This window comes from Camellia sinensis, chromosome 11 (assembly GCF_055761805.1).
Source record: "Camellia sinensis isolate YWXY chromosome 11, ASM5576180v1, whole genome shotgun sequence".
Taxonomy (NCBI): Eukaryota; Viridiplantae; Streptophyta; class Magnoliopsida; order Ericales; family Theaceae; genus Camellia; species Camellia sinensis.
In genome coordinates, this window is record NC_138971.1 from 163,870,193 (window position 1) to 163,922,629 (window position 52,437).

At 31.2% G+C, this 52,437-nt stretch overlaps 2 protein-coding genes and 1 long non-coding RNA gene across 9 annotated transcripts; 1 reads left to right on the forward strand and 2 right to left on the reverse strand.

Annotated features, from left to right (window-relative positions):
- Positions 1 to 22,748: 22,748 nt before the first annotated feature.
- On the reverse strand, positions 22,749 to 23,742 carry LOC114297087 (21 kDa protein). Its single transcript, XM_028241449.2, has one exon. It carries the CDS (start codon positions 23,725 to 23,727, stop codon positions 22,921 to 22,923), a length of 807 nt encoding a protein of 268 aa, XP_028097250.2. The 5' UTR covers positions 23,728 to 23,742; the 3' UTR covers positions 22,749 to 22,920.
- Positions 23,743 to 25,476: 1,734 nt separating this feature from the next.
- On the reverse strand, positions 25,477 to 34,764 carry LOC114324116 (dimethylallyl, adenosine tRNA methylthiotransferase). Of its 7 annotated transcripts, none has more exons than XR_014344897.1 (10): positions 34,555 to 34,754; positions 34,309 to 34,455; positions 34,084 to 34,181; positions 29,284 to 29,356; positions 29,136 to 29,196; positions 28,956 to 29,041; positions 28,318 to 28,407; positions 27,602 to 27,701; positions 26,714 to 26,783; positions 25,477 to 25,790 (listed from the first exon to the last, which is right to left on the reverse strand). XR_014344897.1 is itself a non-coding variant. In XM_082895998.1 (9 exons), exons 1-8 carry the CDS (start codon positions 34,666 to 34,668, stop codon positions 26,721 to 26,723), a joined length of 732 nt encoding a protein of 243 aa, XP_082752124.1. In that variant the 5' UTR covers positions 34,669 to 34,764; the 3' UTR covers positions 25,477 to 25,837; positions 26,714 to 26,720. The 7 variants fall into 7 exon arrangements, 4 of the variants coding, with proteins under 4 accessions (XP_082752124.1, XP_082752126.1, XP_082752127.1 ...); XR_014344896.1 differs by having other exon boundaries at positions 25,477 to 25,837; XR_014344898.1 differs by having other exon boundaries at positions 26,711 to 26,783.
- On the forward strand, positions 29,693 to 30,000 carry LOC145802981 (uncharacterized). Its single transcript, XR_014344899.1, has 2 exons — positions 29,693 to 29,763; positions 29,806 to 30,000. It is a non-coding gene; the product is annotated as an uncharacterized LOC145802981 (long non-coding RNA).
- Positions 34,765 to 52,437: the final 17,673 nt, after the last annotated feature.

Consider the following 52,437-nt stretch of genomic DNA (forward strand, 5'->3'; position numbering starts at 1 on the left):
TATCAAGAAATCAAGACGAAATGACATACCTGAATCCATTGATGAACGGTTAAACGGAAGCATGATTATCAATGAACTCTTTGTTATTGATTATGTTATTGCCTTCTAATCTTTTCCCCTTTGGTGCCTTATGTTTCTCCTTGAGAGGATTTAGGAAAAAAAATGGCAGTGTTCTTATTTCCACCTGGGAAGGAATAGGGACCATAACCTTTTAAAGGTTGTAATTGGTTTTCAAAACTGAAAGGTTGTGGAAGTTCAAAAGGAATGAAAACCAACTTTAACCAATATGTTTTAATTTCTATTTCTACCCCTCATAGAAATAGAAATTATACAACTAGTATCTACACATTAGGTCCATAACACATATACCCTTAAACCTATTAACTAAATTGAATCACTTAAATTGTAGGCTTCTTATAAATGATAACACCACATTTAATTATGCGGTCCCATTGAAACATTATCTAACAATCTCCCACTGGACCACATATGTATCCTGAAAAATGTGCTTAACTTTAGTGAGCTCAGAAATTTGTTATCATAACTTGAGGGTATCCAAACAATCTTGTCCATTAACTATATTAATATAGGATCAAAGCGGTCTTCGTTACATCAATCGTAACTCGACCCACCAATGGTCACGTATACTAATACAGCTAAATGACATAGATCAATCATGGATGCGTAGCATGGAAATTACATGTGATGTGATCCATACATGCCTATTTCCAACTGGTCCTACTTAACTTTATTGAGATCAATACTTCACAATGCGTAACAAAGCGTAATAAACTGAATATTTCATTTATGCAGAAATTAATCTAATTACATAGATAAAACTCAAGGCTGACATAAAACAGTAATATAAATACAAATTCCCACTAAACCAGAATGTTCTCAAATAGAACAACACCCATCTGAGCAGTGTGCTCATGAAAGACCTTGGGTGGTAGTCCCTTCGTAAGTGTATCCGCTATCATGGAGTTTGTCCCAATGTGCTCTATGGAAATCTGTCCACTCTGCACTCTTTCTTTTACAATTAGGAACTTGATATCAATATGCTTTGATTTTGTCGAGCTCCTGTTGTTATTGGAATATAAAACTGCAGACTTATTGTCACAATATAACTTAAGTGGTCTTGCAGTGCTTATATTCTTCATTCATGGCTTCTATCCACTTATGAGAGTTGGAACTTTCCATGGCTTGACGAAAGTTGATTGGATCATCTTTCGACATTCCATTTTCTACCTCATGTTCCTGGAGATATACAATATAATCATCTGAAAATGCAAATCTCCTTTCTCTGGTGGATTGCCTTAATGGCACAGATTCTTGAGGTTGAGGTTGTAGAGTTTGTTCCTCAGGAACAATTACCTCATCTTGAATGGGGGTTTGAACTATATTATCTTGAACAACATTGTCTGGTTGAGGATCCGAAATTACTTCTCGAGCAATGACAGGTATAGGAACCTGTGATTGGTCAAAAGTAGTAGTAGGAAGTTGGATTACTCCTGCTTCCTCCTCAAAGACAATGTCTCTAACTAGATTTCTCCCCCCAAACTCAACATCCTCAAAAAATGTTGCAATTCCCGTCTCAAATATTGACCTATTTGTGGGATCATAAAACTTGTAACCCCGTGATCGTTCGGCATAGCCAATAAAGTATACCAAACAGATAATCTCTAAATAAATTAATTTAATGACAACATCTCAAGATACCTAGCACAACATTAATACAAAGCCTTTGGGTAGTGATATTAACTGTACGTGGTATTCTTGTTGTAATGATCAAACATTGACAATAAGTTATGTCAAATAACAAATCTATCTTTTGATGGATTTATTATTCACATTAGGTTTTCTTGACAATTGGCACATGTTTATCACCACAAAATGTGTGTGTAATTCTGCCAAGTCTTAATCATGTCTTTGGACCGATAAATACCCGCATGAGATACACAGACATGAACTTCAAAACATTCCATATAAAATAATCTAGACAAGAGAGATCACTTTTGTGACATCTTGTTTGAATTGACTTATATTGAGAATGTTAAAAAATTAAATTTCTGTAGACGTTGTATGAAATTACATTAAATTTAAAGATTTCTAAATTTGTGACCCCGTATATGTTATATAATCTGCAGCAATTCCAATTATATATATACATATATAAATAGAATTGACGGGTCCAAAAACAAATAGTTTTTTTTTTTTTTTTTTTTATGATGTTCAAAATTAAACCGATCAAATCGCAAGATATATCTATATATATATAAATACATGATGTTCAACCATTTGAAAGAAAAAAAAACTGCCCACCGAATCATTTTACAATTCCAGAAAATAGATTGCCATTTTCACAGAACAAAACAGGAAAAAACAGAATTTACATCCATAAGAAAATTCAGAATCTGATTCCAGGAAACTAAATAGAATGAATAAAGCATATCAATTCTGATAAGACACATGATATGCATGCTCTGATACCAATTGTAAACATAAATTTCAGAACATAAACCTTACACTTTGGATCATTTACCATGTGTATTATCAAGAAATCAAGACAAAATGACATACCTGAATCCATTGATGAACGGTTAAACGGAAGCATGATTATCAATGAACTCTTTGTTATTGATTATGTTATTGCCTTCTAATCCTTTCCCCTTTGGTGCCTTATGTTTCTCCTTGAGAGGATTTAGGAAAAAAAAATGGCAGTGTTCTTATTTCCACCTGGGAAGGAATAGGGACCATAACCTTTTAAAGGTTGTAATTGGTTTTCAAAACTGAAAGGTTGTGAAAGTTCAAAAGGAATGAAAACCAACTTTAACCAATATGTTTTAATTTCTATTTCTGCCCCTTATAGAAATAGAAATTATACAACTAGTATCTACACATTAGGTCCATAACACATATACCCTTAAGCCTATTAACTAAATTGAATCACTTAAATTGTAGGCTTCTTATAAATGATAACACCACATTTAATTATGTGATCTCATTGAGACATTATCTAACACATTTTACTCACTCTTTCTTTTCTTTTCCTTTTTAAATCACTACTCAAATATAATTCAAACACAATTTAAAGATGAGGAAGCTCACCTATACCAGACATTTGAGTCCTAACACAATAATGCTAGGAAATGCTGAACAATTAAAAAAGATTGATTAAATATGAACAACAGTAAATCATATGTACACACAAAAAATATAAGATTTACATGATTTACTATAAAAACCTAATCATAAATAAAATATAAATAAAAAATATAATGATAGTTGCTCCAACTCATATTCGTAGTATTAGACCCGCAATGTTTTTGTATTTACCTCATAGACTTCATTTGAAATTATTCTAAATTTGTAAAATTTCTATAGAGAAATTCTAAGAGGAGAAAATAAAAAATCACAAAATAGTGGCCCATGGGACATGGTGGTTCATGGTATGTGGACCATCCTCCTACATATGTAAATCTAGCCCAACCTGAAAAATAGATGGGCTCAAGGAAAAAATCTTGAGTTTTTAGTGTGGTGTAACCTTTGTTTCAAAAAAATAAAAATAAATGTGGTGCAACCAAAAATAATAAAAACATAAACTCATAAAAAAAATGATAATGTCTTAAAGTTAAACACATGCTTGATCATTAATATATATTTATGTACAAGAAGTGGATTTTCAAGGTTGTAAAAAATGAATTTCAATTGTCATTTTTGTATTAATTAAGAGGCCAGACATTAATTATTTATTTCCTGTTATAAAATTTTATTGTATTAGAATTTATTTTCACATTATGGGACTTTTTTTTTTTTTTTGATCAGCAAAAGAAAATTTTATTGATAAAACATACGAGGAATGAAAATTTTATTGATAAAACATTATGGGACTTTTTTTTTTTTTTTTTGGTTCAGCAAAAGAAAATTTATTTTCACATTATGGGACTTTTATCTGTTGGTGGGTGAGACTATATCCAGTTTAATGAAATTTTTCTATATATATTTATAAATATTTTTTTCTAAATTGACAAATATAACATTCTGAAACAGAAAAGGATGGTAATTATTATTGCAAAAACATTCGAGGAAAAGAAAATGGTCTATCCTCACCCTTCAACTTTGAGCCATCTTGCCGTGTCTTCAAATGGAAAAATTGTTGGTTGGTCCAAGATATCTTATGTCATATCTCAGGCCAATCACAAACTCCCCATATCCTTTTATGACAGTAGCTTGGATCAACCCATTACTTCTCCTCCAAATAACTTTGTACAAAGGTTTATGTAAGTTATTACTGAGTCGTAATCTAAAAATAAAGAATTATCAAGTGTGATTCTTAAACGGCGTATGGGCTTATTTAGTAATTATAATGGTTGTTTTGAAAATTAATTTTTTATTTTTAGGAAAAAAATATATTAAAAAATAAGAAAATAATTTACTTTTTATAGTAATTTTTTAATTAAAAATGTGACTTTTTAAAATAGACCTAAATGCATTAATCCTGTTTTTTTCTATTTTTTATTTTTTTTATGACAACTTGGATGCAGAAATGTGAACTGAACCCTCGACCACGTGCAGTAATATCACAACACACACAGACCAATTCACTTAAGAGTTACTCAGACCATTTGTAATTGTTCATTAAATTTATCATTAAATTTAAATTTGATAAAAAAAAAAAGTTAATTTTTACTCCTTCAACAGTCCATCAAATTTATTATCAAATTCAAAATTTCACTTTTTTTTCATCAAATTATAAACCAATATGTTTTCCATCAAATCACTGTTTATTGCCGTTAAATTTTTACCGCCGGATGTTCCCTGAATGACCACCTTGAGGCAAAAATTTGTGAAAAATTATACTAGTAGGTAAACCAGTCGACCTTTTATTCAAATTATACCAGTCGACCTTTTATTCAAATTATTCAAAAATTTGTGAAAAATTTTTACCGCCGGTGTTCTGATGAAACTTCAAAAAACTTAGTTGGAACACTTGATATCAAATCGACCTTTTATTCAAATTTGGTGAAAAATTTGATGTACTATTAGAAATGCTCTAAGGGATTCTTTGGAGAGGTTTTAAATAAGTACATTTATTTGGGTCATATTATTTCTTTATATATATATATATATATATATGGGGGATGCACCAATAAATCCCAAATTAATAACTTATGCACTGTTTAGTCCTAAAAGTTTTCTTATAGATGGAAAGGTCCCATTACAATGTTAATAACATCAGATACAATGTTAATAACATCAGAGTCATGTTACAAACATTGGATTTCAAACATCTAATGTTCATCAAATTTCAATAATGTTTGAAAATATAGGATGAAAAACATCTAATGTTCATCAGATTTCAATAAATTTTGAAATTATAGAATGAAACATCAGATCATTTACATCATTCACATCAAGTTGATGTAAAAATGGGACTAAATGGAGCATAAGAAAACTTTTAGGACTAAATGGTTCAACGTTTCAAAAACTAGGACTTATGGGTAAATTTTCCTATATATATATATATATTTATAAGAAATTAAAAAATATATTAAATAAACAAATTCTAAATATCCTGTAAATAGAAGAAATTAAGTGGGAATTCCATAAATGTCTTACAAATTCATAAAAATAATTATAATTATAATTATTAATATTTAAAAAAAAAACATCATTTATTTGTAATTATCTTTCAAAATTCTTTCTTAACAGTAATTTTCCCTACTAAATATGTATGTATATATATATATATATATATGTAGGTGCTAAATAAATGCGTTGATTAGAATTACAATATAGGAAGATGTTAAATTTGAAAATATATTTGTACAATATTTGATTTATAATCTAATTTATCATTAGAAACAAATATAAATAAAAAAAGCTTATGAAATAGGAGGATTAACCAATAAATGCCATATCTTGGATTTGTCATCCATTTAGTCATTTTGAATGTGTAATGACTAATTTATCACTATAATCTCCTTAATTATTGTTGTTTGTTGAAGTGTTACAATTGAAAAAAAAAAAAAAAGTATATTAACGAATTTTTTAACAGACATTCCAGATGTACCCAATGTCACATCATATCTGCTACATTGAAGTGTTACATTTAGAAAAAATATACTAAAGAATTTTTTTTTTAGTATTACATTTAGGAAAAGTATATTAAGAATTTTTTTTTCCTAGTGTCACATTATATACCTACTACATTGGAGTGTTACATTTAGAAAAAAATACGCGAAGGAGTTTTTTAGCAGACGTTCTAGATGTATTCAATGTCACATCATACTCATCACATTAGAGTGTCACATCATACCTATCACATTAATAGGGAAAAAAAATGATATGATATAAAATGATCTAAAAATATGGGTCCGTTTGGCAAGTTAGTTTCGGACTATTTTAGTCACAAAAGACAAAATAGACTATTTTAGCCATAACAAACAAAACATCACATCTAACCCATAATTATTACACTCTTCTCTCACAAAAAAAGTCAAAAAAGTCAAAAAATCAAAAAGCCCTTCCCAAATCAAGCTTTCTAGCCCAGACTAAAATAACTAAAAAAGTCAAAAAATTAAAAAGCCAACCCACTTCCCAAACGGAGACAGAATATCTTTCGAAAACAATAGGACTTATGTGGTTATAAGGAAGAAAAAGAAACAAAAAATAAAAATAAAAATAAAAACTTATAAGTACATGTTTGGTTTGAGTTGTAGAGACGAGTTTTAGAAAAAAAATTCTAAAAAATTGTTTGGTTTGAGATTTTTTTCAAAAAATTTTCAAAATCACTTTTTCTTTCTTACACATCAATCAATCACTTTTTCTCTCTCGTCTCTCCTTCTCAATCATTTTTTCTTTTACACACATCTACTCAATTACAACAAAATATCAAACCATCCCAAAGTCCCAAACTCCAAAACTACTTTTAAAATATACAGCCAAACAAACCAAAAAAAATTCTAAAAAAACTCTCCTAATTTTTTTTCAAAAACAACTCTCCTAAAAACAAACCAAACATGCCCTTCTGAGGCGGGACTTTATGATTAATTTCCCTATGAAAATAATTTTCTAAAATAAATTTTGGTAATAAGTAAAACATACGAGGAATGAAAATTTTATTGATAAAACATTATGGGACTTTTTTTTTTTTTTTTTGGTTCAGCAAAAGAAAATTTATTTTCACATTATGGGACTTTTATCTGTTGGTGGTTGAGACTATATCCAGTTTAATGAAATTTTTCTATATATATTTATAAATATTTTTTTCTAAATTGACAAATATAACATTCTGAAACAGAAAAGGATGGTAATTATTATTGCAAAAACATTTGAGGAAAAGAAAATGGTCTATCCTCACCCTTCAACTTTGAGCCATCTTGCAGTGTCTTCAAATGGAAAAATTGTCGGTTGGTCCAAGATATCTTATGGTCACATCTCAGGCCAATCACAAACTCCCCATATCCTTTCATGACAGTAGTTTGGATCAACCCATTACTTCTCCTCCAAATAACTTTGTACAAAGGTTTATGTAAGTTATTACGGAGTCGTAATCTAAAAATAAAGAATTACCAAGTGTGATTCCTAAACGGCGTATGGGCTTATTTAGTAGTTATAATGGTTGTTTTGAAAATTAATTTTTTATTTTTAGGAAAAAAAATATATTAAAAAATAAGAAAATAATTTACTTTTTATAGTAATTTTTTAATTAAAAATGTGACTTTTTAAAATAGACCTAAATGCATTAATCCTGTTTTTTTCTATTTTGTATTTTTTTTATGACAACTTGGATGCAGAAATGTGAACTGAACCCTCGACCACGTGCAGTAATATCACAACACACACAGACCAATTTACTTAAGAGTTACTCAGACCATTTGTAATGGTTAATTAAATTTATCATTAAATTTAAATTTGATAAAAAAAAAAAAGTTAATTTTTACTCCTTCAACAGTCCATCAAATTTATTATCAAATTCAAAATTTCACTTTTCTTTCATCAAACTATAAACCAATATGTTTTTCATCAAATCACTGTTTATTGCCGTTAAATTTTAACCACCGGATGTCCCCTGAATGACCACCTCGAGGCAAAAATTTGTGAAAAAATTATATTAATAGGTCGACCAGCCGTACATCCATCCGGTCGATCGGTGTTCTGATGAAACTTCAAAAAGTTTAGTTAGAACACTTGATATCAAATCGACCTTTTGTTCAAATTTGGTGAAAGTTTTGATGTACTATTAGAAATGCTCTAAGGGATTCTTTGGAGAGGTTCTAAATAAGTATATTTATTTGGATCATATTATTTCTTTATATACATATATTTATTTATTTTTTTTATAAGAAATTAAAAAATATATTAAATAAACAAATTCTAAATATCCTGTAAATAGAAGAAATTAAGTGGGAATTCCATAAATGTCTTACAAATTCATAAAAATAATTATAATTATAATTATTAATATTTAAAAAAAAACATCATTTATTTGTAATTATCTTTCAAAATTCTTTCTTAACAGTAATTTTCCCTACTAAATATGTATGTATATATATATATGTAGGTGCTAAATAAATACGTTGATTAGAATTACAATATAGGAAGATGTTAAATTTGAAAATATATTTGTACAATATTTGATTTATAATCTAATTTATCATTAGAAACCAATATAAATAAAAAAAAGCTTATGAAATAGGAGGATTAACCAATAAATGCCATATCTTGGATTTGTCATTCATTTAATCATTTTGAATGTGTAATGACTAATTTGTCACTATAATCTCCTTAATTATTGTTGTTTGTTGAAGTGTTATAATTGAAAAAAAAAAAAGAAAGTACATTAATGAATTTTTTAACAGACATTCTAGATGTACCCAACGTCACATCATATCCGCTACATTGAAGTGTTACATTTAGAAAAAAATATACTAAAGGATTTTTTTTTTTAGTATTACATTTAGGAAAAGTATATGAAGAATTTTTTTTTCCTAGTGTCACATTATATACCTACTATATTGGAGTGTTACATTTAGAAAAAATATACGAAGGAGTTTTTTAGCAGACGTTCTAGATGTATTCAATGTCACATCATACTCATCACATTAAAGTGTCATATTATACCTATTACATTAATAGGGAAAAAAAAATGATTTGATATAAAATGATCTAAAAATATCTCATAGTATATCTTTCGAAAACAATAGGACTTATGTGGTTATAAGGAAGAAAAAGAAACAAAAAATAAAAATAAAAACTTACAAGTACATGTTTGGTTTGAGTTGTAAAGATGAGTTTTAGAAAAAAAAATTCAAAAAATTGTTTGGTTTGAGATTTTTTTCAAACAATTTTCAAAATCACTTTTTTTCTCTTATACATCAATCAATCGTTTTTTCTCTCTCCTCTCTCCTTCTCAATCATTGTTTCTCTTACACACATCTACTCAATTACAACAAAATATCAAATCATTCAAAACTCCCAAACTCCAAAATTACTTTCAAAATATACAACCAAACAAATCAAAAAAAATTCTAAAACAACTCTCCCAATTTTTTTTCAAAAATAACTCTCCCAAAAATAAACCAAACATGCCCTTCTGAGGCGGGACTTTATGATTAATTTCCCTATGAAAATAATTTTCTAAAATAAATTTTGGTAATAAGTAAAAGAATATACCCATACCTGATAGGCAGCAAATGGATAGAGTTGAGATTAGTAAGCATGATTTAAAGGTTTTAAGGGTTTTAAAATATATTTGAATTTTGTCTATTTAGAATTGGGTAAAATTATAGGGAAATTTATTAGAAAATCTCTTTTCAAGTGTTTGTATCTAAATTAGTCTATAAGATATTCTTATATTTTAATAAGTCTTATTATTTGAACGGTTAGCAATTTGGTAATGTGAACATTCATATTTTACAGTGTAAATATTCACATTGACGTGTAAATGTTCTCATTGACATGTTAACATTCACATGTTAACATTCACATTGATGGTGTGAAACATTCACAATGTAAATGTAAATATTATTAGGGGTATGTTGGTAAATATGTCACCCATAGAACTTATTGGAACATTAGAAAATAATATGGACTAAATGGAATATAAGTAGATGAAAATGAATTTATGAAAAAGTATCCCTAAATTATAAGTACAATTTCTGAGATTACTTAAAATATGATTAGTTCTTTGTGGTTCTGGAAATTAAATATTACTCTTTAAAGTTTTTAATTTCATAATAAATAGTCTATTTTATTAATAAATTATTAAGTCAATTGATAATTTTTAATGATATCAAAAATTTATTTTAATTAATATTTCAAGAAGAGCAATTAAAAATTTTATTTTTTAATTAATTCTGTTAAATAAAAAAATTAAATATAAATTATTTTATAATCTTTTAAATCACGGACAACAATTTATATTTTAAACCATTTGAATTGAATTCAAAAGAAATAATCAAGTCAATTACGAATAGAGTTTGAGTAATTTAAAAACTTTTGTGCAAATTCTAAAATAAGAGTAAATTACACTTACATTTCTTAAAATTTGAGTTTAATACATTTTACTTCTTAATGCTTGAGAAATTACATTAATCCTTCTATTATTATAATTATTTAAATAGAATGAAAATATTAAATTCATACTCTCTTTCTTTTCTTATTTTATTTTACTTTTTTTTTTCCTTTGATTTATTTTATTTTTTTAAAGTAATTTTTTCTATTTTTTACTAGAATTTATTATCTTTTATATAAATATAAATAGGAGTAGGGAATGAAACTATTAATCATAAAAATAAAAATATAATTTTTAAAAAATCAAAAAGTGAAATATAAGGTGATTTGAGATGATTTAAATAATTATATTTTTTGAATTTTAATAAAATATAGGTTGAGTATAAATTGAAGATTTAAAATAATATAATAAAGAGATAATATAACTTAAATAAGATAATATAACTTAAATAAAATAATAATTTTTTGATTTTTTTTTGTGATTTTAAATTATGATAAACAAGACTTAAGATCGTGTCTCCACTACACAGCAGGGTGGGACCATAGGGACCTACCGAAAAGGAAAACCACACTGTCTGCCATGTGGCCGCCTCTTCTTTCACCTGCTGTGTCGAATTCATATTAAATAAATAAATAAATAAAAGCGGTTAGAGGTTTCACGTGGTCAGTCACAGAGATGAGTTTGTGGGGTCTACCCATTTAACTAATCTCCTACTATCTTTCTTCTTTTTTGAACGATCCTATTGTCTTCTTCCGGTGAAGGTGAGGTCACGGAAAAAAGGTTGCGGTTTAACATATTAGAAGATAAAATAAATTAAAAAATTAATAAGATAAAATATTTTATTTAAGTTATAATTATTTTATGTTTTTTATAAAGTTATAAAAAGTTTAAAAAATTAATTTTTTTTAATCAAGTTAAAATAATTAAAAAATTAAAAAATCAAACTAAAAAAATTCTTTTTAAATGAAATCTCAATCTCACCTATCACATTAATGGTGTGGATTTTGTAATTTGAGAATAAAATTATAAATCAAATTGTGAATGGATGATCGATAAATAATTAAATTATAATTTGAACAATTTAAACGGTTTCAATTTATTAACGATTGAAGAATAATTTTAAATAATTATCAAGCATATATATAATATATGACATTAATTTACATAATATTTTTTATATATATAAAACTAATTTTAAATAAATTTCATATCTTAAATATTTCTCACACTGATTTTTATTTTGATATTTCATTAAAGGTAAAAAAAATATGTATTAACTATAGTGAATGGTTTTGAAAGCGGATTATAAATTTCAAACTGTGGATCAAACTAACCCGCGATTAGCAGGTAGATCGATGCAGATTAGGTGGTTCGGTGCAAATTGGGCGGTATCTTGCACAGTTTTAATATAGTCTATCAATAAAAACAATACATATTTAAAAAAAAAAAAAAAAGACACAATTTATATTAAATTTTTTTTTTTTACCAATGTGGTATTAATTTTAAAAAATAACTATCATTTTTTTTCTATTAATGTAACACACTACATCAATACAATTACATCATGTACTGACCTACTGAATAATTCCTTCTTGCTTTCACATATTTGAGATTCCCCTCATGTACAAAAATATTGGTGACTCATCATCAAAACTAAAAAATAAAATAAAATAAATATTGGTGATCAATTAGTAGAATCGATTAATAGTTGAACAAGATTGATCTTCTCTTCCAGATCCACTAATTTTTATCTTACTTAGCTATTCATTGATCAAATATAAAAATGTTATTTGCTATTATTATCATATCTAAAATTCTTACTACACTTTTTCATGCTCATCTTAAACTAAAGATAAAAGAGTAATCAAGTTTTGAGTACTTAATTCTCCTAATATTTTCAATTAATATTCTCCTTTTAATATTTTCATCAAGGTTGATCTTGATGAGGTTATTGTCTGATTTTCCTGTGTAGTTTTTTCGTTTTGGCCTTTTTCTATCTAAAAAAAATAAAAACTCTCCGAATATTTTCAATTAACTTAAAAGAAATACAATAAACTTTGTTACATAAAATATCAACACACTGGTTTTCTTTTTGTCATATAAGATCTATCCTAATTATCCCAAGCCGACTCAAAAAGTACATGTATTATAAATAAAATTAAGGATAAATTACAAAATACACTCTTGATTTGTTTAAAATACGAATTACTCCATATGGTTTAGAAAATTATAAATATTTCATTGTCACAATTTTTAATTTAACATAATTAATTAAAAAATAAAATTCCTAACTGCTTTTTTATACAATAAAAAAATTATCTGAATTAATAACTAAAATAAATTTTTGACATCATGAAAAACTCTTAGTTAATTTGATGATTTATTAATAAAATGAGTTATTTGTTATGAAATTAAAAATTTCCAGAAGGGGGATGTAATTTCTAAAACTACGGGGTACAATTTATATTTTAAGCAAATTTTAGAGGGTATATTTGTAAGTTATCCTAAAATTTTAATTAGATTGTGTGACTCATTTGATATTTAAATATAATATCGATTATGATTTTGGCACTTGTCAATTTAATTGAACATGACTAAGACTAATAGATGATTCGACTATATGCTACTAATTAATACCTTTAAATATAAACTCCATATATTTCAATTTGCATAATGAGCACACCAGCACACAAATTTGTAGAAAAATATTTTTTTATTTTTATTAATTTAAATAGTATAATAAATCTTATTTAAAGTGTGATGAAAAGATTTTACGATTTTAATGAATAAGATAATGTATTTCTTTTGATGATAATTGAATAAAACCAGACTCAAAATTGTTAAGAAATATCCTATTAAATAAAATATAATCGTCAACAAAGAAGGTGAAGAAACACTTTTTAAAATCAAAGTTTGGCTTTCTGTTTGATTCAACTACTCCCCTATTATATGCCTAAATTTTTTGGAATATTGATAACTACAGGATGGCCATGATGATGGGGTGTAGGGAATCCGTTCATATTCAAATGAATATGTTCTTTGTTTTAAAATAATAATAATAATAATAATAATAGTAATAATTTATATGCCTAGTTGAGTAATGCTAGAAGTTGAGTAATGTTAAAGATTCATAAATTTGACTTACAAAATTTATCTACAATAATGTAGTAATAGAATTGGACACTCAATGATTGAATGTGTAACAAATTAAAAGTTAATACTTGACATATCATTATGGGTATAATTGTAAAAGTTGTTTTTGTACTCTTAAACATTTTCTTGTATAACAAATCAGAAGTTAACACATATTATATTACATCATTGTGGATGCTTTTTGAGAATCTCAAATATTTTTCCTATCTACGGTTAAAAGTGAGGAAAGGGGAATTATTAAGTGATGATTAGAATGGGTAACAAGTTATACAAATGAATAATATTAGGGATCATAAAGATAATCATGAAATATTTTCTATTTTTAGATTATATATATAATAAAACACCACACACAATCAAAAAATAAAAAACTTTGATAATATATTTTATGATATTTTTTTCACGATTTATAATATTATTCTATACAGATATAAGGTAGAGGAGTTGTACTGCTTGTATCACCTAATCTCGCTTCTAGTGAGAGTCGAATTCCCTACCTCATGTATGTGATCGGTCGTGAGATGATGCTGGATCAAAAGCCCGTTGGCATGATCTGGTTGTTGTTATTATAGTGTTTGGTTGATTATGATGAAATGTTTATTTTATTAAAATATTTGTTTTCATGTTTGATTTAGTAAATGATTACTAAAAATTAAATTATAAATAGAACCGGCATTAACTATTGTAATTAATTTATTCCATTTCATTTTCATTTCACCTTCACTCCGGTCAATCAAATATTACCTTGGAGTATAACACATAAATTTTGGTGAAAAGATCTCAGTCTAGAATGAGCTAGTATTAAAATGTTTAATAAGATTACAACAATTAAATTTGAATAATAAATTTTAGGGTAAATTACATTTACCTCTCTTGAGATTCCTGACAAATACAGAGATCTTCCCTGTGATTTAAATAATTACAATAACTTCCTCTGCTTTACCTGACAATGTCAAGATTCTCTCATTCTGTCAAATTGTTCCAAACGGTATTACTTTTTCTATAGCAAATTATCTAATTGTCCTTCCTTTTAAATTATTAAAAAATATTTTTGGATTGGATGACAGGTTTGGAAGAAACAAACAGTCTTTGGAACAGTATTTTTGGATTTATTTTTTAAAAATATTAAAAAATATTTTTAAAAAATTAATTTTTTATTTTAAATATATAATTTTTATTTTATTTTTTTATTTTATTTTATAAATATTTTAATTTTTTTAATTTTAATATTTTAAACTCAAAACAAGACTTCATACTCAAATTGTAACCAAACACATAACTCAAAACTAAATTCAAGAATTATTTTTAAAACTCATAACCAAAAACATAACTCGACACTACACTACTTTCAAAACTCTACACTCAAATCGTTACCAAACGCATAACAAAAAAATTAAAATATTTAAAAATATATTTATAAAATAAAATAAAATATTCAAAATAAAAACTATATATTTAAAATAAAAAAATAAATTTTTTTAAATTTTTTAATATTTAAAAAATATATTTAACGAAGTTTGTATTTTTTTAAGTTTGTGTTTGATTATGAGTTTTGAAAATAATTTTTTTGAATTAAGTTTTGAGTTGTGCATTTGGTTAAGACTCTTTGAGTTTTGAAAAGATTTTTGAAAATTTCTAATTGGAATTGTGATTCTAAAAAAGAACCAAACATGTTTCTAAAAAAAATCTTTTTTCGGAACATATTTTTACTCAAAACTTAATTCAAAAATTATTTTCAAAACTCATAACCAAACACAAATTTAAAACTCAATTCAAAACACAAAACTCTTTTCAAAACTCAAAACCAAACTTTTTCAAAAACTCTATTTTAAAAGGAAAAAAACTCCAAAAAAATTTATTTTATTTTTTAAAATTATTTTTAGAATCATAATTTGAGTATGGAGTTATATTTTGAGTTATGAGTTTTGAAAAGAAAAAAATTATTTGGTTATAAATTTTGAAATTTTTTGAATTTTTTTTAGGGTAAATATTTTATATTTTAAATATTTATTTTTATGTGTATTATATTTCATACATCTATGTGTTGTATTTTTTTAATATTTTAAATATATTTTTTAAATATTAAAAATTTTAAAAAAATTATTTTTTATTTTAAATATATAGTTTTTATTTTATAAATATATTTTTAAATATTTTAATTTTTTTGTTATGCATTTGGTTACGATTTGAGTGTAAATTTTTGAAAGTAGTGTGAAGTGTCGAGTTATATGTTTGGTTATGAGATTTGAAAATAATTTTTAAATTATGTTTTGAGTTATGTGTTTGGTTACGATTTAAGTGTGAAGTAATGTTTTGAGTTTAAAATATTAAAATTAAAAAAATTAAAATATTTACAAAATAAAATAAAATATTTAAATAAAAATCATATTTTTAAAATAAAAAATAATTTTTTTTTAAACATTCTTTAATATTTTTAAAAAATTAATCAAAAAATACTGTTCCAAACACTATTTGTTTCTTCCAAACCTGTCCTCCAATCCAAAAATATTTTTTAATATTTTAAAAGGAAGGGCAGTAAGGTAAAGTAGGGGAGGTTACTGTAATTATTCAAACCACAGGGGAGGTCCCTGTATTTTGTCAGAAATCTCAGGAGAGTTTAAACACCATTTCACATGGTTAGATTTACACAAAAATAAAGGGTAAATTACACTTACCTCCCCTAAGATTTCTGACAATTACAGGGACCTCTCCTGTAGTTTCAATAATTACAGAAACCTCTCTTACTTTTTTTGATATTGTTAAGAATCCCCCTTCCGTTAATTTAAGCCAAACCATGTTAACTTGGTTGTGCAAATGATCATAATATCATTTACACTTAATACCCTTTAATTGTAATTTACCTATATATTAAATTATCATTTTATTTCTCATAAATTTTTTTAGATTTTAGATGTAATAAATAACAAATTATTTGAGTTTTATTACTTTCAAATAATTTATTTCTTCAATTAAAATTCTATTTTAATTAGATGTAAGAAATGAAAAATCTTAATAGTTTATTATTCTCAAATAATTTCTTTATCTTTCATTCCCCATCATCTAATTTTAATTTATTGTAATGTGATTAGATATTTTTTCACTTTTATATTTATTTTTAAAAAAATTATTATTAAGGTGAGAAATATTGACTTATTTTTTTAATGATAATTAAAATTTGAGAATAATATAAGATTGTGAAAAGATAAAATGATAAAAAAAAATTTACATATTTATGAGGTAACATTTGGTAATTTTTATAAGTCAATTTTTTTATTATAAATATGAAATGTTATTATGTTTATTCTTCTTAAAAAAAAATTAATACACAAATATGTTTACAAAACAAAATAAAAAAATTCATATTTCATAAGTTGCTATGGTATTGAGTGATGTTAGCTAACATTAATGAAAGAGAAAAAAATGATGAAAAAAATTGAGGAAAAAGTATTGAGAAGAGAACTAATAATAATAATAATAATAATAATAATAATAATAATAACAATAATAATAAAAATTATATGGTGTTGCTATTTGTTACAATGATACTATGAAAAAATGAATGAGAAAATAAATAGAAAGAAAAATGAAAGAAATAAAATAAAGAAAATGGAATGAAAGGGATAATTTCTCCAAATATATATTGTTCCTGTGGAAAAAATAAAATCAAATCAAATACCTATAAGTATTTTTAAATTTTTATTCAAACTCTAATTTCTCAAAATAATTATTTATAAAATTGGTGGTCTTTTTAAAAAATAAAACATCTTTTATATTTTGTTTCATAATTTTTAAATAAATGATTGTATTTAATCTAGTATAAAGTTCAATGGTGATCAATTTATTAGTTTTTTTATTTATTTAATTACTTTATAGATTAGGTAATGTTTGATTACTTTACTATATATATGCTTGCCTTAACAATTTAGAATTTTTTTTAAATATTGTATAGAATCTAATAATTTTGTTTAACATTTTTAAAATAATGCATAGTCACTATTAATTTTTTGTAAAACCTCAGGTGAGGTGAGTGAATTTACTATTTGAATATATAAACGCAATCTTGAAATTTTTTACTCTTAGTACATAATGTTAGCATATTCTTGTTAAATAAATTAATAGAAAATTAACGGTGGGAGAATTTTAATAATAGTTTTAAAAGTAAGAATAATTTTTGTAATTATTAAAATTATAAAAAAAAGTCTTTATAATTATTAGAAATTTTAAGAGAGGTATGTGTAATTTACCTAAAAATAAAAGATGAAAACACAGCGGTTATTATTATAAGATGATGCTGTCACGTATGAAATCAACCATGATTACATTCGACCCTTTGTCATGAAAATTGAAAGGAGATTGATCAATAAATTCTATATTTTGGATTTGTAATTTATATAGTTTTAAATTTTTTTTTATGATTCATTTAGTTATTTTGAATGTGTAATGACTCATTTATCTATCATATTGAAGTGTCACATTTGAAAAAAATATACTAAAGAGTTTTTTAATGTCATATTATACCTGTCACATTAGAGTGCCATATTTAAAAAAAGTACATTAAAGAGTTTTAAATTTCTTTAGAATGTCATATTATACTTGCCACGTTGGAGTGTTACATGTCACGTTTGGAAAAAAGTATACTAAGGAGTTTTTAATTTTTTTTTAGTGTCACGTCATATTCGGCACAAGAAATGCCTCATAGCTCGACATTTTAAGGCTCGAATGGCCCGAATCTCTCTCTCTCTCTCTCTTCCTCTACTTTGGTCTTCTTCTTCTTTCTGAACGATGATGGCGGTGCCGAAAAAGTTTGCGATGATGGACTCTGTATCTTATACACACATACGTATAGATTTGTGTATACACAAATCTCACCTCTCATCACTCTCACCTCTCTTTCTTCTTCCTCTTTCTAGACTGTTGGCCGGTTGACGGTTTTCGACTGTGGCTATGGGTTTGGTTTTGATTTTGGATTTTGATTTTGATTTTGGATTTGATTTTGATTTTGGGTTTTAATTTTGTTTATTTGTGGCTCTAATGACCATTCCCATATGAGACCCCAAGTGGGTTCAATTCTGATAACCATTGTGATGGGTGATCTACTCCTAATTCCATGAATTTTGAGGTTGCTTCTTGTTGTATAGTTGATAAGTGTGGAATAGAGCTTTTTGACATTTTTGAGTGTCTTTGTTTCAAGTTTTTCTCTGGGTTCTCATGGATTAGATAGATAATTTGTTTAATAGTACTTTTAGTTTCTGGGTTAGCAAATGGTGAGATTGAAGATGAAGACAAACTGAATTTGGTAATAGTAATGTAAAGTGTTGTAATTTGTAAACACTTGGGTATTTGGTTGCAAAATTGTGTTGAATTTTTTTTTGCAATGATGCATTTTAGCATTTGAGTTTCCGGTGTATAAGAAGCTTCTGGCATCGTTTGTGTCGGAGAGGAGTTAGATGTTCACTCGTCTGCATCGCATCAGAGAGGTAGTCGGATGAGAGAAAAGGACGATTTTCAAAATTTGGTTTGGGTCTGAGAGGAAGAAGAGGAAGGGAAGGAAGAAGAGAGAGAAGATGAAAAAAAAAAAGTACCAAAACAACGTCGTTTTGGTACCTCGAGTCATTCGTGCCAGCTTATTTTCGAGCTATGTAGCAGAGTTGATTCGTCACATTGTTATGTTTGAGAAAAGTATATTAATGAGTTTTTTTTTTTTTTTAAATGTCACATCAAACTCGTCACGTTGTATGCAAAAAAGTTTTTTTTTTTATTTTTTTTGGAGTAAAAATTTTGGAATGTCACATCATATTTGTCACGTTGTCACATTTGAATAAAATACATTAAAAAGTTTTTATTTTTTATTTTTTTGGGTGTAAAAATTTTGGAATGTCACATTATACTTATCATGTTGTCATATTTGAAAAAAATACATTAAAAAGTTTTTATTTTTTTATTTTTTTGGGTGTAAAAATTTTGAAATGTCACATCATACTCGTCACGTTGTCACATTTAGAAAAAAGTACACTGAAGAGTTTTTAATTTTTTTAGAGTGTTATATCGTTAGAGCATCACATTAATACCTACCACGTTGAAATATCATATCATATCTGTCACGTTAATAAAAAGGTATAGCTGTCCACCAAAATAATATCACAATAAAAAATATGATCATACGAAAAGAAACTCTCCACTAATAGGACTTAACAAATTAATAAAAAAAACTTGAGACTTATTAGAATATTTATTTATAAGATGTGATTTATTGATAAATATTCCTAAAATTTCCCGCCATACTCGTCACGTTGTCACATTTAGAAAAAAGTACACTGAAGAGTTTTTAATTTTTTTAGAGTGTTATATCGTTAGAGCATCACATTAATATCTACCACGTTGAAATATCATATCATATCTGTCACGTTAATAAAAAGGTATAGCTGTCCACCAAAATAATATCACAATAAAAAATATGATCATACGAAAAGAAACTCTCCACTGATAGGACTTAACAAATTAATAAAAAAAACTTGAGACTTATTAGAATATTTATTTATAAGATGTGATTTATTGATAAATATTCCTAAAATTTCCCGCCAAAATAATAATAAAAAAAAAGTTGAAAGAAAACCATAATAAATAACATCACTATGTTTGGTTCCATTTTTCTTAAAACAGTTTTCAAAAAATTCTACTTTCTTATTTTTCGTGTTTTTTTTTACTAAATTTTTTTATTATTTTATGCAAATTTTTTACTTTTTAGACACACCTAATATAAATACATCTAAAAAGTAAAAAAATTATAAAAAAAATCTTTTAAAAATTCACTAAATACCATAAATACAAAAAAAAATTCAAGAATTTAGTATATTTTTATATTTTTATGCATTTCTTAATTTTTTAAAATATTTTTTTAATATTTTTTTTATTTTTTAGATACATCTAAGTAAGATAAATCTAAAAAAATAAAAAAATATATATTTAAAATTTTAAAAACATTCACTAAAACAAAAAAAAGTACAAAAATTAAAAAATTCAATTTTTAAAAATTTAATACAGAAAACTCAAACCAAACACATTGAAAGTGACAGAATTGCTCCCGAGTGTCGCCGTAAATGGCGTAGATTGCGCCCCGCTGTCTCCTCGTTGCTTTTTTACCTACCCAACTATAAAAAGCTTAACCAATGGTAGCCCTAAAAATTTTATTAAGTTTTACTATAAGTTCTATCAAATTATTTGAATTTTATATTTATATAAAATATTTAATAAAATTTTTAAAATTTTTAATTTTATTCTAAAAAGTTAGGTAAATGGTTTATATATAATATTGTGGTTCATTATAAACTTTTTATTTTAAAACAAAACACCATTAAAATAGATTTATTTATAATAATAACATTAACATATCATTCTTATCAAATTTTTTATATATATTTAAAAATTTCCTATAAAGATTATAGGTTACACTCTTTAAAAAATAAATTATGTATTCTTAACTAGATCAAATAATTGAGTTACGAAATGATAGATTTAAGGCTCCGTTTGGCAAGAGCTAAACGGGGCTTTTTTGGCTATTTTAGCTACAAAAGACAAAATAGGCTATTTTAGCCACAAAAAACAAAATATCACATCCAACCCATAATCATTACATTCTTCTCTCACAAAAAAAGTCAAAAAAGCCAAAAAGCCAAAAAGCTCTTCCCAAACCAAACTTTTTAGCCCAGGCTAAAATAGCCAAAAAAGTCAAAAAGCCAAAAGCCAACCCACTTCCCAAACGGAGGCTAAGTGACTCTATCTTGAAAAAGGTTTTTCATTATTATTAAAAAAAAAAACCCTTTCTTTGTAAGGACTAAAGATTCCCTTTAAATTTGTGTCAACATACTTTGAAATATTTTTAAACATTTCAATAACTGTTAATATTTTGAGATAAGGAATAAAGAATCATCCATCCCTTCTTAAAAAAAAAACACAAAAAATTCATTGTTTTCGAAATCTTATCTCCATATTCCGTGCACTCTAATGACTTTTTATTGTGTTTTGAGATTTTTACAATATCGTACAGTTGTCAATACAGTATAACTCCATACAAAAACACATAATTCAGAGATGTACCCAAGAAACTGAGCTTGATTCATATAAATTAATCAATTGAGTCGGTTTATGGGTGTCCTCCTTGTCAGGAAACATTACTTTCCCATAAATAACTGTCCGTGTTGGACGGAGAGCATAGCCTCAAATTCTTCGTTTTCAGCTTGACAATCTTTATTTTATTTTATGAAGGTTTATAGTCATGGAAAATTTGTACACAAAAGTCGTCAAATCCATTCATTACGAAATTTCTCAAGGTGTTTTTCTTTTGGGAAATTAAAAAAATAAAAATAAAAATTCCATGGCAAGGGAAAATGAACAGTTAACTCATAATCCAGAGTGACACAAGGGACAGGAAACACTGTGCTATCTTCAAATCTTATTTTTGACCCATAAAAGACACAGTTTAAGAAATGTGAAAATTTGTGAAGTAAAAAATTGCCAGTTTAATTGTATTTTTGTTTGTTTGTTTCTTCTTTTTTTTAAAAAAAAAAAAACATAACAAAGTGTTTTGCAAATTGTTTCTGAAAATTATTTTCGAATTTTTTTTAAAAACTCATTTTTTGAAAATACTTAAACAAATTATTTCTGAATCTTTAATAATGATTTTCACATAAAAATGAAAACGATATGAAAATAATGAGTATTTTAAAACTTTTTGTTACTTCTATTTCCAAAAGAATAATGCTTGGGACTCCCTTTTAGGGTCACCCCTCACCCCCTTTGCCACGTGGCAGGGGGTGATTGGAGGAGCAGGAAAAAAAAAAAAAAAAAAAAAAAGGTAACCAATGAGAGGGAGAGAGGAGGTCAAAGGGGTGGGGGAAAAGGGGATGAATCATTACTCTTTCCAAAAACCCAAAAATGAAAACAAAATCACAAGGAGCTTCATTTCTCTTTTTTCTTTTTCCCTCCACAAATCCAAGCACCAAACACAACCCAAGTCATACCATTTTGGGGCGAGGGAGAGAGAGAGACAGAGAGATTGAACCAAGCTTGAGACAAGATATCATACAAGACATACCAAACCTTAGTTAGACAAAACATAGTAACATTTACAGGAAAAAAGCCAGAGAACAACAAAATTAATCCATTTCCATGGATAGAACTGGAAACATATTACAAACTTCACAGTACATATATAATTACACAACCATCATTCTGAGATCTCAAACTAAACCTTAAGGCATGTTCTTAGTTCCAGAAGCTCGGTGTCGAGTCGCGAACCGATTAACCAAAGCAAGAGCATTGCTAGTCACTTGTGCAACAGCAATGATCTCTCTCTTAATACTAGCCTTCACATTTCCATCCATGTCGGGCCCTGAAAACCCATCGACACAAGTGTTCTCGTCGGTCAGCGCAGCGCTGACCCACGTCTGAACGTTGCTCATGTGCCACACGAAGTCCTGACCCCCGGCTCGACCAATCTGATTGAGCTCTGGAATCGATTTTTTGAGCTGGTCCACCGTAGCTCCCATGTTTTCAATGCAGTCTTTCACGGCTTGGTACTCTCTGGGCTTAATACCCGAGACTTGGGTCATTTTTGACACGAACACTGCTGTTGATTGAGCCTTGGATAAGCTCACCGCCAACGCTGCTTGAGCGAGTTGTTTCGGGCTTTGTTGGATTTGACTGGCATAGCTTGAGAGGCACTGGACACAGAGGATGGGGTAGCGGGTGGCTCGGCATGAGGCTTTGACGAAGTTTGTAGAAGTGGGATCTGGGGCAATAGTAGAGTCTGCCATGGTCACGATGTAGTGGACAGAGAGTAGTAGTAGCAGCAGCAGCAAGAAAGTTCCAAGTTTTGCCATTCTTTCGAAAGATAGAAAGGAAGAGGATATGGATGGATATGAAAGAGTGAGCTTCGAGAGACTATATATATAGGAAGGCCGAAGGTGGTTGTTATCTGTCCCTCGTTTTAAGGACTCGCTAAAAAAAAATCTAGAAGCAATAATATCACTGTAAATGAGTCGAGTTACGAAGACCATGAGTTCGACAAAATTAATCTAACTTTAGCTCAACTTGAAATTTAGACCTAGTTTGGAAAGACTAAATAAGTGTATTTTTTGACTTTTATTGTTTTATGTGTAAAAAAAATAGAGAGGAGATATTGATTGATGTGACTCAAAAAAGATAAAAAGATGAAATAAGTGCACTTATTTTGTTTAGCCAAACTTGACCTTAATAATAAAGAAAAGGTTTAACTTAAAAACCACGTCATCTCGTTAAATATTATTCTATATTAAATATACATATATAATATATTTTAGGGCTAATTATATTAATAATCTTTATAATTTTGGATTCGTGTCATTTTGTTCTTTAATTTTTCAATTGTGACACATTTAATCTTAAATTTTGAATTTTTATCTAAATGAGAACAATTGAATATATCATTGCTTAATTTTAAGGTCAAAATTATCAATTTGATAAAATATAAACTAATTTGACAAAAATAAATGTCAAAAAGATATTTTTAAATTTTTAAAAATTATTTCTATCCACCAAAGATAAAATTATGTAAAATCGATAAATCTTTTAGACATTTATTTTTTTCACCAAATTAATTTTGATTATGTTTTTGGATGACAATCATGTAATGGGCGGCTATTAGAATTTTAATGTGTAATCAATGTATTTAATATATGAAATGTTTTTAATTTTAATTTTTTTTAATTAATAGATTTGTTTAATAACGATATCAAAATTGTCGTCATATTTGACTTTTGAAAAAATAAAAACTAATTTAATAAAAATAAAAACAACCATCCATTATATGATCATCATCCAAACACTAATAAAAAATAATTTAGTAAAGAAAATAAAAAAATAAATGCCTAAAGATTTATCAATTTTACATAATTTTATATTTAGCTGGTAAAAATAATTTTTAAAAATTTTAAAGTATTTTTTGACATTCATTTTTGTCAAATTAGTTTATATTTTATTAAATTGACCATTTTGCCTTTGAAATTAAATAATAGTATCTTCAATTGTCCTTATTTGGAACAAAATTCAAAATTCAAGATCAAATGTGTCACAATTGAAAAGTTAAGGACCAAAGTGACACACGTCACAAACTATAGGAACCGTTAGTATAATTTACCCTATATTTTATATTATTTAACACATAAATAATATATTAATACAAGCCCTCATCGAGCCAACTCGAGCTTGCAACTCTCTCTCTCTCTATATATATATATATATATTTGTATAGGAAAATGTCTCGTAGCTCAAATTTTGTGGCTCAAAACTGGCTCAAATGGCCAAAACGACGTCGTTTTGGCTATTTTTATGTTGTTCTGTACTTAAAACGACGTCGTTTTGGCCATTTGAGCCACTTTTGAGCCACAAAATTTGAGCTACGTAGCATTGTCGATTTGTATATATATATACACGTGTATCTGTGCGTTGTATGGGCTTCTTTCCTAACCCTTTCCTTTTTCCTCAGTGTTATCTGCAGTTTGATATAGAATTATATATACATTAATGCCAGCTGAATAGATGCCTAACCTCTGTTTAATCCTAACTTGTGCCTAAGTGGGTTCATTATAAGGATTTGAGTTGGATTTGGCAGAAAAGCATTAAAAAATAGTGAGTCAATGTCACTAGTAAAATATACTTTTGGTAGTGTTAATAAATGTGTAAACTTGGAATTGGGATTCGAACAATTTCACTATAAAAATGCGATTTCAAAACCACGCAAGTGTTGAACAGAGTCAATCCTTCAATCGTGTGCATAAAAACATATATAAAACATCAATGTTGAATCAAGACATTCAAAATATCTATACACATAAGAAACATTATTAGATAAGACCAAAAAAAATACAATGTTCAAAACCACTAGCCTGTCGGCATAGAAGCAAGTCTCTTCGTTACAGACTGGACAAGCAATTTAGTAAGGGATTCGAAGAGTGATTTCTATAATACAGGTTGGTGAGCTGGATTAATCGTCGATGCTTCTCGATGGTCCTTGAATTGAATACACACTCACACATACAAGTGGGGATAGTATAATGTGAGTCTCTGCCTCGTTTCTCAAAAACTAACACCAGAAATTGAAACTAAAAGTCATTTCCTCGTTACTTGCACCTTTAAAGTCACCAAATAAGTAAAATTATTTATTATGTAAACAATGTATTATAGTAAATATGCCTTCAATATTCATTAATTTTGCGTAGACAGTTGGAGCTCAACTAATGCTGTGTTTGGTTGGGGGATTTAGGGAGGGATTTGGAAAGGGAAATGGAAAAGGTAGGTGAAATTAGAATAAATCATGCCTATATTTTACATAGTTTCACACACCCTTTCCCTTTCTCTTTCCAAATCCCTCCCCAAATCCCCCAACCAAACACAACATAATGATGTGTTTGGTTAGAGGATTTGGGGAGGGATTTAGAAAGGAAAATGGAAAAGGTAGGTGAAATGTGAATAAATCATGCCTATATTTCACATAGTTTCACACACCCTTTCCCTTTTCCTTTCCAAATCCCTCCCCAAATCCCCCAACCAAACATAACATATGGGGAGATGAGAGTACAATTATCAACCAACCATGTGGTTTACGTGGTAATTTTTTAACAATTTCAGAGTTATTCATATGAAATATTTCTCCTACTGAATTTTTGTGACAAATATTCAAAAAGATCATTCAGTAATCAATAGTTAATACCACTGAAATTTAAATTACTAACAACATTACATCGCAATTGAAAGCAATCAATTTTGGCTTCTTTTGTTTCCTGCAACTTCTAATATAATCAGTGGTGATGCCTACGATTTCAAGTTTTGAAGAACAAAAAATCTTATTTTATTTTTTTTCTGTTTTGAGGACAATAAGGTCATAAGCTGATTTCCTGTTTTCTAGATCATCAAATAACCATAATTATCTGATGCAGTAAGGTCAACAGTAATACCAAACTTGTGTTTATCTGTCAATAATGGAAAGAATAACTTAATATTTACCACCTGAATATTAAACGGTCATGTATTTCAGCATAGCCCCACGAAGCTTTTCCATGAATGCTGCTGCTAGTTTCTGCATGTCAGAAATCAACATGAATTTGGGTTAGGAGTTCAGTTTGGTTCAGTGTTACTAGAAAACGTTATTTAACATTTTGAAATGCACGTACATTCCAAAACATGACACACTTTTGTTTCAAAATGGTGAATTTGGCAATCTAAAGTACTCCCGTAATTTTTCTGTGTTTTTCTTTAAAAGTTCTCCTTAATAGGGAAAAATAAAATATAATGGACTAAAATCCAGCGAGAGGGGAGTTTCGGATTGACAAAATGTAAAAAATAATGGGTCATAATGCTCGTAGAATTGTTGTTGAATAATTAATTTAAAGAATAATACACTATAATATATCGCATGTCAAATTAAGAAATCTACCCATATCATGACACATTTTAGATCATGTGGCAGACCATGTCCCATTCCCATTTCTATTCCCCTTACTAAAATGATCCACAGTCTAGGTAACATAGGTTTGGTTTAGATGTGGTTACAATTTTTTTTTAAATGTCCAGAATCCTACCCTGAAAGTTCATGTGTGGTCGAGATTCAGCTCATGTCTATAGGGACCTATACCTAGAATGAATGTAGACCACACATTGAATTTTCTGAGTAAATTTCTAAGTAAAATTTCTGTGTATGTACTATGTAGCATTGCTTGTTTTTGTACCCTCAAATATGTTGAGTAAAAAATATTTAACTCTAGGACAAAGGCCTGTACTTGGCAGATTTTCCCAAACTTAAAGATGTACAATAGATGGCACTTCTACGTAGTTTTTTTCTTTTTTTTTTTTTCAATGGAAGGTAATAGCAACAGATGATATATTCAATAATTGGACCTTCATTGGAGTTAGTGGAGCAAGTACAGAGCATCATATATCTAGAAGAAATAGAGCGCAGTTACTAGAATTGTATTTGCATAGAAAAGACGACCTCTACCTGCAACCATAATAATGAAGATTATGAAACATGGGAGTAAAAGGGTAGGGATACAGAGATGAGAAAATTGACAGTTAAAACTATGTGGCATTAGTACATCAGGTTTACACATTTAAACTGCACTCAGCGTTAGATCTAAGTCGGAGCCACTTCAATGTGCTTTTGAAGAAAGTAAATTTGTTTTTGGACAGTGTAGGGAGAGTATAGATAATTTAGTTTTGTTCCTTCTGCAAAGAGGTTCAAAGAGACATCATCTTTCCAATTTTTTGGGGGGTTGAAGTTGAAACTAATTACTCCTTTCTTTTTCTTTTTCTTTTTCTTTTCTGTTATGTTAGTATAACAAAGAGGAGCCTTGGTAAAATTATTAGATTTTAGAAGCGTCAAAATAAATTTATATAGATTTTGGGGGATCAAAATGCAATTTTTTTTAATTATAAATACTCAAAATTGCATAAGCTAATAAGGATTTTGTTAACTTTGGGAGGGCCGAAGTAAATTATATAAATTTTCAAGGGTCTAAAATGCTAATCAAGATTTTGTGAAATACAAACTGTTGCTTAATTGAAAAATGAAATTCTTAATTGAAAAATGAAAATATATTCAGAAAGTCTCTCACCTGGTCACCCTTATGTGCATTTGCTATGTTTTCGTCAAGAAGTGCCAATAAGGATCTATTGAGCTCATTCCGCTCAACCATCTCTAGCAACTGCATAATGAGATAGAATGATCTAAGTTGAGCAACATAAGATCCATAATATATTTAAGGGTTCAGCTAATGACAGCCCTAAGGGCCGTCTTTAAGAATCACAATTTGCCAAAATATTTATAATCCCAATATACTTTTCACATGTCCCAAAGCACTATTACATATTTTTATATACTTTTTACACATTTTCCAGCACTATCAACAGCATTAAGAGTTGTTTTTCGCATTTTTCTATATTTAATAAAAAAAATTTGGTGGCATATGTTGGAATGTGTCCCACATCGCCTGGAGTTGCCCGTGCTGATTATAAGGTTATAGTTTTTCTTTCCTTAATACTTGGGTTTTAAGGAGAAGTATAGGTTGGGCTATTCAATTTGGTATTAGTGTATGATGTGGTCCAGGAGGATGTGTTGGAATGTGTTTCACATCGCCTACAGTTGCTCCATCTGTGCTAGTTATAAAGTTTCAGATTCCCTCTCCTTAATACTTGAGTTTTAAGGAGAAGTGTGGACTGGGCATTTTAATTGCATAAAAGATAGTATACATACAGTTGTTTTTACGTCCTTCGATGATAAGATTTTGGTTAGGCTTTCCTTTGCCTTTATGAGTTCAGCTTGCATTTTATCATAAGCTTCTGTAGAAGAGCATGGAAACAGATATTATAGGTTTGTAGAATACAAGTGAGAATACAAATCTTTCTAGACCAATATTTGTGGTCTTTAACAAACCTGTTCCTTCCTGTAAAGCCTTTTGCAGTGCTTCGAGCTCAATCAATCTATCTTCCATATCCTACAAAATCCATCAGCATATGTATATTGGGGTTCTGCTCATACATTTGGCAAGAATTTAAGTCTAATATATAGCTTAAAGACAAACCTCAGTTTTTGAAACAGCAAACCGGAGTTGCCCTATTTCAAATCGCAAGTGTGAAAAGAATTCCTCGTTTAGTCTGCATATTTTAAAATGTTATATCTTTTCTTTTTTTTGAAGAAAAATTAATGTCTGGAGATGAAAACCTTTCATATTTTTGTACTTCATCCTTCACAATAATGCATTGCATGTAACTCTAACAAGAAGGGAACTTGTCAAAGTTCTATGGGTAACAAGAAACAAGAATAAGTTTCAAATGAAAAGAAGTTATTGTTTGAATAGCAACAATTATCAAGCATTTCCACACCACAAAAGATAAAAAAAATGCATGGATAGCTTGTGTAAGAAATAATGTATAGAGAAAGAGAGAGAATAAATTGTATGTATTATTATTGATTGATATATTGATATCTATTACAATGATTCATGATTCCTATATATAGAAGAGGGTGAGTGTGTAGTAGGTAAGGAGTAGGTGAAGTGGAGGTGGTAGTGGTGTAGTGGGTTAGGTTTAGTGGAGTAGGTGAGGTGGTAGTGGTGTAGTGGGTTAGGTTTAGTGGAGTAGGTGAGGTGGTAGTGGTGTAGTGGGTTAGGTTTAAGTGGGTGAAGTAGGTGGAGAGTAGGTGGATTTTAACAGCCCCCCGCAAACTCAAGGGGGATAGGAACTAACCAACTTGAGTTTGGAGAGAGTAACAAAACAAGAAAATACATAAAAATAAAAGAGGATAAGAGACACTGTATGGTCGTGTCAGACCATTGGTGAAGACACTGGATGGTGGTGTCATAACGTTGTAGAGGATACTGTATGGGGGTGTCATAACCATGTAGAAGACAGTTTATGGGGTCATGTCGGACCGTTGTAGCAGACAATGTGGTGACAGTTGTTGTGACAGTTTACGGAGTCTTGCTGGACCCTTGTAGAAACTAACCGGAATCAATGTCGGGACAGTTTACAGAGTCTTGTCGGACCCTTGGAAAAGCTAACCGGAATCAAATGTCGGGACAGTTTACAGAGTCTTGTCGGACCCATATAGAAACTAACCGGAATCAATGTCGGGACAGTTTACAGAGTCTTGTCGGACCCCTAAAAAGTCGCACCCTCAAAAGGTGTGCCCAATCTTTCAAAAGGCGTGCCATCAAAAAGCGTGCCCAATCCATAAAAAGGCGTGCCATCAAAAGGCGTGCCCAATCCATAAAAAGACGTGCCATCAAAAGGCGTGCCAAGTTGTCGGCGAGCACCGAGCGGCTCATGATGCGCGTGTCTGCCTCTTCGTCAAGGTCTTTATAAATCGAAGCGGAGGCTGAGGCTGAGGCAGAAAACCCGCTAAAAAACTCTGAAAAAAACTCTTCGTGTTGTTGAGAGAGATAGTTCCTTTTGCTGAGAGAGTGTCTCTAAGAGCTGCAAATCTTGAAACACTCTGTAATACTCGGTTGCCCAGAAAATGGCCTCTTCGTCCCGTAGTCTGCTCACTCTCTTTCCAGACCTCAACGAGTCAACAAGAGAGATAACTGGTGCGGTGGCCCGTGAACCTCAACCAAACACCTCTGATTTTGCTCCGTTGAACTTTCCGATGCGGTCGGTGGAGTAAAAAATGGCGGTGCAAACTGATATTGAGGCCAATCAGTATACTCTGAAGTCATGTGTGGAGACCATGACGGCGGTCACAAACTTGTCGCACCGGCTGCAAAGTAGAACAAATGAGGTGCAGCAGCTAAACGCCCAACTGGCTCTGCTCCAACGCATGTATAAGGATGCGCGAGCAGAGATAAGTGTGCTAAAGGCAGAAAACAAGGAGCTGAAGCGGAAGGCCACCGTGATGTTCCGATTTGGAGGTCCACCATATGCTGCAGTGGAGGAGCAGGGAGGAGGCAACTTGCTTGGTGGTCGAGGAAGCACGGAGGCAACACCGTCAAGGACCGCCCAGGACGGAGGCAAGAAGAAAAGACTGGCGGAATAGGCGAGAAGAAAAATCCCACTGTTCCGATTTGTGTTGGTTGTGTTTTGTTTTGTTTTGTTTTGTGTTTTTTTATTTTTATTTTTTTTATTTTTATTTTTTTTTTTATGGTGTAAAATGCTGATCGGGGTTGATCCCCGGCATGAAGAAATAACAAGTTTGTAAAATGTTGTTTTTTTTTTTTTTGTTTTTGTTTTGGGAGTGTTTTGTTGAAAAAATAAAAATAAAATGAAAGAAAACAAGGGAGAAAGAAAATAGATAAAAAATATTTATAGATGGATTATATGAAAAACATCAGTGCGATTGTTTCAAAATAAAGTGGGGTATTTAAAAAAGAGGAAAAGTGACTTGGAAAAAATAAATAAAAATAAGTGATTTTTGAAATCAAATGGAGGAGAGAGAGGGACAAACCCATGTGATAAAGTGGAGAGAGAGTCGGTGAGTGGGGTGCAAAAGGTGAAGGAGAAATGATGGATTGAAAATGGTTTGGGTCAAAAGTGGACACTGTTAGTGGGGAACATGAGTGCATTGATTATTTGATATAATAATAATAATAATAAAAATAAAAAGTTAGAACAGTTGGAGAGAATGAGTGGAGTATGGTAAGGGTTTCATCCAAAGCCAAAATTCCTGCAGCGAATCACTTCGCAAATCCTAGTATGAGCTTTTTCTCTTTCCAGGCTTATTCATGAATTTCCTGGTGATTTCAAGAGCCTCTGGTGGCATTGTGGCAGAGAACACCCCAACCTGGATTTTGGGTGACAGCAACTGAGAACACCCCAACCTGGATTTTGGGTGGCAGCAACTGGAAAATATCATAGATCTGATTTTTAAAAACCTCGTGACAGCATTTCATCAGCTTCATCCAAGACAAACATTTTGATGTAAACAGGGCGAAGTGATTGTCTCCGCAACATGTCAAACACACGACCAGGAGTACCAACAACAACATGAACCCCACTGGAGAGAATGCGCTGATCTTCGCGCACACTAGTCCCTCCAACACAAGCATGAACCTTCACACTTTGCTGGGCAAGTTCAAGAGTGGGTGGAAGAACCAAAGCTTGGCACTCAACCAAGCTATAATCTAGCTGCTGCAGAATTCCAGAGCAGAATGTTGCAATGTTTCCAGTTCCAGACTGTCTCGTCATATGAGGTGAAGAATTCTTCTCCATCAGCCTCACACATGACTACAGTTGCACAAATCTTTGTTGATTTTATCAGCGGAATAGGTTGAGGTCCGGCGGGCGGCTAAGGTGAGGTTGCCGCCCGCCGGAGAAGCGAAAATACTAGGTTTTAAACCAGCTCTGATACCATGTAAGAAATAATGTATAGAGAAAGAGAGAGAATAAATTGTATGTATTATTATTGATTGATATATTGATATCTATTACAATGATTCATGATTCCTATATATAGAAGAGGGTGAGTGTGTAGTAGGTAAGGAGTAGGTGAAGTGGAGGTGGTAGTGGTGTAGTGGGTTAGGTTTAGTGGAGTAGGTGAGGTGGTAGTGGTGTAGTGGGTTAGGTTTAGTGGAGTAGGTGAGGTGGTAGTGGTGTAGTGGGTTAGGTTTAAGTGGGTGAAGTAGGTGGAGAGTAGGTGGATTTTAACAGCTTGGCTAGTAAAAGATTAAAGGAAATGTTGCACTGGAGGCGTAACCACAATCCCAACCTTAAAATTGGCTTATTTCATCAAATCAAAAGCAGCTGAAAATGATATGTACTTCATCAGTCATATTTCATAAGAAATGCCTATTGTTCAGTTAAAATGCCCAGTTAATCCTGACAAGTCATCATAAAGGATCATATTTAACAACATAAACTTACAAGATGACTTCTTATATCTTTCATGGAAAAATCATACATTGTTTGTGTTGACACTAACTAGCTCATCCTTTGGGTTACCACAACACATAAATGATGACACGAGGTTTCAACTCCGTCGAAGTCATACGAAAATAGCCACCAAAATGCAAGGAAACAAGCTAACATGGTTTGGCATGCACAACATAGATCAAGAGTTAGTCAAATGAGAGATATAACCAGGATGTTTGATGGAAGGTTTTACATGGATAAGGGGGTACTGGAAAGCAGAAGAGTTAAGCTTTTAGGAATGAGAAAGTGACCATCTTTCCATCACTAAGAAATAAAAAATTAAAAAAAAAGAAGGCAGGAGATAGTGACATCTGACTTGTATGAAAGTATTGCTGCCAATATAGAGGGAATGCAAAACAAGTTTCGTGCATTGGGTTGTGTCCTTTAGCAAAATATAACTCATACTTTTTGTATTGTTTCACTACTTAGACCAACTCCAACAGGCTCTCTGCGTTGTGTTTGTTAGGCATTTTACCCAGTCAAATCACAATTTCAATGCTCCAATAGGCTAGGCAATACATTAGGCATTATGCCCCATCTACAACTGGGCAAGCCACGATTGGAGAGCCAAGGGAGACTAGGCAAATGTTTTCTCTGTCTGAGTGCTTATGTGGCTAACTATAAAGAGTGTTGTTGGAGTACATATTAGCTGAAGTGATTAGGCAAAATAAATAGTGTTCTTTTTTCGTATACTTTTAGTTGGCAAAATGCCTCATGGTGTTGGAGTTTCTCTCAAACTCAATTACATTTGTCAACCAAAATTCGGAATTTTTAAGCCAAAATCACCACCCTTGATAGAAGAATTGAACTTGAAAATTCAGAACTTAGTTGTAGTATGTTAATTAGTAACACAAATTAAAGGGAATGAATAATTTCTAATCACAACTTGAAAGGAGCAAAATATCAAACACATAATCTGCAAAAAATTTCTCTATAATGAAAAAAGAGGCATAATAAGAGAGATTAAAAAAACTAACCGAGGCCTCAACCTCGAAATCTCAAACTCAATCTCCTGAGCCTCAGTATCAAGAAAGTATTCAATTAACTCGGTCGGAGTATCCGGAGCAACCCGAGACTACAAAAACACCAATAAAAAATCATCAATCAAAAATACCAAAATCAATGTGTTCAATCAAAAGACCCAATTCGAAAAAAAATAAAAAAATAAAAATAATAATTCAGAACCCATGTGTGAGAATTACTTGTCGAAGAGCTCGGCGACGATCTTTCTCTTCACGAACTTGGCGTTGGAAGGCTTCTCTGGCCTCGGCATCTTTCTCGAGCCGTCTCTTGAACTCGCGTCTCGCGAGGTGTCCTGTTTGGGGAGGACCCAACACGCCTTCTGGGTCCTTCCTTCGCCATAACAAGATTGAACAATGAGTTTTAAGCTCAATTCTATGTAATATATATATATATATATATATATATTGAGAGAGAGAGAGAGATACCCATCCGATGCAGCGAATTTTGGTGATGAAAGGGGTTGGTTTAGAGGAGTTCGGAGTACGGAAGAGAGCAATGGAGGTGGTGGTAGTGGTGGCGATGCTGAGAAGGGAAGCCATGGATGGTCTTTTTTGAGCTCCAAACGTCTTCGGGTTTTTTGGGGTGTGATTTTATCCGTTTGATGACGCGCGCAGACGCAAGAGCCGTTAAATCGTTTTCCATTTTTATGTCTTCGGATATTTGCTATTTGCCATACCAAAATTTTGACAAATTATTTTTGAATTTTATTTTATTTTGAATCGCATTAATTTTTTAGAAAACTAGTATAATGTTCCTCTTCCATATTTAGTAATAGAAGATATCCATAATATTATTTTATAATGTCTAAGGTCTTTTCACTCTCTCAAATTTGACTAGTCTAAGGTCCCTTTCAAGAGAAATTTGACTCTCTCGAATTAAACCTTATTTTTTTTCTCTCTCTCTTTCACTCTAAACTCCTTCCTCTTCAAAGATTTTGGGGTTAGAGAAGGGTTGTTCTGTTGATGATGTTCGCAAGGCCTATCGAAAACTTTCATTGAAGGTTCATCTCGATTAGAACACTGCTTCGAGGGCCGACGAAGCCTTCAAGTTTGTTTCAAAGGCGTTTTAGTGTTTGAGTGATGGGCAGAGTAGGAAAAGGTATTATCTTGTTGGATCATAAGAACCCGTGCATGAAAGGAGGCGTCAGGGACAAGGGTTTCATAGGCTTTATGCGGCTGACATTGATACTGAGGAGATATTTAGAAACTTCTTTGGTGGAATGAATCCTGCTATGTCTGCGCAATTCAGTACCTTTAGCTTTGGTCCAGGGATGCGTGTGAGAATGCACAACAATGGGTCTCCTGGATGGGTTAGCACTTTAAGTTATTGCATGTTCAATTTTCTCTAGGTTGCTGTTGTCTGAATGTCTTATAATCTAGAGAAAATTGATCAAAATGAAAATAGTAATTGTTCAATTTTCTTTGGTTTATTTGTTGTCTTACAGTTCAATAATTTACACTTGTTCTAAAATGCCTAGTTGTGTTGTTTATCTTTTGTCATTTTTACTTCACTTTTTGTGTTTTTGATAGTTGATTGTTTTGTTGTTCCGTTAGATCATCAATTGATGTCAATTATTTTTGAGTTGTGTTTCTTTATTGTTCATCCTGATTAGATCAGTTGAAACTGTTATATCAACATTAAAAAAACATCTCTTTGCTAAATTTGAATGTCGCAATTTTTTTTAATAATTGCTAATTCAAACCCTTGTTTCATTTTGTGTGATTGTAGACTCAACTTGGTCTTACTACTTCTTCTTCTTCTTTATTTTTTTTGGTGAACTGATTCAAGGTTGTGGCAGATCATTTGAAATTGTATCCGACATTATTTTGAGATGCCATCTAAAAGTCGTGATTAATTTTTTGAGATGCCACCCTAAAAAAAATTCCCTTAATTTTTTTTTATTTTTTAAAAAAAATTTAAAAAAACAAAAAAAAAAATTCAAATTTTAACTAACTTTTCAAAACAAGTGTTCATAATAAATTAGTAATAATTTACTTAAAATATGAATTACTGTATGTAATTTTTAAAATTATATTCACCATATTTAGTTTTCAGTTTTTAAAAATAATTTTAAAAATTTTAATTCTTATTTTTTATATTTTCAATAATTATTTAAAATATTTTAATCTTTTTTTTTTAAATTTTTAGATTCGCTTAAGTTTAATATATTTAAAAAGTAAAAAATTTGTACAAAAATATTAAAAAATTCATTGAATATAACAAAATAAAAAAATATCTTGATTTTTCTTTTTTTTTTTTTGTATTTGGTATTTTTTTCATAAAAAAAAAACATTTCTCAAATATTATACTTATTTAGATTAAGTTTATTTAACAATATAAAAATTACATAAAATGTTAAAAAAATTTACTAAAAATAAAAAAATACGAAAGAAACAAAAAACTCAATTCTCTAAAAAGTAGCCATATATTTTCAATTAACAATTTTAGTAATTTTATTATTATATAAGAGAATAGTTTTAAAAAAAAAATCTATTAATTCTGTTAAATAAATTTTGTTAAAAATAGAGATATGTAATTTTAAAACCATAGAAGTATTATGTATTTTAAATAAATCGCAATGGGTATATTTGTAATTAATTGTTTAGCGTATAAGCTAAAGTTGGGCTCACAGATAGGGCCTGGCCACTCAGCACAAGGCCAGTCTAAAATCAATAGTATACAACTTATAAACATAAGGATCACCCAATGGGCCATCGATATTGGACTAAGCCCGTGTTAAATAACCCCTCCCTGGAACTGACGTTGAAGAGCTAAATAAAATGATGATGCCTCCAAATATTTCATCCAAACTCTTCATTATTATTTTTTTTATGTGATATGGCAAGAATTTTTTTTTATTATTGTTTTAAATTATGGTGATTCTTACATAGAATTTGTTGTATGAATACATGTAGATATTTTTTTTGCAATAAATATTCTATAGTAAAAAAATTAAGATATATAATAAAGTTCAAAACAAATGTCAAAAGAAACATATACGTCAAGGACCAAATCTTAACATCAATGGACGTAAGCAACGTAGCCTAAAGAAGACAAAAAAAAATTACTTAAAACCCGAGGCTAGGCTTTAAAAGAAAGACACATATATCACTAAACTTGCTCAAATAACTTTGGCTATAACACTTTTTAGGCTCTTTAGTAGAAAAAGGGTATTATTCTTTTTCTACTATAATTTGGGATAACAATCTAAGTAAAAAGTTAAAAAAAAAAAATGGAAAGAAGGAAAAGAAGAAGAAGAAAAGAAGGCATGGTAGAGGCAATTTGTGTGTAGATTTAGAATTTTTTTTCACCGGTGATTTAGATACCTATGTGTGTATTTCTATAAAAATAATGCAAAAGTTTATCAAGTTTGAATTCTTCCTTTTTTTCTTTTTCTTTTTTTTCATTATTGAGTTCATAATGCACTTCTTCATTAAATTGCGAGGTACTTACATGGAAGAAGAAGAAGAAGAAAAAGAAATAGATGGCAAAAAAAAAAAATTGTTTTGAACAAAACTACAAGCAATGACATTGGGTACGATTTTGATTTGGGTGTTTTAGTGGGAAGTTGTTATACAAACTTTTAAACTTGCAAATTGTACATTTCTTGAACAATAAATTCGTACCAAACATCTATTGCCAAATATATAGTCTAAAGAAGAAGAGCTCAACAACTCTTTCGTGTAAGAAATGAGAATGTCATTCATTTTTAGTTTCTTTGTTGATCTCATCTAATTACTAGCTAAAAGCAAGAGTCCAAATAAATTGGCAAGCATTTCGTATAGATATTACATATGCAATTTTGGCACAAGTATGGGAATGATACATATTCAACATTTCTTCCACCAATGTTTTAGATTTGACTATTTTCACTTTCTTTCTTGGCCATTTCTTCTAGACTGTTACAAAAATAACAAGTTGTGAAGCTTATTTATAAATGGAAGGGAGATAATAAAATAAAATTAAAAAAAAAAAAAAAAAAAGCTTATTGAAATCACTGATCTCTCATTTCGATGATCAAATATTTTTAGTGATTGTAATATTGCTAATCTCAAATAATAAGACTAATATTTTTAGTATTGTCCACTAAAAATTGCTCTTTCAGCCACTACGATGTTCACATAGTGGGGAAAAAATAAAAAATCACAAATGAATTTCAAGTTAGGAACATTGCAAGTTTGCTACTATTTTCTTCTTTTAAAATTTCCTCATAAATGACTAAGGCTGCGTTTGGGAAGTTGGGTTTGGGCTAAATTAGCCACTAAATGACAAAAGTGGCTAATTTAGCCACAAACGAACAAAAGAAAGTTGGGAGCATGGCTGCAACAATTTGACAAGTAAATTTACCATACTACCCCCACATGAAAGAGGGGCGGCAAAGTAAAAAAAAAAAAAAAATCAAATCAGGCTTTTTACCAGGAAAGACAAAGAAAGTTGGAAAAAAAAAATAAAAATATTTTTTTTGTTTTTTGTTAAAATATTTTATGAAAATAAATTTAAACTATATTTGATAAAAATATTTTTAAATAAATTTTTTTTTGTTATGTATTTGGTTATGCTTTGAGTGTAGAGTTGTGAAAGTAGTATGGAATTTCGAGTTATGTGTTTGGTTATAAGTTACTTTAATAATTTATTAATTGAGTTTTATTTTATGTGTTTGGTTACGACTTGAATGTAGAGTTGTTTTTAAATTTAAAATATTAACATTTTAAATTATTTAAATTTCGATTTATGTGTTTAGTTATGAGTTACCTCAATAAGACAATAAATATAAAAATAAATAAGGCAAAAAATAAATAATTAATGTATAAAAAAATAAATAAAAATAAATATGGCAAAAAAATAAATAAATAAGGCAATGATATTATTGTTACGATTTAAATTTAAAATATTACGATTTAAATTTTTTAAATTTTAAAATGTTTTATAAAAAAAAATTCAAACTCTATTTTATACAAATATTTTTAAATATTTTATTTTTTTGTTATGTATTTGGTTATGATTTGAGTGTAGAGTTGTGAAAGTAGTATGAAATTTCGAATTATGTATTTAGTTATGAGTTTTAAAATAATTTCTTAATTAAGTTTTGTTTTATGTGTTTAGTTACGATTAGTGTAAAGTTGTTTTTAAATTAATATACTAACATTTTAAATTATTTAAATTTTTTGAATATTTAAATTATTTAAATTTTTACGATTTAAAATTTTAGATTATTTAAATAAAATTAAATATTATTTAAATATTTAAAATAAAATAAAATAAAATAAAAATTGAATTATTTAAAATACACAGGACAATAAAATAAAACCTCACTTTTTATCATTTTATAGAAAATGTAAACAAATTAAAATTAAAATTAGAATAAAAATAAAAATAAAAACCACATGAAAAAACCATTTGTAAAAAAAAAAAGACTTAGCATGGGTTGGTGACGTCACAGTACAATGGACAGCCGCCGAAATAAAAACAAAATTTAATATCAGGGGCAGTTTAGTAATATTACATACGGACATCTCACCAAAAAGCCAAAAAATCAAAAAAATTAAAAAGCCCTTCCCAAATCAGACTTTTTAGCCCAAGTCAAAATAGTCAAAAAAGCTAAAAAGTCAAAAAGCCAACCCACTTTCCAAACGAAGGCTAAAGAGGTTAGGTCCTATTTGGTAAAATTAAAGTAGAGCCAAGTCAATGGTAAAACAATAAAAGTGATCGCTTTAAGTCCCTCAATACGAAAGATTTCCCAGCCCGAACTCTATTTATCCAAGATGTACAAAATACTCCTTATTTAAAAGCTCATAATATAATCTTCTTGTCTAGAGATCTATAAAAAAAAAAAAAAAAAAATTCTCAATGTCAAGCCCTTAATCATAAATACTGAAAATCATTCCTTATCCAAAGATCTGTGATAAGCCTCTTTGTCTAAGGCTTTAAACAAAATATATATATATATATATATATATATATAAACTCCTTTTAACTAAAGGCCCCAATTGTAAATGTTAAAGTAAATTCTTCATTGTCTAAAGGTCTGGAGAAAAAAAAAGTTCTTGACTGAAGGACCCAAATAGTATACATTGTAGATAACCTTCCAAAATTTTATTTACATGAACAGAAAAAAGAAAAAAAAAAATATACATATATATAAACAAAAATACAAGTAGTTAATTAATACTATTCATAAAGAATCACTTACAATTCTATATTAAGATTCTTCTTGAGAATTGAATCAGCCAATAAGTTTTGAAAATGTTGGTGATGGATTGTTATAATTCGGCTATGTTGGTTGTTTATTGGAATTTTTTAGGTTATTTATTTTTACTGCTCAAAATAATCTCAAAGGGTAAAGTAAATAGTTTAGGTTTAGATTCATAATTATTGTCTATTTTAATAATAAAATATTATTTTATCTTTGATAAAATTAATTTTTTGCACAATTTATTTTATTGCTAAATTTATAAGATGAACGATTCGAATTATCATTATCTGGAAATAGAATTCATAAAGTATAAAAGAATATGAAAAATAGTTGAAACTCAAACCTGTATGAACACGAGTTGCAAGCTATGCAACCTTTTCAACTTTTCAACAAATTTTGTTGCGCCTTTGGTCTCCCCACAGGTCTCATGTTCACACCTCACAGCTCCAACATATGATCTGTCTTTTTGACAACATTACACAAACTACCAAAAAAGAAACCAACTAAAGTAATGTTCTCACACCATGTGTCTACGTCTTTGGTTTTTGCCCCAATTGTTTGGTCATTACGATATATTTTACTTGGTCAGTCTAATGGTTCACATTCCAGAAGATTTTTAAAAAATTGAGTAATTTTGTATATTTGTTGCTAATATAAATGTAATGAGTTTTACTACATAGATTAATATTAAAGCTATGTTTGGTTTTGGCTAAAAAATCACAAAAGACAAAATTAGCTACATAAGTCAATAAGATAAAATATCATATCCAAATCATAATCATTACACTTTTTTTTTTCACTAAAATCAAAAAAGCCAAAAATAAAAACCAAACGAGACTAAAAAAGTCAGACTAAAATAACCAAAAAATTAAAAGCCAGAATATTTTAACTCTTCCTAAACGAAGACTAAGTAGGAGTACCATTTTGTTCTTAAACTTCTAAAATAACTTCTCCTATAAGGAGTGTATCACATGTACCTTAATATTTAGTTATTAAGAAAATGAAATACAAATTCACCTTGTAACTACTATATTGCCACATCAAAATTATCCAATTGTGAGATACTAGAGTTGTTGGTTAAATTTGTTAGTTCAATAAAATTATCTAGAAATACTCTTTATCTTCCCAACTGTATTCTTGAAACACTGTCCATCACCCCTCAACAAAAAAAAAAAAAAAAAAAAAATCACAAATCAACAATTTTTTTAAAAAAAGTTTCAGGAATCAACAAATAACTGAAACACAAAAATCATAACAAAAAAAAAAAAAAAAGAATGATCAAACAATAACTAGCCACTTTGAAATGATCAGACAATATAACTAGCTACGGTGAAAAGGTAGATTGTATTATAAAAAATAATATTCAATCAGTACATATTAATTTATGTAAATGTATTGCATAAAAATGAAATAATAGTTGAAAGGAAATAATAAAATAAAAAGGAGGGAAAGTTTATTGTACTGAAAAATAGCAAAAAATTAATCAATTTGCTATTAAACTATTGAAAATGCTCTTATTTACAACGTAGACTAGTCATCTTTATTTTAAAATTTTCATAAATTACGATTGAACGCCATCTGTTACAATCGATATGATTGTAGACATTAACATGTAGGAGTTATGATACAATCTTATCTTCAGCCATTTTATATCATTCTTAAGTAACTATTGATGATTGTTTGCTTCACAAAATTTTCAATTTGGGATTTTTATCGATAAATTTATTTTAAAGTTGTTGTTATCCATTAGGTTCACAAAGGATTATTATACGTTGATTAGTCCTATGTATTTATCTTTTTATTCCATAAGATCATTTTTCTTAATTTTATATTTTTTAATGGATTATTATGCCCTTATCTATAGTGTTGATACACATAACAAATATAGGCATTTCCTTTTCGTTTTTTTTGTTCATTCTGTTTTGGTAGTTTGTTGTATTCACGCTTTTGATAATGATTATGATTTAGTTGGATATGTTTCAATTTGGTGACTTGTTTGAAAGTTTCAGTGTGTGAGGGTCTCATTGTTATTATTGTGGTAGGGTTTAGTGATTTGGGAGTGAAGATGACGGCTCGAACGGTGTTCGGTTGTGACATTGTTTGGAGTATAATTGGGCGAAATCAGTCATTTTAGAGGTAGAGGATGAGTGCAGAACTGCATGATTAAGGTTAGTATCATTTTTGGTTATGAATGCATGTTCAGCTTATGTTTTGATTTATGTAATGGATTGAATGCTCTGTTTTTTAAATTATATGCATTTTAAGTGGCTCTGTGGTGGGGAGGTAATTCAGGTTATGTGAATAATGTGGATGTTCACATCTTATTGGTAATGATAGTGGTGATATTTTGATTTTGGATTTAGCAGTGTAAAATGTACATATAGGCATCTTATTGGTAATATATCCTCATTTTATGTTATGTTTTGATTTATATGGTAATGCAAGTGTTTGTTTGATGAGTTTTTGATGTTTGCTTAATGAGGCTTTGTGTAGGCGAGGTAATTCAGAGCATGTGAACAATGTGAATGTTCATATCTTATTAATATGAAGGTATGGAGGGTAGTTTTCATGTTGTGTATTGTTACCTCATTTCTGATGGTGTGATTTTAATCTTGTAAAATGTTTTATGTTGTGTAAGAATGGTGGTGATAGTTTTCATTATGAATTTAGTAGTGGAACTGTACACATAGGCATTTACTTTGCATAATGTGAATGTTCATATAGTATGGATTATTGTATGTGTTGTTGTTCGTGTGGTTGTAACGTGGTTGTTGACTTTTATATTGTTGTGTTTTTACAGGAGATAGATACCTTTATGATAGTGGTGTGCACAACAACATCATCATACTTCATGCACTGTTGAGGTCGATCTCACCGGTTCTCAATGCATCTAATAAATGCCAGAAACGTGTTCGTCGCAGGCAACCGAGTTGTGCTTCTCTGAACTTTATGCTTTTCATTAATTTCACCAACCTTTCATGTTCGATTTGTGGTTGACACGACGCATGTTAACATTGTTACTATCATCTACAAATGAGCTTTCTTTCTTGACATGATATTCCTATCTTTTTAGCTTAGACGGTTTCTTTTGTGCAACATCTGCTACTCGGAGCATAAAAATTAACACAATACTTATGGATAAGAAACAAGTTGTATATTTTGCTAACAACATCAGTGATATGAACATTCAACATAATGATGTGAACATTCATAGTTAGTGGATGTGAACATCCACATTTGTCAAATGTTAATTCAACAGATCAAATTATGTTGTGAACATCCGCACTTGTAATTTAGATAACAATGCACATACTTATTACAATCATGCAATGCCGATGTTACAGTTCAACATCAAAATTGAAATACACTTTAAAATATTAAAGTTGACATGGAAATAACAAAAATGGTATGTTTGCCTTAAACACAGTGGTGAATGTTCACAGAGGGTGTGATAAATTTACACATGTTATGAATGTTCACAACATAATTATATATAACAATAACATCTGAAACAAGCAAGTTGGACCATGATTTTTTGTTTTCATGTAAATGTTCACTAGTATCAACAATAACAATATTAGAGGCAAAACAGTAATAATATGAAATTTCACATGTTGTACGAATAAAAACAGGGGTTATTTGTGGAAATTCATATTGGTGCAATTAGAATATGAGATTTACATTATTAAAACATACTACAACAACAAGAACATATGCCCAAAATCTCAACTTCCGTGTGAATGTTCACTATTTTTAACAACAACAATATTAGGGGGCAAGAACAATAACAGTATCAAGTTCCACACATACGAATATAAATAGGGGTTATTTGTGGAAGTTTAGATTGGTGCAATTTCAAATGAACATTCACACGATTAAAACATACAACAACAAGAACATCTGAAATAATTGGCTTGGCCCAAAATCTTGATTTCAATGTGAATGTTCACTACTATTAATAACAACAATATTAGGGGCAAGAACAATAATAATATGAATTTTTACACATTGCATGAATAGAAACATGGGCTATTTGTGGAAATTCATATTAATGCAATGAACATTTACGCGATAAAAACATACAACAACAACAAGAACATCTGAAACAATTGGCTTGGGCTATTGACAACAACAATATAATTGCCATTGCAATATTCTTGGGTAAAAAAACCATATAATTGAGGATTGGAATTGAGGGGTTCACAATCACGATTAGGGCATAAACAATAACAATATGAAGTTCCACATATTGTATGAATAGAAACAGGAGATATTTGTGAAAGTTCATAATATTGTAATTTGAAGAAGAGATTTAGGGTTTACATACAAGATTGGTGAGATTACTTATGCTTTCTGCCCATATCGATGGTTGGGTTGTCACAAATGGTCGTCGACGATGATTTTGATGAAGATGAAACTCAAGGATGTTCAGCAATGGTGATTTCCACGATTTCGGCAACCGACGACAGAGAAATGATGAAAACAACGATGAGCCAATACGATGATGGGACAATGAGAGGCGGGTTGGTGTTGAGACGATATAGAATATGTTTTTGGGGTTTTTGGAAGAGTTGAGATACTATCCAAAAAGAAAGAGGAAGAGAGAGACGGTTATTTGATTCAAAGATGAGGCGCATGTTTGTGTGAAGGTGTTTTGGTCTTCTAATATAAAATAAGACCTAATAGAATAGTAGAAAACACTATGAATTTGATGGAATACGACTCTTAAAGAGTAGATTTACTAAAAATGATCCCTTTCATTTTATCTTATCAAAACTTGTTACTACTCAATATGGCCAGCTTTTATCTTAAAAATAAAAAATAAAAAACAAATCCTCACTATTCGTTATAATTAAATATGATTTGTTAAAGCTAATGTTATCATCAATCATATTAACTTGTACATGAGATATGATCATAATCGTGAACATCACCACCATAAGAGCTATTTTATATTGATATCAAGTCATTTTCTTTGGTCTCTGTAGACACCCCATTTTTGACTGTCCTTAAGACTTGGACGTCACCGCTTGAACACTCGATGATCATCCATGTTCGTGTTTGTTTTGAGTTCCCAGAGGTCTTGGCTACGCACCTTGCCTCAGGATCTCTCGACTTGCTTGTTCTGTGCTTGGTTTTACACCAAGGACTTGTTTGTTTTTTGCACCTAAGGATAGAGATAGCTTGCTAGCTACCCCTGATACCCACCGGCCATGGCTTGAGGCCACCGGTTATGTCTTGAGGCTACCGGCCATTGGTGAAATAGTCTATTGGCCGGTCGGTATTTTGTGTGGCCGGCCGACCACCCGTTTGACCTCTTTTGCGTAGGCCGACATCCTTTCATTACGGGCTGCAAAGTCGCCCGTTGTCTGGTTGACTATGAGCTGGGAGTCGCAGAAGACTATTACTTCATCTGCTTCAGCTGCTACTACCAGCTTCAGTCCTACAATCAATACTTCATACTCTACTTCATTGTTTGAGGCCTTAAACCCCAAACGAATGGACTGTTCCACTGTCTGTCCATCTGGAGATACCAGTACTACTCCTGCCCCTGCTCCTTGTCGGTTTGAGCTCCCATCGACAAACAGTCGAAATGAGTCGCCGATGTAAATGCTGTAGGGTCTGAGCTTTTTCTTTTTCCTTTGTTTGGTTGCATTCGACTGGGCTTCTCCTTGCTTGTTTGGACATCGTTCACCTCGGCTCAACGGAGCCCGATGTACAATGGATTCTGGTGTAAACTCGACCACGAAGTTGGTCAAAACTTGGCCTTTGATTGTTGTTCTGGGTCTGTACTCTAAGTCATACTATCCCAAGGCCACTGCCCATCTGGCTATTCTTCCTGTTAGGTCTCCTTGTTGCAGCAAGGACTTCAAGGGATGTTCAGTTAGCACCACAATTTTATAGGCCTGGAAGTAATGGTTTAGTTTCTTTGAAGCCATTACTAAAGTCAGTGCCAATTTCTCTAAGGGTAGATACCTTGTTTCTGCATCGGCCAGGGTTTTGCTTACATAGTAAACAACCCTTTGCTCCAATTTTTCTTCTCGGATTACCACTGCGCTTACTGCGTGTTCTGAGACAGCTAAGTACAAAAATAACTCCTTCCCAGGTTTTGGATTTGAAAGAACTGGAGCTGTGGTCAAATACTTCTTCAAGTCAGCCAGGGCGACCTCGCATTCTTATGTCCATAAAAAATCTGTGGCTTTCTTCACTAAGTTGAAGAAAGGTTTGCACTTGTCTGAGCTTTTGCTTATGAACGTATTCAGGGTTGCGACCCTTCCAGTCAACATTTGTACCTGTTTTGCCGACGTTGGGCTCTTCAATTCCAGGATGGCCTTAATCTGATCTGGGCTAGCCTCAATGCCCTTTCTAGTCACCAGGTATCTCAAAAACTTACCAGATCCCACTCCAAATGCACACTTCGCTGCATTAAGTCGGAGCCGATATGTTTTAAGGATGTCAAAGACTGCTTTCAGGTCGACCAGATGACCTTTAGGTTCCTTGGTCTTCACAACCATGTTATCGATGTAAACTTCCGCCGTTCTACCAATCAGGTGTTTGAACATCTTGGTTACCAGTCTTTGGTAAGTTGTTCCTGCGTTTTTCAACCCAAAAGGCATCACTCTGTAGCAGTACAGACCTTTTGGGGTGATAAACGCAGTCTTCTCCTCATCTGGGGGATGCATGACTATCTGATGGTATCCCCTGTAGGCATTCAGGAAGCTCATCCTTCCATGCCCCGAAGTGGCATCTACCAGCTGGTCAATCTTGGGTAGAGGAAAACTGTCTTTGGGACAGGCCTTGTTCAGGCTGGTAAAGTCCACGCAGACCCTCCATTTACCATTCTTTTTCTTCACCACCACTGTGTTTAATAGCTATGTCGGGTAATTTACCTCTCGAATGGCCCTAGCCTCCAGAAGTCTATCTACTTCCTCTTCCACTGCTTCGACGTGTATCAACGTCGGTCTTCTTGCTCGTTGGATTACAGGTTTTGCCGACCTATCAACATTCAGTTTATGGCAAGTGACATCGGGGTCAATGCTAGGCATTTCGTAAGGTGTCCAAGCAAACACCTCAATATTTGCTCTAAAAAAAACTTCCAACTCTTTTTTCTCTTCTTCAGCTAAGCCCGAGCCGAGAGGAAAGAAGCGTTTTTCATCCCCCTCCTGGACAAGGATTTTCTTCAGTGTTTCTTCACTCTTCTCGGCTGGCTCCTTATCGACATCCTCTAGGACCTCCACGTCCTCTCCTTCGATCTCTGCCTTCTCTGGTTCTCGTATGCTGCAGGTGGATTTCATTGCTGCCATGGAGCAATTTTTTGCCTGCAGCTGATCTCCTCCATCCCATGTTCTGTTGGAAACTGCAATAGTTGATGCAATGTTGAGGGAACAACCCCTAGCGCATGCAACCATGGCTTTCCCAAGATGATATTGTAAAGGGAGGGTGTGTCGATTACGGTGAACTCTGTCTTTATCTTTTTTGTGCCAGCCTGCACCTCTAAGCTCGTCGTTCCCAGTGGCCATGTCGGCGTTCCATTGAACCCAACCATTGGGCTATTGGATTGCTCCATATCGTCTAGGTGAAGACCAAGCTCCTTGTAGCATCTGACGTACACGATGTCACAAGAGCTGCCTTGGTCGATTAAGATGCGCTTCACTTGGCATTCCCCAACCTGGAAGGATACTACCAAGGCATCGTTATGTGGATGCTGCACCATCTCAAGGTCGGCTTCAGTAAAGGACACTACTGGTCCTTGGCACTTTTCTGCCCAATGTCTCTTCTTCCCGACTTGGTAGACATGCTGTAGGTGTTTTACCTTCTGGGTCTCCCCCCGAATCTCATTTTCGTTGACCTTCGAGTGAGTTACATTAATTACTCGAGGTCCTCCTACCTTAGGTTGCTGTGCTGGGGGAGGCGGGGCAGCTGGTGCCTGATGCAATCTTGCCTGTTCTTCCCTTGTCCTGGCCTCATCGACAAGGTCTCTCAGATGGCCTTGCCTCACCAGGTCTTCTAAGTGTATTTTCAGGGCTCTACAACCCTGATTCATGTGCCCATCTTCATTGTGGTAAGCATAATGTCCGCCGAGGTTTCTTCTCATAAACTCTCCTGGTGCCCTCACTGGCGCTCTGAAATAGGGTTGGTTTCGAATCTTATCCAGGACTTTGTGAATTGGGATTCAGAACACAGTCGTAATTGCATGAGTAGTCCTTAGTCCTATCTCTTGCTTGCTGGATTCATTGTTACCTCGGCCACGCTTCGGCGAGCCGTTTCTTTTTTCTTGCTTTGTCTCCTTAGTCCCCGATGTATCTTCCTTAGCTCTAGCATACTTCTCGATTCTAGCCATGAGCTCTTCCATGCTTTTTGGCAATGTCTTTGCCAAAGACTTTTATAATGGACAGTCGTCTTTTAGGCCATTCTTGAAAGATACAACCGCCACCTCTTAATTACACTTTGGTATTCGGTTGAACACCTCACAGTACCTTTTTCCATAGGCCCTAAGGCCTTCATCCTTACTAATCTTCAGAGCCATCAATGCATCCACCCTTAATGGCTGCAGCTTGTTTGTCACGAACCTGGCCACAAACATCTCAGTTAGGCCTTCCCAGGTCTTCACGCTTTTTTTCGGTAGTTTGTGAAACCAATCTAATGCAATCTCTCCGAACGATGAAGGGAACATTTTGCAGAACAACGGCTCGTTCCCACTATACAATGCTATTGAGTTTAAGTATAATCCAACGTGGAAGTTGGGGTCTGACTTACTATCGTATATTTGGAACCTCGGCATACTGAATCTCTTCGGCGCCTCAAATTTGTCAAATTCCATTAAGAAGGGTGTTCTCGGCTTATCAGGGGAGGTTACCTCGGCATCGGCATTCTGTTGCTTCCTCTTGAGGTAATCTCTCAAGTCCTCCTTTGTCCGCCCAGGAACTCGGCTATCTCCTGATTTCAGTCTTTTAGATGCACTTTTCACAGCTTCGTTGTGAGCCCTCTTTGACATTTCTCCATGAGTTGTGTCAAAACACAGCTCCTGCCTTTGAATATGCCGATGTTCTCTGGGGTTTGCTTCCTTGGTGCGATGCATCCTCCGCGATTCTTCCCTTCTCGACTCTCCTCGCCCGACCTCCCTTGAAGGTCGGTGAGAGTGTCTTTCACTCCTGGTGTGCTGAGGGGCTATTGAGATTGGTTTCTGCCCTCCCTTCTGGGCATTGGCCACTGGAATCGGCATGTCCTGCAGCGGGAATGGTGGCTGCATGATGTTATTTTGCATCATAAAATTGACGACCGATTGTAGGTCTGCCAACTTGTTTGCCATCTCTTTCACCTCTTCGTCCCTCCGCAGGCATGTATCCTTCCATACTTGGAGGTCGTTCTCGTTGTAGTATCCGCTTCGATCTGGTTTTTTTGGCACGTCGCCATCCTGGCCGACGTCTTTCTTGCCGTGATTCTGGTTCTGAGTCTCCTCATTGAGACCATCTTTCTCCACGTTTGGGTCAACATGTGTTTCCACTCCCAGCAGGGATTTTGTCCCCAACCTTATCCTTCTGTCCGTCGTTGGCTATCTATTCTTCTTTCTTTCCCATAGATGACGCCAAATTGTGTGAGTGAATTTTCGATCACACTGCCAACTCAGTATTCAGCTGGAGAGCACTGGCAGAATAGATGGCACATGTCTGACCTGCAACAGAAAGAGAAGATTCTGGCGGTGGTTCGTCCACCCGGGGGCACTCCGACGATCAAGTCAGTATATCTCTCAAAGATAATCAATAGTGCTAAACTCACTGTTCATAATATAAATTACGTACCTTAGACTCATCTGGGGTGCCTTTCTTTTATAGTTAACTCAATTCTTGTCCCAACAGAAGCCTAGCTTTAATGGATTTTGGCTCAGTGCTTATCCAGGACTCTTCTATAGATAGAGATAAACTCCCTAAGAGCTTTATCTTTATCCAGGCTGAGTCCCATCATCATTCTACGACTTTTGTGCCTTATCCGCTTATCTCGGATTCCGATATCTTTGGAGATAGCCTCGGCTTTGCCGAGATAACCTCGGCGTCATGACCAGGACACGTGGCACTTTGGCTGACACGTCGACGTCACCTTGGCCACGTGTTGGTACTCAGAAAATATATCCCCACAGTATCTTAGCGCCACCACCACTCAATTTCCCTTTGTCATACCCTCGTAACAGACCAACATGTTCACAATCTGAAAAATATTCACAATTTGAAAATTATTTTTTGATTACTATGATCTGGAAATTTGATTGATAGTTTGTTTTAATTTTTCATTAGCACAATGTATACATAGATATGCCACATACACTGTTATATATAATATGGGATATAAATACATATATATACTCATATATAAATATAATTATTATTTTGTTTATAGGGATATAAGTATAATTAGAAATTAACTTTTGTCATGTGTCCATATACATTGTGTATATAGTATAATTACAGTATTTATTAGATAATATAATATGGAATAAATTAGAAATGAAGTTAATAAGAAAGATGTAGGGAGACAAACAACAGAGAAATGGAGGAAGAAGAAAGGTGTAGAGAGAAACAATAGAAAAATAAGGAAAATGGCATTTCTTTTGTAAATTTGAAGATATAGAAAGTGAAAAATCTAGAAATCCCCTAGATATGGATTTATGATTATGTATCAATTTTAAGCAGTAAACAACAATCCCAATCAAACAATTAAGACAAATCGACACAACGATTTTACATGACAAAACGACAATTGGAGCGCCTTTAATTGTGATACAAAAAACACGAGCAAAAGCCATAAAACAATCTACTAAGAAGACAAAAAGGAATTACACAAGTGTACTCTCAATTATCTAGCGAATCCACACCCGAATCGCACTGAACCCTATATGCCTCTTCCAGCCCCGTCTTCACTTCGGAATTGTCTTGTACAACGTTGAATCCACAATACCGATGTCGAATCCACGACGATGAGCCACTCCAGAATCCGCTAAAGCTTCTGGCCCAAATTCTTTGAAAGCCACCGAAAAACAACTCTCTCTTTTGTATTGAATAAATAAAATAAACAAATCCTTTGATATAATCCACTCAATTCATGATTAATCTCTCACAGATATCAAGGAAAAAAGCAAAGAAGCTCAAGATATAAATCCTAATATTCAAGAAGAAGATTTGGAAGCCGTAACCTTAAAAATGGATGAAACCACATATTTATAGAAAACTGATCCGCGATCTCCGCTCGAGTACAAGAATGGCCGCTCAAACGGACCTCGCTCGAGTGCAGCAAAGTTAGCTCGAGCGTTAAATCTCAACTTCCAGTACTTTTGCAGACATGTCAAACTTCTGGAACCAAACGTTTTCTGCTCAAGTGCACAAACGACCGCTCGAGCGGACAAACAATTTCGAATGCATTTTTGCATTTTGCTTAAGGGGCGCTGCTCCTCAACCCCGCCTGGGTGTTGCCCCATACCCTCCAAGGGGTGATGCTCCTTGGACCCTCGCGAGCTGACTGGGCAGCTTGATCCCTGACATAGTCAGCGAAGTGGCAAACATGAAAGAATAAATTTCTGAAACATCTCTGTAAGGCGTAATTCGAGTTGGATTTGCATCTAAAACTCATAGCTTTACTGAAATAAAAGATCGAATATAATTACAACTGAAATGAGTTTTGTCAAACAGGATTGTCAAGAATAAAAACCTAACATAAAGGATATTGTTGTCTTTAAAATTGACCTACTCTCTCTAGGGGCGTGTGGCTCTCACATTTGGTTATTTTTTACCGAAAAAATTAACAGTGCATTTTAGTTTATAAATCACATAGAGATTATGTGCATTTTAATTTACAAACCACATGGAGGTTATGTGCTCATTTCTAAATGTTAAGATAATAACCATATGGGATAAAACAAAGTTTGTCCAAAATTAAATATAAGAAGGTGCACCTCCACCACCATCAAAACAATAAAAATTTGTCAACCATTAGAGATTAATTTATATATCCTAAATGTTTAGGATTACGACTTCATAAAATAGACTTACTGAAATTACCATTTAAACTTGTAAATTCAATCGGCTAGATTGTGTTTTAATCTCATAAGTGAGTTTGGACTTTTGCT

Bases quoted from the DNA above. Each gene is read 5' to 3' on its own strand.
- LOC114297087 (XM_028241449.2), bottom strand. From the start codon at position 23,727: ATGGTCTTCGTAACTCGACTCATTTACAGTGATATTATTGCTTCTAGA.
- LOC114324116 (XM_082895998.1), bottom strand. From the start codon at position 34,668: ATGGCTTCCCTTCTCAGCATCGCCACCACTACCACCACCTCCATTGCT. The intron at 34,456-34,554 runs GTATCTCTCTCT...TGGCGAAGGAAG, and splicing joins AAATTCGCTGCATCGGATGG to GACCCAGAAGGCGTGTTGGG. The intron at 29,042-29,135 runs GTTTGTTAAAGA...GCTCTTCTACAG, and splicing joins GGCTTTACAGGAAGGAACAG to AAGCTTATGATAAAATGCAA.